Consider the following 72,089-nt stretch of genomic DNA (forward strand, 5'->3'; position numbering starts at 1 on the left):
ACTTTCTGATGAAATTAGATAAAACGAGAAAAAATTGTGGGTGTTGTGGGTTGTGGGTGTTGTGGGATGTGGGTGTTGATCTTAGTTTATGGTGATTTTGGTGGTGTTTTGAGTGTATTCAGTGGTGTTTTTTAGTATTCAGTGGTGTATTTGGGAGTACTCAAATGGTGTTTTTGGAAGTGTTTCAGTGTTGTTTGGAAATGTTCAAAGGTGTTCAAAGGTGTTTTGAGTGTGTTCAAATGTTGTTTTTTTTTTGAAGGTGTTCAAAGGTGTTCAAAGGTGTTTTGAAGGTGTTGAAGGGTGTTTTGATTGAATTCAGCGGTGTTTTAGTAGTATTCAGTGGTGTAATTGGGAGTACTCAAAATTGTGTTTTTTTTGGAAGTGTTTCAGTGTTGATTGGAAATGTTCAAAGGTGTTTTTGAAGGTGTCAAAGGTGTTTTGAAGGTGTTCAAAGGTGTTTTGAAGGTGTTGAAGGGTGTTTTGATTGAATTCAGTGGTGTTTTAGTAGTATTCAGTGGTGTAAATGGGAGTACTCAAATTGTGTTTTTTGGAAGTGTTCAAAGGTGTTTTGAGTGTGTTCAAATGTTGTTTTTTTGAAGGTGATCAAGGGTGTTCAAGGGTGTTTTGAAGGTGTTCAAAGGTGTTTTGAATGTGTTGAAGGGTGTTTTGATTGAATTCAGCGGTGTTTTAGTAGTATTCAGTGGTGTAATTGGGAGTACTCAAATTGTGTTTTTTTTGGAAGTGTTTCAGTGTTGATTGGAAATGTTCAAAGGTGTTTTTGAAGGTATTCAAGAGTGTTTTGAAGGTGTTCAAGGGTGTTTGAAGGTGTTGAAGGGTGTTTTGATTGAATTCAGCGGTGTTTTAGCAGTAATCAGTGGTGTAATTGGGAGTACTCAAATAGTGTTTTGGAAATGTTCGAAGGTGTTTTTGAAGGTGTTCAAGAGTGTTTTGAAGGTGTTCAAGGGTGTTTGAAGGTGTTGAAGGGTGTTTTGATTGAATTCAGCGGTGTTTTAGTAGTAATCAGTGGTGTAATTGGGAGTACTCAAATTGTGTTGATTGAAAATGTTCAAAGGTGTTTTGAATGTGTTGAAGGGTGTTTTGATTGAATTCAGCGGTGTTTTAGTAGTATTCAGTGGTGTAATTGGGAGTACTCAAATTGTGTTTTTTTGGAAGTGTTTCAGTGTTGATTGGAAATGTTCAAAGGTGTTTTTGAAGGTATTCAAGAGTGTTTTGAAGGTGTTCAAGGGTGTTTATGTGAGTATTCAAAGGTGTTTTTTGAAGGTGTACAAATGATTATGAGAGTACTTATGAAGGTGTTCAAATGATGTGCAAGAGTACTTATGAAGGTGTTCTGGGAGTATTCAGAGGTGATTTTGGGGGTGTTCGAATGATGTTTTGGAGTATTTCAGTGTTGTTTGGAAATGTATAAAGGTATTTTTGTGAGTATTCAAATGATTTAAGAGAGTGTTTTGAAGGTGTTCAAAGTAAAAGTGCGTATTTAACTTCGTAATATGTAAAATTGTGACTAGTGAATTTATCGAAAAGTGGTTATAAGTGTTGTGGTGACTTTCTGATGTACTGTATCCCCTTATTAACTTTAATGAACTAAAAGGGTTAAAACGAGAAAAATTGGGGGTTATGAGTGAAAATTGTGAGGTGTTGGTTGGAGTGTGAGGGTTCGGGAGGGTGGGGAGGAGGTTACTTCGTGGGGGGAGTGACCTGAGATGAAATAGTTAAAAAAATGTCTAGACTTGTGTTGTAAAGAAATTGTTGGATTGTTGTGGGTATTAACGAAACAAAAATGTGACTTTCTGATGATGAAAATGTTTTCCCTATGATGTAGGTACTATATCCCCTTATTAACTTTAATGAACTAAAGGGTCGTCATGATTCAGCCTGTGTGCGTGACGTCACTGACATAGGGGTAAGTCGACAAGATTTAGCTTGTATGTGTGACGTCACTGACCGCCGAGTAAACACGCTTTTTTTTTTTAGTTCATTTAACTTAATGAGAGGAAGGTTTTAGTTCATTTTAAAATAATAAGGGGAAGATGTTTAGACCTGTAGTAAGCATGCTTACCCCCAGAGTGGGGAATCCAAAAAACTTGATCCAAGGAGATGGAGTCTTGGTATTATCGAGAAATTTTGGGGTGGGAGTGAAAGTGAGAGGGGTAATCCAAAAATTTGATCCAAGGAGATGGAGACTTTGATTTCGAGAAAAACTTGATCCGAGGAGCTGGAGTCATGGTATTGTCGAGAAAATTTGGGGTGAAAGGAGGGGTACCCAAAAATTTGATCCAAGGAGATGGAGAATTTCGAAAACCCCATAGGGGGGAATCCAAAAAAAAAAACTTGATCCGAGGAGATCATAAGAATTTCGAAACCCCCATAGGGGGGAATCCAAAACTTGTATTATCGAGAAATTTTGGGGTTGGGGGGTGAAAGTGGGATGGGGGGGGGAACCTTAAAAATTTGATCCAAGGAGATGGAGAATTTCGAAAACCCCCATAGGGGGGAATGCAAAAACTTGTATTATCGAGAAATTTTTGGGATTGGGGGGTGAAAGTGGGAGGGGGAACCTTAAAAATTTGATCTGAGGAGATGGAGAATTTCGAAAACCCCATAGGGGGGAATCCAAAAACCTTGATCCAAGGAGATGGAGTCTTGGTATTATCGAGAAAAATTTGAGGTGGGGGGGGTGGGTGAAAGTGGGAGGGGGATCCGAGGAAGTGGAGACTTTGATATCGAGAAATTTTTGGGGTTGGGGGGTGAAAGTGGGAGGGGGATCCGAGGAAGTGGAGACTTTGATATTGAGAAATTGTTTGGGGATGGGGGGGGGGGTGAAAGGAGGGGTACCCAAAAAACTTGATCCGAGGAATTGGAGAATTTCGAAAACCCCATAGGGGGGAATCCAAAAAACTTGATCCGAGGAGATGGAGAGCACAAGAAAATGAAATTCAAAAAAAATTCGAAAAAAAATCGGAAAAAAATTCGAGGAGCGGGGGCGATCCGGATGACGCTGCAGAAGGCGCAGCAGAAGGCGCGGGCGGGGCTCGCGAAGGGCGCGGGCGGGCGCGCGGGCGGGGCGGGGCGCGCGGGCGCGAAGGGCGCGGGCGGGCGGGCGCGCGGCGCGACGGCGCGGGCGCGAAGGGGGGAGTCGCGAAGGGGGGGGAGGGTCGTGGGCGGGGGTATTGGTTGGGGGGTCAAGGGTGAGGTAGTCTCGAGGGCGAGGTCATGGTCAAAACCGGAAGTAACACCTAGGTGTGAAAAGGTGACCCTCCAGCTCCTGGTCCTAGACCGGATACACCGCTCAGTGGAAGGCCCTAAACCGGATACACCGCTCAGTGGAAGGCCCTAAACCGGATACACCGCTCAGTGGAAGGCCCCTAAACCGGATACACCGCTCAGTGGAAAAATCGACTACTTATATATATATATATATATATATATATATAATTATATATATATATATATATATATATATATATATATATATATATATATATATATATATATATATATATATATATATATACATGGAGATGTTTATCTCGGTATATATAGGCTAAGTTTACTTTCGTCATTAATTTCTCTTTAATGATAGTGGCCTCAGTTATTCTGAAAGCTGATAGGCCTTAACCTAAAGAAGCTCTCACAAAGACTTGGCACCAAACTCACTGTTTGGTCGCTGCATTCAGTGTTTTTTTCATCCTGTACTCTTTATCTTGGTCCACTTTCTTCAAGGCTTACAACTCACCTCTGTTCTTCAGCATGGGCGCGCCCACCACCACTCACTACTAACCTTACCCTCACACTAATAAGGTCGAGAGCAAACAATCTATCTGTTGACATCGTATGACTAATCATCGTGGCAAGCTGACATTATATCACTACTATATACTGTACAGAAAGGTACTATGGTAGTACTATAATGAACACTTCAATATTTGTAAATATTAGTTCATTTACGACTGTTGCTGAGCTAACAAAAATGTTTGGGCCCAGTCCATGGACCCATTTGCCTCTTAATCTTTCGACTATTGCCTACAAGTTGCGTTTGGGGTACAAAATAAATCTGAACCCTCTTCATCTGAAGAGTGGAGAACCTGAAGGCTGAAATGTGGAGTTAATTATTAAAAAAATAAATGATTTACATAATGTATATCTGGAAGAAGGCACTACAGCTTAGGGCTCGAAGTTCTGAACACTTTACGTAAATCATTCGAAACAGGACAACTGCTAGGTAAGTCATTATTTTTCTCTCATTCCCGAGCATGAACAAGACCATTCAATAAGCCAGATAGCAATCGAGATCCTGGCCAACTATCCTTCAGATATGAAGCTGAGGTTAGCTAGCAGCTCTCTTGTCGTCTTAGGTATAATGTTTGTCAGGAAACAGGACAAGTGTTTCCTGACGCGAGTGTTATACGATGACCTGCAGCTGGAGCTTTTGGTCGTCTGACCGAGGCCTTCCACTGGCTTACCGGTCCACCCCTTTAAAAATTAAGGTTACAATTATAACCTTTGAATGATGTATATTTGACATCTTAAGCGAAATATAGACATATAAGAGAACTGCGAACTCTTCTGCTTTTAATATTACAATAATTTTGTTTAGTGATTTGCTATTGAATATTCAATGTTTTTTTCTTAAAAACTAGCATTGATATTAATCATAAATTTATTTTATTATAAATTTAACGATAATATTTTTTTCTCGAAACCCTGTCATAATAATCATGTTTATCTTCCACTGATTCCACTGTTCATTATAAATTGTGGCAGTTTTTTTCAGTTAGCACCATGTATTTTGTTCCAAGGGGGCCATAATAAATTGCAGCAGGAACATGAGCAGCTGTCAGTGGAAATATCAGTTAACAAACATCATCTACTCTTCTCGCCTGCTCTTGGATGACCCAAGAATAATAACAAAACTTTCAAAACAGACCCACACCCAAAAAAAAAAAAATAGATGTTTACCTTTGAAAACTGGTTCTCTGGATAATAAACTCGTTGAAACATTACGCCAACTAGTTCCCTATGTAGGGCAGATTAGGTGTAGGAAGTTCTGGCATTCTGCACCAAGCTGCACGCCATTCACTGGGTACTAAACTTGTTGAAACATTACGCCAACTGGTTCCGTATGTAGGGCAGACTAGGTGTAAAAGGTAAAGGTAAGGGAGTCTGGGTAAGACCCTTTTGGGGTGAGCGGGGAAGCTGGGATAGGGGAAGAATAGATTGGTGAGAGGAAGGTTATGAGAAGTAGAAATAGCAAGAGGACATAACCCAGTAGTTAGAAAACTAAGTGTAGGAAGTTCTGGGTCTTCTGGCATTCTGCACGACATTCACTGGCTCCTTTTCTGTTTGATTAGCGAAATATAATGGTAATGTTCTTACTATAATTATCCTTTTTAAATATTCTAGAAATTATGTAACAAAGATATAGAGGTAACCTGATACATAACGTTAGAACAAGATAAGTATCCCAGAAGGGATTATTTTGAAAATTTCAGAGGTCGGCGAACTTTTTTGGTTATTACCCCAGGTGACTTAAATGAGAATTATTTTATTGAAAGTTTGGAGCCGATACGAAGCTTAACTCTACAGTTCTCCTCTTTATATAATTGTCGTAGAGTGCAAATTAAAAATTCTGTATTGTGGCTGCAGTCAGGTGCACGATGGAACACAACATTACTTTCATTACCTGTTCTAACATCTCTTGTGCCCATACACAGCGTTATTAATTTTTTTTACCTGATTTTCACACTTTTTTCCAGACACTGCTTGCAGGGAGGAAAGTGCACAAGTTTTCTCAACATTATTCTGGGGTTTAGTTTTGACTAATAATCTGTTTTGTCGTCTAGTGTGTGTGTGCGTGTGCTTACCTATTTATGGTTGCAGGGGTCGATTCACAGCACCTGGCCCCGCCTCTTCGCTAGTGTGTGTCCTGAGAATTTGATTTAAACTTTGTTTTCGGAATTAAAACACACTGCCTGCCTAGTATATTTTCGGATTACTCTCCCTAAAATGCCTAGTTCAGTCAAGTTTCCTGAACTCAAATACACTTATTCAATAATTAGCTTAAGCCTTAAAGTAGTGGATGCCTAATCACTGAGGGAGACTTCTTCTGATAAACAGCCCGTATCTGGATGATACTAGGATCTGCATGAGGCTGTCATCTGCTGAGGACGCGGTTAACCTCCAAGAAGATATAAACAAAGTTTTCCAGTGGGCAACGGTAAACAATATGATGCCAAGCCCATGATGATCCTTTTCAAATCACTTGTTCTCTCTAGGCTGGAATACTGCTGTACATTAACATCTCCATACAAAGCAGGTGAAATCGCAGATCTAGAGAGTGTACAGAGATCCTTTACTGCACGTATAAGTTCTGTCAAGCACCTTAACTACTGGGAACGCTTGGAAGCACTTGACTTGTACTCGTTGGAAGGCAGGAGGGAGAGATATATCATAATATACACTTGGAAAATCTTGGAAGGAATGGTCCCAAATCTGCACACAGAAATCACTCCCTACGAAAGTAAAAGACTGGGCAGGCGATGCAAAATGCCGCCAATAAAAAGTAGGGGCGCCATTGGTACACTAAGAGAAAACACCATAAGTGTCCGGGGCCCAAAACTGTTCAACAGCCTCCCATCAAGCATTAGGGGAATTACCAATAAACCCCTGGCTGCCTTCAAGAGAGAGCTGGACAGATACCTAAAGTCAGTGCCGGATCAGCCGGGCTGTGGCGGCACCTGTTTCCTGACCAAGAAAACACCACCAGCTACTTGTGGTGGTACATTCGTGCATTTGATCTTTCATCTCACAGTTATTGAGCAGGTGTTCTGATGTCTGTCGTCAGCCCAAGCAGTGAGACAGGCGTATGTGACTTTCACAACGCTGACCACTCTAAGGACTGGAAATGTCAGGAGTTTGCTTGTGGCAGGTGAAGGTGATACATAGGTCTGTTCTTCCTGGTCAAGACACCGGTAACACAGGTTCATAAAAAAAAAAAAACATAAGAAAGAAGGAACATTGCAATAGGCCTATTGGCCCGTGCTAGGCAGGTCTAACTCACACCCAGCCACATGCCCGTCCAGTGACACCACTCTGGAGTTTGTTGCACTTGTGTACAACTCTATTACCAAACCAATACTTTCCCACATCTTTACGATGACTCTTAATAAAGATCAGAATGGGACACCTGCCTGTTTCCTGACAAACAAACCACCATCTTCACCATTTATGCACCAAAATAACCCACAACAGTCGTCTCAACAATTTTAAAATGGCAGTTTTTTAATCACGTACTTTTTTTTTAAATTACGTATTAGATATTAATATTGTCTGTCCATGAAGTCTTTATAAGAAAATTTAACCATCGCAGCAGCTTGAACCTAAACACTGAGTAAATATACTACAGTATTATTATTATTATTTTATGGGGCTGCCCTAAAGCGCCTGCGGTAACCATTGACCCACTGAAAGAAATCATACCTCCAGTTCCTTGGATTAAGAGCCCACTACCAGCTATTGCTAAAACCAGAGTAGGCTATTAGGCACTGAGTACATTGTGTCAACTGATGAATAAGCAATACTGATTTAGGGGTTATTTTGTGAATATGTATAGAATTAAACGTCATTAGTCATTACGAATTACTGGAACCTCCCTTTGTATGTCATGTATATATGAAATGCTTATAATTATAACCATATTTTTAAAGGGAGGGAGGGTAAACCAGCGGAAGGCGTCGGTCAGATGACCAAAAGCTCCAGCTGCGGGTCAACGTATGATTAAGACCCGCGTCAGGAAACACTTGTCCTGTTTCCTGACAAATCTTACCTAACCTAAACTACGTCAGGCACAGGATATACACAGTGTAGGATGTATACACCGTCAGATGTATGTTTCAGTGTATATATGCTGAATCTAGCCTCTGTTTTAGGCATTAAAGTTTTCTTGGCTGATGAAGCCTTAATGACCTTCGTGTAATGGATAGGCTTTAAACCCATTAACCAATTTTGTCAGGAAGGTGGGCCTATCACCCACCAGCACTACCCAGCTCCACCACCAACACTTGTATCACCACTTTTTCACCAATACCATACCTGTTCCATCACCAACGCCCCCTGCTCCACCACCAACGCCCCCTGCTCCACCACCAACGCCCCCTGATTCACCGCCATCATTCATGTATCACCACCACCCCTGCACCATCAGTACCCTTACATCACTACTACTGCCCTTACATCACCACCACCAACCCTCCATCACCCACCTATACTACCCCAGCTACACTAACAACGCCCCCTCCACCACCAATACTCCTGCATCACCACTGTCTCACCACCAACATTCCTACAGAACTGCTCCACCACCAACACTCCTATATCACCAGTATCCCACCACCAACATTCCTACATCGCCATTGCTCCACCACTAACACTCCTACAGCACCATTGCTCGACCACTAACACTCCTACATCACCATTGCTCCACCACCGACACTCCTACATCACCACTGCTCCACCACCAACACTCCTACATCACCACTGCTCCACCATTAACAATCCTACATCACCATTGCTCCACCACCAACACTCCTACATCACCATTGCTCCACCACTAACACTTCTACATCACCATTGCTCCAGCACTAACACTTCTACATCACCATTGCTCCAGCACTAACACTCCTACATCACCATTGCTCCACCACCAACACTCCTACATCACCATTGCTCCACCACCAACACTCCTACATCACCACTGCTCCACCACCAACACTCCTACATCACCATTGCTCCACCACCGACACTCCTACATCACCATTGCTCCACCAACACTCCTACATCACCATTGCTCCACCACCGACACTCCTACATCACCATTGCTCCAGCACTAACACTTCTACATCACCATTGCTCCAGCACTAACACTCCTACATCACCATTGCTCCACCACTAACACTCCTACAGCACCATTGCTCGACCACTAACACTCCTACATCACCATTGCTCCACCACCAACACTCCTACATCACCATTGCTTCACCACCAACACTCCTACATCACCATTGCTCCACTACCGACACTCCTACATCGCCATTGCTCCACCAACACTCCTACATCACAATTGCTCCACCACCGACACTCCTACATCACCATTGCTCCACCACCAACACTCCTACATCACCATTGCTCCACCACCAACACCTACATCACCATTGCTCTACCACCAACACTCCTACATCACCACTGCTCCACCACCAACACTCCTACATCATCATTGCTCCACCACCAACACTCCTACATCACCATTGCTCCACCACCGACACTCCTACATCACCATTGCTCCACCACCGACACTCCTACATCACCATTGCTCCAACAACACTCCTACATCACCATTTCTCCACCACCGACACTCCTACATCATCATTGCTCCACCACCGACACTCCTACATCACCATTGCTCAACCACTAACACCCCTGCAACACTATTGCTCCACCACCAACACCCCTGCATCACCATTGCTCCACTACCTTACATCATCACTAGACCATCACCCCTACATCATCACCCCTGCATCATCACTACTCCACCTCCACCCGCTGTACCCCGCCTCCAGAACCATTCACCACGTATATAAAGGGCGCTGGTAACACAGCAACTGCAGTTCTCACATTCACCTCTCCCTGGGTTGTGTATACACATTATTTTATCGCAATGAAGGTAGGTTGTGACTGTGTTCTTAGTTTGTGAACCCTTATATTACCCACAGTTTACAACGGAAGTGGTACACTACCACAGTACCTACTATGTAAACATGTCATATACATGTGTATATATGAAATGACACCAGTGAAACGAGTTGGATATTCTCAGTTATATAATCTCGTCACTCTTTGAGCCTCAAACTTGCTATCCTAGCATCTTGCCTAGGAACAATGACTCCACCACAGTCTTCTAGGTTTATCATTACTTGGGAGCCCCTTAAATAGGGGATCTGGCTAAGATAGGCCTTCGTGCTAAATAGGTACCTTGAAGGGAAAATTGGAGTACCACTTTGTTGGAGAGTATAACAAAACAAGGAGTGATGGGAATGCATATTATAATCACATATCTGTGAAACTTCCTATCGTCTCTATCTTTTTTTTTTTATTCGCCGGTTTTCTCCCGGCCCGGGTCTTTTCCAAGTAGTGGTGACCCGGCCTTGGCTCCCTATCTGGGGAGTGTCTCGAGACCTAAGTCTCCCATGGGAGGATGTACAAGTACCCCCTCATCTTTGGGACCAACCGTCCCCAGGCCTAGCCACAGTCCCCGCCCTCACGGGGCTCGTAGGGAGAAGCTAGGCCTCTGGTCTGCCATCTGCCCCGCCCCAAAGGGGCTCGTGGGGATGGCAGTCTTATGAGCTGCATGTCTCTATCATTTAAGTATTCTTCTTATATATGTATCCCTCGTCCTGGTACTTTCCAAACTGAAAAGTATGTTACTTTTTTTTTTGTTATCATTTCTTGCTACACACTTTTTCAGAGATATGAGGTTTTTTCGTAGTTTTTATATCTCATTTAAAGAAAAAGTGCAGTGGCATATATCTTTCTATAGTTTTTATTTATTTAGCAAAGTGAGGGTTCCATGCTGGTGCTATGCTACTCAAGAAAGGATTTTATATATGTAAATATTTAAGGTATCATTCTTAGGTTTGTTAGTTTGGTAGATAATACTCAGTTTGTTAGTCGGGAGACTGGCTAATCATGATGTTCACTCCATGTCTTGTGCATTCCGTGATTTTATTAATGGGGAGGCGCTAATCCCATAGTGGTCATACAGCGTAGTCACTTCTATTTCCTGTCGTTCAGGTTTACCTATATTTATGTGTTCAGGTTTTCCTTTGTCCATGATAATATATTGCCTATCACTTCAACCTCCTATTCTAGGATTTATCGAAGACGTTCTTGACTTCTATTAATACACCATCATCTCGAACTTCTTGTGTGATTTCCAGTAGCCTATCGCAAGTCTACAAGGTCAGGTCCTGAACTTGTGTTGGTATATTGTAATCAAGTGTGCTCAAGGTGATTCACTAATTTCTTATTATTGTTTTCCATAACCTTGCATGTGATACTTGTCAGGGATACTGACAAGTATCATGGCTCATGTCTGTTGCCCTTATGAATGCTGGATATGTATTGGCTGTCGTCCAGGAGCACATGACTTACTGTCTAGACCAGAAAGAAAGTTTGCTAGGCACCTGCAAGATGACTGACACAATCATTACAAGTGTTTTGCTTACTGTTGTTACTCCCTCTTTCAAGAACCATGCTGGTACTTGATCAAGTCCTATATTTGAAGTATTCGGTGCTATCAGGATTCTTTATTTCTTTGCTAGTTGAGAGCAGCTTCGCCTTTCTCTTTCTGTTTTTTGTGTTATTCACAGTTTTGCTATGAAAATTTTCGTCTTCTTTATCTATCTTGGCAATGATTCATAATGGTCATCTTTTTAATGTGACTGCGAGTAACTTTTAATTTATTCTTGGCCTTGAGTGCTATACTGTGTTCAAATGGCTTTTCTGTTTTCCTTCTAGTTCACAGGTATTTGTGTCTTGCTTATCTGCATGTCTTCATTTTCAGGTAAACTTTATGCTATGTATCTTTCCTGAGTATGTAGGTTTGCCCGCCTGTTTCTGTTTACAAGGGATGAGTTCCAGCTCTTGAGTCCCGATATTTAATCTTTATTTGGTGTAGGTGTTCTCTTTGTTCTGCCATACCAATTTTTTAAACAATTTATGGAATCTTGATCAATGACCTCGCTCCTACAAGTGTCCCACGTCTTCACACTGCCTACTCAGTAAATGAGGGCTTTCTAATGTCCTGCTAACCTGTTTGCATATTTTACTTTTAACTGTTGCCTCTTTCGGATCCCTCCCCCCCTCAAGGAAGGTTCCTTGATGTTGGTGAGGGGCTCTTGATTTAGGAAATTGGATCTGTGCTCCAGTTCCCCGAATTCAGCCTGAATGCCTTCCACATCCCCCCCCCCCAGGCGCTGTATAATCCTCCGGGTTTAGCGCTTCCCCTTGATTATAATAATAATAATCGGATCCCTCCCTTGTCAAATAATGACAATGGGTATCTTCTCTTTCTTGCTTACATCCAGAGTATCTGCCTCTATCTCTGGGTATCTTATACATCAGAAGCTATAAAAGGAATATATCCTTGAGACTAGTCTCGGGTGACAGGGCCACGAACTGAACGTCATGATCACACAGGATGACCAACGGTAGACTGAGACTCAAATAATACGTGTGAATCTAAAACAAAACATTTTATTGTGTGTTTGGTATATATTACTCTGAAGGTCTCTGCATAGCGTAAAGGTAGGAGATAATCAAGTCTATGAAATTAAAAACAAACGTAGTAGCCTCGTAAGGAGAGTAGACGCGTCTGGTGGCATGTAGCCCAGACGGCGAAACTTTAGATGCTTGATATTTTTGTGAAGCGCTAAACCCGTGTAAGTCATCCAGCACAAGGACTGGTGGAGAATCGCTCCGACGTCCACTGATCACGACACGGTCACGCTACCTAACTGTACTCAAGAACCTGCAAGAACTGGAACACTGGAAGCTAGGAAAACATGCAGATGACGTCAAACATGTTGGATAAACATGGTAGTTAAGTGTTGAGAGATCATTAACAGAACGCGCCCAGCAGGCAGGCATGTATGCACGCACGCACACACTCACACAGTACCAGTATATAACCAGGACCTACAAAAACATATTAAGAAACTGGAGATAGTCTAGATGCAACAGAGCTTGTTCCTGAGCTCAGGGGCATGAGCTACGAGGAGATGCTAACGAAAATGAACCTAACGACATTGGAGGACACTAGAACCAGGGAGGACATGATAACAACATATAAAGTACTCAGGGGAATTGATAAAGTAGACAGCAATAGGTTGTTTGAAAGGCGAGAAACGGGAACTCGGGGACACCGCTGAAAATTAATCTGAAGAGTGGTTGGGAAGTGGAATGATCTTTAAGTGAGGAAGTGGTGGAGACAGGCTTCATACATAGTTTTAAGAGCAGGTACGATAGGGCCCATGAGGCTAAGAGGGAGGGAATCTGAAGAGTTGTAAGTTAAGAGGCAGGGCCAGGATCTGAGAAAAGACGCCTATAACCACAAATTGGTGAGTACAAATAGGTGAGTGCACATTCACTACATTAGCTGATGTATATATATAATAGACAGTGGTCACGTCCATTTAGTGTCAGGACACGTATACAAAACTGATTCTACAGAAAGTCTTTAAGATACAATAGCCCAGACATTTGATGTAAGCTCAGGTGTTACACTTGCACCTGTTATAAAACTTAGTTCGGATATAACATGTGTTAGTCATCCCATACAACACCTCGGTTCATCACTTTTACTCATCAATATGAATGGCTGCTACACAAAAACTTGTTCTCTTTCATATTAACAAGGAGGAGTGTGTAAACGACAACTTTCACTCTTGCTACTTAATTTATTGACAGCCTCCGGATATCATTCGCCTTCGCTCAGTGATTTTTAACAAAATTAGATACATCAGCAGTGTGCGGTCCTTCAGGGGAGCCCCTTAATACAGATGAAATCTTTTTCATCAAAGAAATTGGTGCTACTCTCCCCTTCCTTAGATCAAACCTTATTACCTTCCATTTCCTTGGTGCTGTATGTACTCTACGGGTTTAGCGCTTCCCCCTAAATATAATAATAATAATGATAAATAAGTTAAGGAGCTAAGAGTAAATTTGTTGTATTGAATCAGTGCTGAGAACAGACTACGATTTAGTCTTCAAGCCATGAGTTATTATCTTTTTTTGTAGTCTTTGCTAAGAACTTCTTTTGGAAATGTCTTGGCTGAGGCCTTCACCACGAACTCAAGTACACCCGCGAGATAATATTAGCCAACTTCCACTCTTACTCCGAAATAATTACATGCAAATCTTCCTCCTCGGCAGCTTTTTTCTCATGCCTTCTCTGTATCACTTTCCCCTTGGTGACCAGCGTTCCTTCCTCACACACTTCTTCCTCCATCACCACTGTCTGCTAGTTACTACTGTCTCCCACATAGTAAATCCCTTCAGACTGAAATCCTTTTTGACATCCTTGTTACTCATTTCCATCTTTCATGTTCACTTGTCCCCGATCCCTTCCCACCTTCAGTCTATCTAGTCCCTATACAACCCTCCGAGTATCTTGTACGTCGTAATTGCGTCTCCCCATTGTTCTGCTCTTTTCAGGCTTGTAGGGTTTAGCTCGTTTAGTATGTCTTCGTAGGTTATTGCTTTTAACAACTGGACTAGGTTTTCCAGCGGATGAAAACAACCCGGTGTAAACTTTGCCAGGTGGGAGCACCATCCTAGTGACGAGCACCCTTGAGCTGGTCTCACATATAAGTTTGTGTGAACTTCATATATTCACCAACAGCTACCATACGCTATATAAACATATACATACTCATTCGCTTACATTTATATGTAAATAATAATAATAATATTAATAATAATAATAATTTTATTTACTACATGTACAAGGTTTACCTGGAGTTTACCTGGAGAGAGTTCCGGGGGTCAGGCCTAGCTGACATCAATGAGATACTGCTATATAGAAAGCCCCTTGTTATGCTGAGCATTTCGGGCAAATTAGGTCAGTTTTGTCCCAGGATGCGACCCACACCAGTCTACTAACACCCAGGTACCCCTTATTATTGATGAGTGAACAGGTACAGCAGGTGTCTTACGGAAACGCGTCCCTAAAGTTTTCCAGCCGTACCGTAGGAGATTCGAACTCCGGACTTCAGTGTGTGAGCTGAGTGCACTAGCGATCGATCTTAGTTTAATGTTTATTATGCACCCCATACCCATCCTGTGGACGGTAGTCAAAAGATTACAGAGGTACATGATGGGTCTACGGGACACAGCGCAGTGCTTGGCCTGGCACTGGGCGTGGTGGTGATACCCATCTCAAATATGGCCCCTCCATCCATCCCACACGTCTCTCTCGCTTCCTTTCACTCTCAGCAAAGGTCGTGATCAGACTATAATTAGCTTTCCATCTGTCCCTTTCCACACTGCTCTTGCGCCACAGAGTAATTGTGTGATTGCCTCGTCCCATGTTGCCCCCCATCCTGAGCTAACACCTAATATAGCTTCACCCCCGTCCCCACAACGAGCACAAAAACAACTTTAACCGAGCCATTAAGATACAATTCAGTCGCTGCCTTCAAGAAACTGACTGGAGACTGGAAGATCGTATATTCACGATGGCGTAACCAACAGGTAAGTAAGTTTATGTAGGTACAGGTACACATAAATACAGTTACGCAAATTATCATACATAGTAACCTATGTGTAAATTACCTAGGATAACCCAAAAAAGAAAGTCACATGGAGACAGAAACTTGAAATAAGAAGAATGTCTATATTTCGACCCCCAATTGCGATCTTCTTCAGTAGATATAGGTGTATATGCATGAAATCACGTCCACTTACCCAAGTAGGTACACGTGGGTACAATATATTGCATAATGTCAAAGATTGTTATTACCTTGGCTTCCCTCCCCTCTCCCCTCAAGGAAGGTTCCTTGATGTTGGTGAGGGGCTCTTGATTTAGGGAATTAGATCTGTGCTCCAGTTCCCCGAATTAAGCCTGAATGCCTTCCACATCCCCCCCCAGGCGCTGTATAATCCTCCGGGTTTAGCGCTTCCCCCTTGATTATAATAATAATCCCCTCCCCTCTAAACCTAACTCTCCCCTTCACTTTAGAAGGAAGGTCACTTGTTTGGGTGCTTGTGAAGAGTCACTCGTGGGTGGTGGGGTGGTCACTTTTGAGAGGAGGAGGGGAAGGTCACTCGTGAGGGGTGGAGAGGGAGGTCTCTCGTGAGTGGAGGGGTGTAGGTTATTTATGAGGGGGAGGTCATTTGTGAGGGGTGGAGCTGGAGATCCCTCGCGAGTGGAGGTCACTCTTGAAGGTTGAGGAGGGGGTCACTGGCGGTCATCTCTTCAACAAGACTTTCCCTTTCACGTCTCGCCGGTTCTTGCCCTTCACTTTTTACCAACGTTATATTGAGGTGAGCGTTGCACACCTTTCCTTTCCTCGCCCACTTCCAGACCCAACACCCATCCCTTGAATATCAAAACGATATACAATACTGACGTCATGATTGTGACCAGATCTACCTGGAGTTCATTACCTTTGTAACTTGGTCACGATTATGACCAGATCTACCTGAAGTTCATTATCTTTGCACCTTGTTCAGCTATCAAAACTTTGGGGCCCAGTACCTAGACCCATTATGTACCTCAGTAATCCTTTGACTACCGCCCACAGGATGGGTATGGGGTAAGGCACATAGATGCCTAACTGTTGTCTATATGTCTTACCACCCATCCCTTGGTTCGTGGGAGAGGCAGCCAACACACAGGTACACAGCAAAGACACATGAAGCAGTGTAACACCCATATTAAAAGGAAATAGATATGTAGATGAGCGGAAAAAAACTCCAGAGTAGCATCATTGAGGCGAGAACCTTAAGTACTGTAGCTATAAAAATAGGTTGGGGAAATACATGAGTGGGTGTGAGAGGTATACACTAAGAAGTATACATTATACACAGAGTTTAGTTTAATATATTATGCACCCCATACCCATCCTGTGGGCGGTAGTCAAAAGATTACAGAGGTATATAATGGGTCCAGGAACTGGGCCTCAAAGTTATGATAGCTGAACTAGTTCCAAAGATAATGAATTCCAGGTAGATCTGGTCACAGTCATTAGAAGTTACAAAGGTAATGAACCATCTACACTCCTCTACATGGTTACAATCATGAACAAATTACAAAGAAATGAGCCACTGACACGTCCACACCTGGTCACAGATATACACAAATATACACCTATTTACACAGATATATATCTATATAAAAATATACGCCTATACACCCAGATATACATCTATATACCCAGATATGCATCTATATACACAGATATACATCTATATACCCAGATATGCATCTATATACACATATACATCTATATACAGATATACACCTATCTACCCAGATATACATCTATATATCCAGATATACATCTATATACACAGATATACATCTATATATCCAGATATGCATCTATATACACAGATATACATCTATATACCCAGATATACATCTATATACACAGATATATATCTATATACCCAGATATGGATCTATATACACAGATATATACCACCTATATACACCATGGGAGTTATATATACCCTTCAGTGGAAAGGTGATTAGATTTTTTAGATTTTGCCACCGAAGTGGCTAGTTTATTGTGCACCCCATATCCATCCTGTGGACGGTAGCGCGAGAGCATATGGATACACAAAAGGCCTAGGAACTAGGCTCCAAGGGGTTAACAGGAATACATATGGATTTATATCTACATATCTATAGTTCACTTATCTGTTACAAGCAAATTTAGGAAATTTGCTTAGTATATCTGGTATCTTATTTTCATTAATAAGATATCTTGACATGTCACATGGGTTATTATACTGTCTCTGTATTCCTGGAGCTTGACCTGGTACTCTCCTGCACCTCTACGGTGAGCGGCAGTGAAAGTAACAGCCATTTCTAAAAGATAATTACCATTATTACCTTCATTGGAGGGAGCGCTAAATCGGTAAGGGTCACACAACGTCTGGAAGGCGAGAAATCAAGCAGTTTCACCCCACTTACCCGGATTAAGAGCCCTTCAATCACCGGCGTCCAGGAACCTCCCTTGACGGGGGGGGGGGTCGAATAAAGTTAGTTTTACTTAATATCTTCATTAGATCGAATAAAGAAGACGTAAATAAAGCAGGTATAAATAAAGGAGATATGAATAAGACAGTGACCCACCTGGCTGGGGTCTACGAAGGCTCCTCGGCCCCGAGACAGGTTTCTTTTTTGTCGTCTTTCGAGAGAATGAAAGTGAAGAGTCAGGATGTTGCTGTGTCACTCCTGGTGCTGTGTCATCGTGGGGAAGCGCTAAACCCCTAGGGGTATGGGAGGTAACGAGCTTTCAAAGGAATTATTATTATTATTATTCAGTGTGATTATATATATATATATATATATATATATATATATATATATATATATATATATATATATATATATATATATATATATATATATAATGTATATATATATGTATATATATATATCGTGCCGAATAGGCTTAAATAGCAACGCTCTTCTTGCCGAATAAGGCAAGCGAAAATTTGTGTATGCAATAATTTCGTCATTTATTCTTAACCTAACGAAAAAAATATATTTCGTTGTGTTTGTTTAGTATTAAATTATTATATACAAATCTAAAATATATTTAGTTGGATTAGGCTAGAATAAATTGCGCTTGTTATAATAAGGTTAGGTAAGTTTTCTAAGATTCTTTTGGTGCAAAATTAAATTTTTTGCATTAATATTAATGAAAAAAATATATCTTTAAACGTATAAGAGAAAATTTTAGAAAGGATTTAATTTTAAATGAGTTCTTGCTAATTGACCAGTTTTACATATTCGGCACGACATATATATATATATATATATATATATATATATATATATATATATATATATATATATATATATATATATATATATATATATGTGTGTGTGTGTGTCGTGCCGAATAGGCAGAACTTGCGATCTGGGCTTAAATAGCAACGCTCTTCTTGCCGAATAAGGCAAGCGAAAATTTATGTTTGCAATAATTTCGCAAAAATGATTCTGAACCTAACGAAAAAAAATGTATTTCATTGTGTTTGTTTATTATTAAATTATTGTAAACTTATCTAAAATTTATTTAGTTGGATTAGGCAAAATTAAATTGCGCTTGTTCTGAAGGTTGGGTAAGTTTTCTAAGGTTTTTTTGGTACAAAATTACTAATTCTTACATTAACATAAATGAAAAAAAAATATGTATCTTTAAACATATAAAGAGAAATTTTTAGAAAGAACTTAATTTTAAATGAGTTCTTGCTAATTGACCAGTTTTACCTATTCGGTACGACATATATTATTTATTAAATTTATTTATTATAGGTAATAGTGATGCTGGGTCTGGTGTCAGTGGCACTGGCTGCTAAGTTGGGAGTTTTCTTAGATGATGATCCCACCACTACTACTGAGGTTGGTATTTTTTTATCATTATTAATATTATACAGTATTGACAAGTACAGTGAACATTAGCTGTACTCGTGTATCTTCTTCCACATACAAAAAAGTATATTCTTCTTTGACCTCTTGCTATACAGCCACCCAGTTATTATATTTATAGGGAAGCACTAAACCCATAGGGGTCATATAGTGCCTGGGAGGCATTCAGGTTTGATCCAAGGAATGGAAGGGCAAGTCCAGTTTCATGGATTAAGTGCTCTTTAATGGCATCAAAGAACCTCCCTTGAGGGGAGTAAGTTTACTGAGGTACAGGTAGATATAAATAAATTTACATAAATTATAAAACATAGCAGCATATGCAGCATATATATAGATTACCTAGGATAACCCAAAAAAGTCAAACATGATGGGAAGTACGGTGCACTATACGTACTTCCGGTGAGGGACGAGCAGTTGTACATGTGTGTGTCTTCCAGATAAAATCATAAAATGTATATTCTCCTCTATCCTCCTTGATAAACAGGTACCCAAGCCATACAACTTCGGCTTCGAAGTGAGGGATGACAACACAACCAACTACCAGAACAGAGCCGAGGTGTCCGACGCTGAGGGCCGCGTCAAGGGCTCCTACAGCTACGTCCTCCCAGATGGCTTCGTCTACACCGTCACTTATGAAGACAACAAGGATGGACAGGGACTCAAGGTAACACCAATTATTGCAATCATGGCATGGAGTTAGAACCCATAATGGGTCATAATGTTAGTTGGGGGTTCTTTAGCAAGACTTGGCTGGGAATATTACCAAGAAATGATTGGTTAATGGGGTTTTAAACCTATAAACTACACATCATTAAGGGTGCAAGTAACATCACCACCAGTCAAGAACATTTTAATACTTTAATCCTTTATACAGGAATTAAAATAAGTAACTATTTCAGTGCATATACATCGGGAGAGAAAGTGAGACACACACACACAAACTAACACATCCATCCATCCCATAGTGACCATCTAGCACTACTTAAATGGGAGGTATTCAGGTTCAATCCAAGGAAGAGGAGGATGAGTTCAATGGCTTCAATTAAGAGCTAGTCTCTAGCATCATGGCACCTACCTCCTCTAAGGAAAATTCAGAAAATTCATTAGGAAGTGCTGTGTGCAACCTGCATGGTTCTAGCTTTACAAAATGTCATATAGATAAAATGGTGTTTTTTAAGTTGCTGCCTCAGGAATATTATTATTATTATTATTATTATTCCCACAGTCTGTTGTTCGCAAGGAGCCTTCAGGCATCGATGTCATCATTCCAGTACCGAAGCAAAAGAAACCAGTCGAATTCCGGAGTGCTGCACAACTAAATTAACATAACTTAATACAAGATCCTCATGTACAATCCCTTACCAGGGAGCTTTTTAGGTTCATAATTCATCCTAGTTTATATTTCATTGTCATATTTTTTTCACCTTAAGTACCTTTACATGGTTGCACATTTCCTGTTCATGTTTTCTTTCAGTGCATTGTTTCCATAATTATTGCGCTATTCACAAAAAAGCTCTAAATCTGTGTGGGTCACATTGCACCGTGTAATTATTATATGCTACTAATGTCAAATATGGCACTAAAAATGTAACTATTTGATAGACCAATAGAGTTCATTGCACATTTTGTATCCAGTTTGCTACAGTATTTTGTGGGATATTTGGCAGTGGTCTGTCTGCAATTATTTTCATTTAAATCTTTGGTCTTCAGAATTAACTGTGTAGGACCACCACTGATAAGTCTCTCATCTCGAATACTTCGACTACATTTCATCTGGATTAGTAGTAGTTTTATTATATTCACAAACATCCAACTATGGAAGTCATTCAGTACTGGCTTCATTTGGAATGCTCAGCTTTAAAACTCGTCATCTTATAAAGTATTCGGCAAAACACTTAAGACTAACTTAGGTATCGAGTTTTTACACGGGTAACCTAGAAAATTCCATTTAATTTCTTCTACATACAATATTTCTCTTTAGTCACTTTATAGATATTTTAAAGATCTTACCTTTATATGAATTTATCTAGAAGTATTTTTTGTCCAGTCCTTTACAATGTACGTATCTCTTCTTAATCTTAAAACAAGATACTTTTACCATGAAATATATAAATTATGTTCAAAGTGTGGGCTAAACCCTTTTGGGTTATGAAATACTATATAAAATGTAAGGTCAAATTGTACATGTATTTCAATATAGTACCATACATCAGATTTACAATTATTTTATGTTACCTTAGAATAGAGGGATTCATGAAATACTTTTATCAGTACCTACATTATTCTATAACTTTCCATGAAAAAATGGTTTTTCACATTAGAACAAGATAATTGGTGTCCTATTGGGTTACTTTCATTGGGAATTTCACCAACTTTATGGCTCAATATTCCCTTTGCCTGATTATTTTTGTCCTGAATCAGTCCAGCTATTTTCTGTAAATTACAATAAAAAAATGAGGCACTAAACCTACAATGATCATACAGTGCAGCATTTTCTGTAAATATAATGTAGTTTTCATGTCATTACTGTCTGGTTATTATATAATCATGGGGGAGCGCTAAACCCATAGGATTATACAGCACATGGGGGGGGGGGGTGGAAGGTATTCAGGATTAGTTCAGGGAACTGAAGCATAGATCCAATTCCCTAGATCAAGAGCCCCTCACCAGCGTCAAAGAAACTCCCTTGAGGGGCGTTGCTGTCTGATCTAGAGTATTATTACATTCCTGGGTGGGAAGGAGAATTATAATCCAGTAGAGATTATTTAGTTCCTGGGAGGTAATCATGATTGATCCAGGGTATTATTATTACCATCAAAACTAAGCACTAAACCCACATTATTATTATTATAATCAAAAAGAAGCGCTAAGCCACAAGGACTATACAGCACTAAACCCACAAAGGTAAAGGAAGGTCAGGTCTAATTCCTTTGATCAACAGCCCCTCACTGGCATCAAGGAGCTTTCATTGAGTAAACTGATCTACACTTGTTACTCTGCATTCATGGGGGAAGCTCTAAACCCTAAGGGCCAAATAGCACTTGGGAAATGCAAGGTAATCAAGTTTGATCTAAGAGGAGAAACTTCAATTCTTTAAGAACCCCTCATCAAAGAACCCCTATTGAAGAGCTGATCTAGAATAAGTATTGTAAATTAGAACTTTGAAAAACAAAACTAAGTGTTATTCATATACTGTACTTTAAATATACATGTATTTTTACTGATAACTTGTATATCCCAGTCATACTGTATCTTTGTTCAATGTCTTATGCTAATGAAGCATCATCATGATCACCTGGTTTCACTTCCCTAAAAACATCATGAGGGTTGAGTCTATGCTAAATTGATATGAAATTATATTTGCAGCAAATAATCTTGCATACAACCTGATAAACCAATTTGTGAATGAGTACATTAATTTGTTGCAAGTCTTATGGCAATATTCACACTTAAATAGGTTTATTAGTCACCACCTCGCCTACCAAGACCGAAGTAAAAGCCCATAGTAGAACTTTGACCTGTTCTCTGAACATTTGGTACTAAATGCTGAGAGGTTTATATGTACCTTGCAAATGTGTATACTATTACCATGTTCTAATTATTATTTTAGGCAATTACAACCTTAATGAATCACATCAGAAGGCAAGTTGAGAGTATGAGAAACAGTATGGAGCTGCCATTTATCCATTATATATGTTAAGAGGTTCTTGACATCATGGAAACTGGATCCCAGTCTCAATTATTATTATTATAATCAAAGGGGAAGCGCTAAACCCGGAGGATTATACAGCTCCCAGTCTCAAACCAGACCTCCTAAATTGGAAAGAAAACATACTAGAATAAGAATTATGAAGCACTGTTAAGTATACCAAAGTAAAAATTTGTCAGACATTTGAGAGGGTACCAGCACCTGTATGTCAAGAGCTATAGTGGAACTGATAGCTCTAATGAAGACTATAATCTGATCTAGCATGTCAATCTTCACAAAATGAGGAACCTTTCGAGTTAAACAGTTAAAAAATCAGTAGGAACAGCAACCTCAGACACAGTGAAACAAGGTTTGTTTCATTAAGTCCCTTAGATCAATAAAATAACATTTTAACCTTTGTAATGAACAAGGATAATAAAACATTTCATTTTGTTAGAAACTGCATTCTGTAATTCCTTTACACCACAGTACATCGTAATGCAACCACAATTTCAAACAAATGCAATTGTAAACACACATTCCAACCCTATTTAGTACATAAAGAAAAATAAACTAGGAACTGCCAGCAGAACTTTGAACTCGAGCAGCACTACACTATTCATCAGGTACTTACGGTACATCTTATCAACTTATATATTAATACTTTGGCAAAACAACTAGTACCAGATTTTACTTATAATTATTATTGGTAATCACATTAAGAACATTAAAGATCACACAAAATAGTACAAAATAGTTTCTTTATATAAAACTTTTGGTTACAATAGCATGAACAAACAATTATACAGCAATTATGAATGTTACAAATACAGGTCGGCCATCACTAATCCAGCATCATTGGGACCAGTAGTGTGCCGGATCAGTGAGTTTCCCGGATTACAGAGTGGTTAGGTTAAAATACAATTCACCTATCAGTAGAGACTTTGTTACATCTTCCTCATTTATGATGAAATTTGAAATTATGCTAGCCAAAATTAGTGCCGGATAACTGATTGCCGGATTAGTGATGGCCGACCTGTATAATAACAAGGGTGTATTATGCAGCAAAAGTATTTAAAGGACAAAACTAGAAATACTCTACTAAAGCAGATACAGTAATAAAATTTACATCATACCTGTACATGAATTTTTAACATCCCATTTCCCTTCAAAATGCTGTACCAAAGATGACGCAAAACGCAATCAAATAAAAGGCATATATTCCAATACACACTTGCAGTTCTTCAACTCGACATCCTTATCTAAGAACAATGTGATTCTCTGTCACTAAAGAAGAATATTAATCACTTAACACTTAGTTTATCTCATGGCTTTAATACGAATTAAATTACTAATATCACAATCAAGTTTACCGTTTCCAAAGCATTTCTCAGAACTTCAAGCATAAACGTGTTTTGAAATATAAATGAAAATAAAATATTAACATCCACAAAATTCAATGTAGCACAGATATTTCCCTCAGTTAGTGAAGTTTTCTAGTCCTTATGACAAATACATGTGTGTGTGTGCGCACGTGCGCGCGTGTGCATGTGCGTGTCTGTGTGTATCTTATGATTAGTAAAGTGAGAACTGAGCCTTGGTGTCACACTGTGCTATATGACCAGCATGGTTCATCACTAAATGCACACACAAACACACACACACACACACAAAAAAAACAAAAAAAAAAAATCTACCTTTTTTGTATTGCCAGTGTTTGACTGCTAAAACTTTCTGCTATAATTATGCCTGTGAGAAATGCAAATATGTACAGAATACTGATTACAGATTTACATACAAATTATGAAACTACATGTTTTTAATAGTTTCCAATAAGTGCTGGAAGAACTTTTTCATTTTTGAGTTACTTGTTAACCATAACTGCTGTACTTCTATCATAAACATCTTGCTATCACATGGCACTATGACCTATGATACCTCTAATCATAAAGGAACTCTTGAGTTTTGGTAGTAACTAATAATTACAGTAAAACAAATGTTATTTCCAGACTGGAAGGTTTTATGCAGTTTTTAATCACAGTCCAAATCTAATGATTACTTTTTAAAAAACTAAAACACTGAAATGGTTTGGCCTAATTACAGCAATGGTAAATATGAAAAAGTATATACTGAATTAAAATTCTGTTCATTATAAAAATTACAACAGAAGAATTACAGTCATTCTAGTACATTTACAATAAATATATCAAGAATAATAAATTAATAAAAAATCCTCTCTCCTAGTATACATAAATTTAACTACTTCTAAAGATTGGTAAAATAATTTAGTAAGAACTCTTGTATTTTTCAAACCCCTGTCAAGCTCAAATCATACCATTTACACACAAAATTGTTTATAATAAAATCACTTTTAGCAGGATGTACTTAGTTCAGAACCGAGTGTTAGGAATAAGAATTGTGTTAAGCTCCTCTAAGGACTCGTAGTGTTATAAGGAACAGAGTATACAACATGTGGAAGTAGAAAGCGGGCTACAATATAGTGGAACAGAATGTGAAAAGAATTATTAGGGAAGAGAATATCTGAATGAACAAGGAGTGCACTCTCTTACAAGCATCAGGGTAAGGATCAACCGACTGAAGGAGAAAAAAAAAAAGATACGGGAAGAGACCAACAGTACACAAAGCCATTTATTTTAAGCAAGTACTGTACAATACTGTACATATAAGGACAAACTGGAAAAGCAACAATTGAAGTTCTTCAATACTCTCCCTGTATCCTGAGACAGAATTTCCTGGCAAACTATACAAAAAAAAGAAGAAAAAAAAGAACATATCCCTAGACAAGATAATCAACACAAACGCAACAAAATCAAGAGATGGTTGCACAGCACAGGATGCAACGTAACAAAAAACTTAATGTGAAGAAAGGGGAGATACTAGTTTTAGTAACAGGCAAAAAGTACAAGACCAGGAGATGAAGATGAAAATGAGTCAAAGAGGAGGTAAGTGGACACAAGTGGCAAAACGTGCAACACACTCCAGGGTGTCCTGAGAATCAACAGCTGTGTGCTCTGAGGCAAGAGCACATTCTTCTAATTACCTCACCTTTTTGTGTGAAGGTCACTGGTCAGAATTTTCTATATAAGCAATTATATTGTCAGGTGTTTCTATATCAGAGACACGAGTGACCACATTTGTGAAGACCCCCATCCCCTCAGAGGTTAGCAGTCTTGATGGATATTAAATTGCAGCAGAGGAAGGCTGCATGCCACTAAGGAGGTTTTGGACGGATAGTGAGTACACACAAGCCTCCACCTCCACCACACTAATATGGGCAAAGAGCCCTCAGCAGGGAGACAGAATGAAGAAGGAAGGCAAAGAGGAAAATGTAAATTGACCAAGTGTGATCCAGGGAAGAGAAAGTCAGGTTCAATTCTTTGGGTCAAGAGTCCCTCACTAGTGTCAACGAACCTCCCTTGAGGAAAAAGATTCAGGAAGATAAATTAAAGGCACTGATGATCAAAGAAAAGGATCCAGACATCATACTTCCCATACAAAATGTTGAACTGGAATGGGTTACCTCATAGCAATACCTTGGTACTTGGATTAACAAAAGGCTAATGCCTCAGAAGTATGGCATAATTAAGGTAATTAAAGCCATGAACAATCCACATGCTGGCACTAGTCATGAAATTTTAATTTATTATCTCCACGCAATTCATACCATCACTGATTACAGTGTACCAGCAGATTGACACCTCTCATCAATGGAGTAAACAGAGGTAATACAAAACAGGCAATACGAACTATACATGGACCACCCCAGTGGACTAAACCAACCTGTTCTCAGAAGAGTTGAATAAATAAACAGATAAACAAATAAATAAATAAATAAGAAAACAAACAATTCAGCAATTCTCAGGTGATACAATATATCACGAGTTCATGAGCTACTAGCTTTCTTCTCTTTTACAATGCACTAAGTAATGCTGCCATAAAACATTGATTATGTGCTGGATATGGTAGCTAACACTTACCAATCTATCCAATAGTTTCAGTTAATTTCCAAAAACGAATCAGTAGTACTGACTGTTCCAACTTCTATGCATGAACAAGGCCACAGCTCCTCAAACTGAGGAGAAAGGGAAGAATACTGAAACTGATTATCACAGGATTGAAACTGTAGGAGACAGTGAAGAGAAGCACACTGTAAGACAACTAGCTTTCTCTCAACAGAGATAGTAGCAAATCAAATACTATGATTTTAATACTGAAAAATGCTATTAGCCATCCCTAGGTGTCCAATATTGTAAATAACAAAGAGTAAACTAAGGTGCAATGTAAGTTACCAGTCCCTGCTGCAGGGCTTATAGACTATGCATTTAGCTGATGCACTGTGCCTTATATTCTACCTGCTACTTCCCTGCTGGGCTGAAGACCATACAATATACTGAGGTACTAATCAAGGCACATACAAATCCATTTTCATCTCTACTTTAGAAGTAACATTTCTTGCAATGTGTCGAAGTGAGCGATGTGTGTATTGTGTATGTTTATGTGCACCAGGCTCCAAGTACATTCTGGGGTATATACCGTCTTTTCATTTATGTTTATGTAAATGCATACACCTACTCATAGGACATATTTATATGCAAATGTTCTCTGTTCCTAGAATATACAAAATCAAGTGATTTTCATTCCATTATCTAATTGTAAACAAGTATAATATCATTCAAGTGTCATGATTTCCTTTTGTCAACAGCAGTAAGAAAAAGAATATATAACAGTGCATAGGTCATAATACAATACAAGGATACATACTATGATTTTGAAGGCACTTGCAAACTTTCATACTTTTAACTTACTCCAAAGAACAATTACTCTCATCAATATACACCTTTATATGTAATGAAAGCAAACCTTTGGGTTACTTGGCATTAAGTATTTATTAACTTCAGCTAAGTTCTTAACCTTTTCTTGATATAATGCATTTCATTCTTTTCTTGAACATGTGTTATTCTCAAAGCGTAATTGCTATCGTTTATAAAACAATGAAGCCTTTGATATTATTATTATTACTTATTAAGACAGCTAAACTAAAATTTTATCTACTAATATAGTAGATTACAAACACAACTGCACAATTTCTGTTGGCAATTTTACCTTAAAACAGTAACAGGAATATAATTTCCTCTTAAGTTATGACCAATTGTTTTTCAAAGCCGCATTTCATCCAAAACACAGTATTGAAGGCCAAATGATTGAAATGTACTTCAGATTTATTCACTTTCAGTAGTATTTAATATTCAGCTTCCCACTTCACTGTCACTGGTTTGAATACTCTGCAAAAAGCCAAATAAAAATTAACACACGAATGAAAATATTTATTTTTATGTGAAACACACTAATAGACAGGTATGTACATTTTTTATTTTTAACACACTGGCACCAGCATCTCCCACCAATGTAGGGTGACAAATTCACTCTATCACTGTCTTAAGAACATAAAGAAGGAACACTGCAGCAGGCCTACTGGCCCATGTGAGACAGGTCCAAGTCTCCTAACGGCTTAAGGCAATGCCCCAACCTAGTCACGTCAGGTCACATTCACTTAAGGAAGGAGCACGGCATATGCCATGAAATCATAGTAAAACAAGTTCAAAAGCAACGGTACATACTTGTCCAAAAAACATGCTGTAGCTTGCATTTTATATTTTTCTTTGCATATGGTATATAATCAAAATGGCTGAGATGATTTATTAACATATGTACATGAGTTAAGGGAGCATTTGGGCAATTTTCCGCGCGCGCTCAACCAAAAATCGAAAAATTATGGAAATTGAGTTATATATACCAAAAAATAGCTTAACTCTTTGGCAACACAATGGTACAAGAATCAATGTTCTAAGACGTTTCTACAAGAAATTATAGTCATTTATATCAGGTATGGTAACGACGATGTAGGTAGCGCGTCTGTTCTCAACCCAAGTATTTTTTGGAATTTTTTCCTTGTTTTTTATTTCTTTTTCTTTGCATTATTCTTTCTAATATAATAATTGATTATTTGGCATCATATAAGAGTAGGTGGAGCTTATCAGTAGAGTGCCAGCCAATAGGGAGCCATCTGAGAACACTCGGCAGTACTCCCCCTCCAGATGGTGCCAGGTGAAATCACTTCATTATTACGTTTATATCAGCTTATATATCAACTATACGGCTTATTTATCTATCAGAATTGATCTAATATGATATAATAAACACTATAAATAACAAACAAACATGTTATATACTCTAGACTGAATAAAATAGGCCATAATATAGCGAGAGTCCACCAGCAATATTTCGATATAAATGTGTTACTCCTGGTCTCCTTGTTCTATTGTTTGGTCTGTGAGTGATAGAAAACGGTGTTTTGAAGAGGATAACTGCACTAGAACATCAGTTTACTAAGAAATACACCAAAAAAAACCCGATTTCCGCGCAAAAAAAAATTTTTTTGAGACGGTAGGCCTGCCGACGTTTTCTAGGCCTATATCTCGGAAGTAACTTTTTCACTTATTTCGCTAAAGTACACCATTATTAATGATTGTATTGAAATGATTTTCACTGACAATATAAAACAAGGTGTGTTTGAAAATCTGATGCTTCTTTTTTTGGAATATATCAAATATTTTTGATTTTGTGGGAGGTAAAAGGCAGATATTTTGGTGAATGCAAAAAAGTCTATCAAATGTATTTTTTTTTTCCCATGATAATAAGATATATTAGATGAAACATGTGCATCCCGAATTAGTGTCAGATGTATTCTAACGGTTGGGATTGTCGGAAGTGCCACTCGAAGTGCCATTTTGTCATACCTTGCTGCCATATATGAAGTCACTGAAATATTTTTTTTCTCTGTTGTTTGTTGGCCAATCATACTGAAACTTTGTCACATTCTTCTACATATGAACCTCTAAATGTACACCAAAAATAAAAAAAATTGGTTGAAAAATAAAAGAGTTGGCCAAATTCAGGGACGTGCCCCTTAAGCTTCCAGGCAATCTGATTTATTTGTCACTCCCAATTTAAAGGTTAATAATGACAGCAAATTAACCTTACTAAAAAAAATACTTATTTAAAATTGTTTTTTTAAACACACTGGCTGTCTCACCGAGCCAGAATGACCCAAAAAAGAAGCAAAAGCTTTTCTTTTTTAAATTTAGTAATTTATACAAGAGAAAGGGTTAATAGCCCTTGATCCCAGCATTTTAGTTGACTCTTATGACATGCATGGCTTAGGAGGATTCTTCTCCACTTCCCACAGAGAATTTACATGTCTTCATGATATTTAACTCTGAAGTATTTATTAGGAAGTTCCAAATGAATGTACAAATTGCAGCAAAATGTATAAGAGAATATGGAACATTTTATGAAGGGATTCAGGGAAATCGATTAGCCAGACAAGACTGGTGGAAGTGAATGATGGTGAAAGCGTTTCTTTTTCAGGTCATCCTACCATGGTGGGAAACGAAAAGTGTTAAAAAAAAAAAAAAAAAAAATCAACGTATCTCTTCTCACCTCTGGAACTTCATGTACAACCAAATTAACTGATGGGTCAACAGTTTCACTGCCAACTTCATCTGATGCTATCACACCTTCCATGTCTCCATCTATAACCATCTGCACTTGCTGCAAGAGATAATGTCACGATTAAAATTAAACAAAATTGTCAGTACCATGTTTCCCTGACTATGTCAGTCAATGTTTTTTCCTTTATTTTTTCACTATTTCTCATCAACTATAAATGGATGCTCTCATATTGAAACTCTCTTTTTTTTAGAGCAACAATAAAAACAAGTATGAAATAAGTGCATGAGCATGATGATAGTACATACATGGTACAATTAGCTTACCTGCTGATCTACTACCATGGCATTGCCATCATGGTTAATAATGATGTGTTGATTTCCAGTACCTAAGTGGTACCCAGCATTCTGCAAGGCATCCATCAAGGCAGTTATGTTGGCCTGTTCCATTGTCACTGCATTGCTATCATCCATCTGTAGATTAATACACAATGGAAAAAAGAATTCTGCTGAAAATGTAGAGCTCAAAAAAGTCTTAGCCTATGCCAATATATAAGATGCCATCAAGACAGAACAAAAAATACAATTAAAATCTGTATTGCCTCTGTATTTATTTTCTACTGAAATTGAGAGAGAGAGAGAAAAAAAAAAAAGGCTGGTCTTGAAAATTTTGAATTTGAGGGCACCAGAGGTAGCACTTGTATAATTTAAACAAGACTTAAAATGAAATTCATTAGCAACTGCAAAACAAAGTGTACCTTTATTTGTTCTATGTGACCATGTTGGTTCATTATGTGTGTTGCCTGGGCATGATCTGGTGGAACTACTTCATACTCCCCTAAACTTATTTGTCGCAGGTACTGCATGCCCTCCATGCCAGCCAACCCATCTGAAACCAGAATAAAAGTTAAAATGACAAAATATAAAAAAATACATCAAAGTATCATAATTCCCATGATTTTATCTCATTACTTTGTTTCAACAGGTAAAATGTTCCTTCACATAGGTCTGAGCTACCAGGATGTGAAATTCTATGTAAATTTTTCCATCTTTAATAATGAAGGCATCAAATGTCTGCGTATATTCTCAATAAGCCCAACCTCTTCAACAAAGGAATATTTTAGGAAAAAAAAAAAAAACATGAAAATGAATATTGTACTACCATAGATCAACCTTTCCAGTCAAGTATGAAACACACAGGAACAATATAAATAGCATATTTGGCAGATGTCCCTCATAGGAATGAGGGACCTCTAAACTGTTGTATCTGTGCACCTATGGCAAGACAGTGAAAGTGTGAATGATGGTGAACGTGCTTCTTTTTCAGGTCACTCTACCTTGGTGGGATACAGCCAGTGTTAATCCTTTCAGGGCCCGTCCCGTAGATCTACGGCTTTACGTTCAGGGTCCAAACCGTAGATCTAAGCCATGAGCTCAGCTCACTCTGATAAACTGTGAGTGGTACATTTGGGCCTAGATATGAGAGAATACATCTATGTGGTATGTGTGCACCACATAAAACAAATCCTGCAGCACACTGTGTATAATGAGAAAAAATCTGAGACCATGATTTTCGATTAAAACAGCTACTTTGCAGTGTTTTTTCATATGTTTTTTGTAGTTGTATTTGCGATTTCTTGGTCTCATTTGATAGAATGGAAGATATATTACAGAAATAGAGATGATTTTGATTGGTTTTAGCACTGGAAATGGCTTGAAACTGAGCTCGAAGTAGCGGAAATGTTAAATTTTTGCCGATGTTCAAGAGTAAACAAACGACCTCACACGTCTAATACATGCCAGCTGGTGGGTCTAATATACATTCACAAATGTGGTGATGATATTTACACAATTATTACAATACTGCATAACAGTAAATCTTATATTTTTTGGTGTGAATAAAAATTCATTATGTGAATAAAAAATCAAAATAGAATTTATTTGTAAAGCCTCAAAACGTAACTAATGAACAGAGGAAATGTTAGTTTAGTGCCAGGAATACCTACATTATTTATTCTGGACCCTATTTTGAAATTGGAATATTTTGAACTTTGTGTTAAATTGGCCAAATTAACAATTTCCGATCACTTTATTTTGTAGTTGAAACAGTTGACTTGGTGATTTCTTGTGCTCAGTCGATAGAACAGAAGTAATACTAGTGAAATAGCTAAGAATTTGGTCGACTGGAATAATGTAATTGGCCTAAAATGGGAGTCAAAGTCGGCAAAATCGCCGATTCGTAAATATCGCTGACACATCAAAATTCGCGAGAGCATAATTTCGTCAATTTTCCATCAAATTTCATACTTTTTGTTTTATTACCTTCACAAAAAGATTCTCTACCATTTCATAAGAAAAAATAAAAAAATTTTCTTTTTGAAAATTCTTGGACACTGGGGCACCACTTCAGATTTTGGCCTTGGACCCTGAAGGGGTTAAAAAAAAAAAAAAAAAAAAGTTATTTCTTTCACCATATCAGCTGTGTCCCACTAATTTAGGGTGACTCAAGGAAGGAAACACATACGTCTCCATGTAAAAAATATTTTTTGCTACAAAACTTGAATTATGCTTATTTTTGTTGTACCTTTTGACATTTGAGCTTGGGACACTAGGTTGACAGCAGTAGCTAATAGATCAACAGAGTTGATTCCTTCATTAGCTTCAGAGTCTCCAGCTGTGATGGAGGCATCCTGATCAATTGCATAACTCATAGTCTCACTCTCGCCCATGGCACCAATGATTATACCCCCTGTGTGAGGCATAGATGAATCCATCGAGTGCTCATCATCTTCCTCACCTTCCATGACTGGCTCGGGAATTGATCTGGAAAGTCATACACACTACAATCTTCCCATCCCCTTGGTAAACAACTGATAAAAACATCCTTTATTTAGCTCATAAGAAACTGTCAGATAAATACTTCTCCATAAAGAGCAATGTGGCACACTTACGGTCGGACAACAGCAGGATTGATGACCAGTGGGTCATTGACATGGACTTCATTCTCTGCAACAGTGATTGCAGAGGTGCCAGGCGAGGCTGGAGATTTGGAGTCCTGCTCCTGAAAGGTATGTAGCAGTCATTATTGTAGTTTGTAGATTTGGGACTAGGCCGTAAAGTATCTTCCATGTACTGTATGTACATGCTCAGTAATAACCCACATGGAGACAGCAACTCAGAAGATTAACTGATCAGTATAGTACTTCGATCCCTTTCTGGGAGCCTCTTCAGCAGTGGATCAAAATATACAGATCAATTAATCTTTCGAGTTGCTGTCAAAGAACACGTATTTATATATTATCAGATAACACACACTTCTCCACTCTAGAGTGCAATCCAAGTACTTTGAAGTGTTTTCAGTAGTTTAAATACTTTATTGGCAGTAAACAATCTCTGTACAATTTCCAGCTCTGATTTATCTCCTACTTTGAATGAAGATGTGAGCACAAAACAAATGAGAGTACAAGTGATTTGCAGGGTATCATTATTGATATTATTTCTCTCATTTTGAAAGTCCTCATTATCCATCTTGTCATTTTTCTAACCTTTGCTACTTTTGCATAATTGTGTTCTCTAAATGATAGGTTATTGGATATTATGATGCCCAAGTCTTTTACATGTTTCTTTCATTCTATGAGATGGTCTTTCTGTGTTTTGTATCATGTGCTCATTTTGAGTTCTATATACATAAAAACGTAAAATACTTGATACCTTTCTATATCTATGGTTAGAATCACTTTTAAACACTTGTTAATGAACAGTATGATATTCATGTACTGTACATTAAAAAAAAAAAAAATACTGTGCTGAACATGTGAATACAACTGCTATTACAACAAACCTCATGTTTAGCCAAAACTGCATCCATGTTATCATGGCTATCTTCATCCTCTGCAGGTGCTTCAATATCCATGTGCACTCTACCATCACCATCAATGCGCTGGATCACAGTAGCCACAACAGGAACCTATAAAAATCAGTTATTATACACAATATTTTATGAACATTTCCAATGGAAATGTTTTTTTAATCAAGCATTGGGGGGGGGGCAGGATTTTTTTTTTTTTTAACTGTGCAATCATTACACTGACCAATTCTCTTAAGTATAGGCCCAAATTTACTGCTCACAGCATATCTGAGGGAGCTGTGCTTAAAACATAGATCTTCACGAGTGACTCAGGTGTCACTGATGAAGATCTACGAAGGAGACAGTGAATAGGTTAAGAGTATTGAATTTTTGTTTTTCATTAAAAGTCCGAATTTCAGATATGCTTCAAATCTTTTTTTTTTTTAATTCTAAATAATTAATTCTCGATAATTGGAGTTTTTCTTTCTTTTTGGGTCACGCTGCCTCAGTGGGAAACGGCCGATGTGTAAAAAAAAAAAAAAAAAAGTGTAACAGGCAAAACTTATATTTAATGAAAATTTTAAATACGATACTTATTATTTTATTATTATAACTGTAAAGCATTAAGCCCATAGGGGTCATCCATTGCCTAGGAAAATGGGAGAAAATAAGGTTTGATCCAAGGGAGAAACAAGTCCAATTCTTTGGGTCAAGTGTTCCTCGCTAGCATCAAGACACCTCCCTTGAGATAACTGTACTCTGTAGTATTAAAACAACTCTTTCCCTAAACTTTAGTACAACACAAACATAAGTACAATAATAAGCTTTTCACTTTACTCATTTATTGATGTTTATAAATCATTTCAACATCCATTAAGCTTAAGAAAAATGGCTTCTTAATTTGTATACTATATCTTGCAGAACAGTGCTATCCTCTACCACATTTCACCATTCTGTGATTTTACTACCTCCCTCCCCTCCATTTACTTCAGCTCTCCCATTACTTTCCTTCAGAAAGGAGAGCATGTACTATGACAAGTTTTTATTTTCACTGGAAAACACTGAACCCATAGCAGGTCATCAGAAATGGAGGAATGAGAGGCTATCAGGTTTGATTGCCCTTGAAGAGTAAAAGAAATAAAAGATGTTCTTAAAATCCCAAATACCTTAATCTGTACAGCCTTTGTGCCACATTGCTGGCTGGACACGGTAAATTTGCCTGCCCTTCTCAGCTCATTAGCACTGGCTGGAACAAGCATCTGAAAGAAAAAATTTAAACAAACAATAAATTTATATTTACAGCTACACATTAATCATCAAAGCTGTTGGAAACAATGCAGCTCAGATTCTGAAATCATCTACAGTATTGAGTTTGAAGGGACTGAGCTCAAGTTAATGGGCCGCCCTTTTAATTTTCATATATAGCGTTAGCCTTCACTTTAATGATAGCCATTTGTTTCACTTCCTTACTTTTATTATATTATACAATACATTCATGTCTGTGGTTCATTATGGATGCAGAACTTCCATCCGTGTTCCCTCATCCTGGTGGACCTTCTTATAATGTCTGTCCTTGTTAAACCTCTCTACTTCCTGGAATATTCTTTATCATGGTCCTTTCTTTTCTTAATATATGGACCTTGACTCACAAACCATACCCCACCCGTGGTATGGTTTGTTTGCAATCGTGTCATTACGATTTCGTGAGTCATGTTGATGGCTTTGAAGGGAGATTAATCTGTAAAAACTTGCATTTGTAGTTACAGTGGTGCCTATGCTAAACTTCCTATGGTGTAGAAATATACCTAGTTGGATGAATCTTATTGTAGCTAGCTGGTCCAGTGGCTAAGGCGATGGTCTCGAGTTTTGTGATTCTCTGATCGCGGGTTCCAACCCCACCTGTGGTATGATATGCACTATGATGTAAATAAGAAAGAATAGAGGACCTAGGACACTTCCCTGTGGCACTCCAACAACTACAGGTTGAGTCATGATAGATCTAAATCTTTTTTTTTCTTTTTTCAAAGCTCACTCTGCAATTATGTAACTAATCTGAAGCATAAGAATAGCAATATCTATGAAGAATGTCAGGGAAAACCATTTAGTGCAACTTTTAGAGGTAAGAAATACTATGCTTATTGTAGCCAGCTGACCAAGTGGCTTATGCACTGGCCTGAAATTTTAAGACTCGCTCACCATGGGTTCAAACCACATCCATACCCTGGTTTGTACTATAAAGGATGAGTAGGGATGTTACAGTTTGGAGGAGTTTCTAATTATATTTGTGCACTTCTGTGAAATATTCAAAGGTAAACTAACTTATATAGGTAGTAGGTTGGTAGACAACAACCGCCCAGGGAGGTACTACCGTCCTGCCAAGTGAGTGTAAAACGAAAGCCTGTAATTGTTGTACATGATGATAGGATTGCTGGTGTCCCTTTTTCTGTCTCATAAACATGCAAGATTTCAGGTACATCTTGCTACTTCTGCTTACACTTAGGTCACACTACACATACATGTACAAACATATACTTTCTAGCTCTTGTTCTTTATTTCCTCTTATCTCCATGAGGAAGTGGAACAGAATTCTTCCTCCGTAAGCCATGCGTGTTGTAAGAGGCAACTGAAATGCCGGGAGCAAGGGGCTAGTAACCCCTTCTCCTGTAAATATTACTAAATGTAAAAGGAGAAACTTTCGTTTTTCCTTTTGGGCCACCCCGCCTCGGTGGGATACGGCCAGTGTGTTGAAAGAAAGAAACTAACTTATATAAAAAAATTTGCTGTATTTCACTAATAAATGTCAACATATGTTAAAACTAAATGCTAATGAAGATTTATTTTCTTTTTTTACAGAAGTTTGAAACTTACATGCTTGTTTCCTAAGGCAAACTGCACTTTGACAACAACAGGGACTCCTTTAGAGGGCTTGAGAAGAGCAAATGGAGTTCTTCCTGCAGCCAAGGCACGATGCATTGCATTTGTGTCGATTGGTTCAATCAAAATGCCACTTTTTATCTAGAAATATATGTAAACAAAGAATAAAATTCAAAATAAATATAAATTTTAGTTTTTGAAAAATATATTACCAATGTATGAGAGTATAGTTTTACCAACGCTCTTATATGGGTGTGAAGCGTGGGTGATGAATGTTGCAGCGAGGAGAAGGCTGGAGGCAGTGGAGATGTCATGTCTGAGGGCAATGTGTGGTGTGAATATAATGCAGAGAATTCGTAGTTTGGAAGTTAGGAGGAGGTGCGGGATTACCAAAACTGTTGTCCAGAGGGCTGAGGAAGGGTTGTTGAGGTGGTTCGGACATGTAGAGAGAATGGAGCGAAACAGAATGACTTCAAGAGTGTATCAGTCTGTAGTGGAAGGAAGGCGGGGTAGGGGTCGGCCTAGGAAGGGTTGGAGGGAGGGGGTAAAGGAGGTTTTGTGTGCGAGGGGCTTGGACTTCCAGCAGGCATGCGTGAGCGTGTGTGATAGGAGTGAATGGAGACAAATGGTTTTTAATACTTGACGTGCTGTTGGAGTGTGAGCAAAGTAACATTTATGAAGGGATTCAGGGAAACCGGCAGGCCGGACTTGAGTCCTGGAGATGGGAAGTACAGTGCCTGCACTCTGAAGGAGGGGTGTTAATGTTGCAGTTTAAAAACTGTAGTGTAAAGCACCCTTCTGGCAAGACAGTGATGGAGTGAATGATGGTGAAAGTTTTTCTTTTTCGGGCCACCCTGCCTTGGTGGGAATCGGCCGGTGTGATAATAAAAAAAAAAAAAAAAAAAATATTACCAATTTTTGCTTTATACCATATCTGCTACTTTTGCTTATTAAATTGTCCAATGTAAGTTGACTATTTATACACACTTTCCCATGGAAATCCTTGAACTTAAAAACAAATAAAATGCCCCAATTCCTGTTAATGAAGCTACCAACATCAAAGTAGAATGAAACTAACTAGTCTAAGAACAGGATACAATATTCCTAACCTTCGGAACTGGAGAGTTTGTCTTAATGAAAGTAGCACTTAGCTGCCACAAATAGCACATCTGTTACCAAAGAACTATGTACAGTATATCAAAATAAGAGAATACTTGCCAAGAGCAATATTTTTTCAGGAAGCATAATCACACGACTTTCATAAAATATAAAAGCAGCAGACATTTCCGTAGTTATAACAAAACACTTACTTGAGATTTAGGCTTCATCTTCCGCTGCCTTGCTAGTGGCTCATTTCCAATCTACAAACAAAAGAGAAGTTAGGATTAACAATTATTTAAATGTCATGAGAATCCTGAGACTTACAGTACTTAAAAGTTAGAATTTCTTAAATATCAATAATTCACTACGTGCATTTCCCAGCAAATCATGCTTTCCCAAAGACTTCTACAAGTCCAAGATAAGTTGCAGGGTAATATTTTTAAAAGAAACAGACACAATGCATACAGGATACATATATTAAAAAGTTTCAATCCTGGAAACTTGGTTACTTCAAATACATGAGGAGTATGAGAAAAGACAGACTATATATAAGAGCAGTAGAGATGAGTAGTAGTCATGGTGGTGGCAGTATTAATACGAGCTGGTAGTATTAGTAACCGAACACTCAGAGCTGAGAACAGCTTATCTTGCAATTGTATCACATGGCAGTTTCGTGGAAGCAAGCTCTCAGTTCATAAATGCCAGGGTGTGGAAATGTTATAACTACTAACTTTTTTAATGATGGTGTTGGAGGTGGCAATGAGCAATGCTTCAAGGCAACTGCATCCCTTCAAATCTGGCTATCTCTATATTAGTTTATCACCTTGACAATGCATGAAATGTCCCTCAGTGTTTCCATGGAAGAGAAGTGTTGAAGCAATGGCAATTGGTTTTGTTGTTTTGCTATTGTTCTGCTACTGTTTTGTTGTTGTTGCTTTGTTGTAGTTGTGTGTGCACATTTGAAGGGGGGGAGATATCACTCGAAGGCAACACCAGAGGCTGGTGGATTGTGCAGAATGGTTTGAGCTCTGCATCTGCAATACTGGATGAAATGAGAGGGAATAAAAAGATGGAAAAAGGTCTGCTGAATGTAGCCTCATTCTTCTTCAAAGAACTCAGTTCCAGAGATACATCACGAACGCTGGAAGAATCATTTGACTACCTCGCATTTGGTGTGAGGATCATGGTGTGAAAAGAAGTGGGTGAGGTTATCCTTGTTGACAAGACTTCCTACAGACCTTAAAGGACAGGATATCCTTGTCAGGGGGTTCAGCAGAAATGTGATGAGGAAGGGAAGTTTTCCTTCAGCTTAATATTCAAGTGAACCTACTACTACAGTGGACCCCCGCATACCGTTGGCATCACATAACGTTAAATCCGCATACCGATACAGTTTATCGCTAAGATTTTGCCTCGCATACCGCTAAAAAACCCGCTCAATGCTATTCGTCCGAGACGCGTCAAATGTGCGGCCTGAGCCAGCCTCACATGTTCCGCTGGTGGCATTGTTTACCAGCCAGCCTCCGCGGTAACATCCAAGCATACAATCGGAACATTTCGTATTATTACAGTGTTTTTGGTGATTTTATCTGCAAAATAAGTGACCATGGGCCCCAAGAAAGCTTCTAGTGCCAACCCTACAGGAATAAGGGTGAGAATTACTATAGAGATGAAGAAAGAGATCATTGCTAAGTATGAAAGTGGAGGGCGTGTGTCTCCGAGCTGGCCAGGTTGCATAGTAAACCCCAATCAACCATCGCTACTATTGTGTCCAAGAAAACGGCAATCAAGGAAGCTGTTCTTGCCAAAGGTTCAACTGTGTTTTCGAAACAGAGATCACAAGTGATAGATGATGTTGAGAGACTCTTATTGGTGTGGATAAATGAAAAACAGATAGCAGGAGATAGCATCTCTCAAGTGATCATAAGTGAAAAGGCTAGGAAGTTGCATGAGGATTTAATTAAAAAAATGCCTGCAACTAGTGATGATGTGAGTGAATTTAAGGCCAGCAAAGGTTGGTTTGAGAGATTTAAGAAGCATAGTGGCATACATAGTGTGATAAGGCATGGTGAGGCTGCCAGTTCGGACCACAAAGCAGCTGAAAAATATGTGAAGGAATTCAAGGATTACATAGACAGTGAAGGACTGGAACCTGAACAAGTGTTTAATTGCGATGAAACAGGCCTGTTTTGGAAGAAAATGCCAAGCAGGACCTACATTACTCAGGAGGAAAAGGCACTCCCAGGACATAAGCCTATGAAAGACAGGCTTACTCTTCTCATGTGTTCCAATGCTAGTGGTGATTGCAAAGTGAAGCCTTTATTAGTGTATCACTCTGAAACTCCCAGAGCGTTCAGGCAAAAGAATATCCTCAAGGCTAATTTGTGTGTGCTGTGGAGGGCAAACATTAAGCCATGGGTCACTAGGGACTTTTTCTATGACTGGTTACACCAAGCATTTGCCCCCAATGTGAAAAATTACCTAACTGAAAAGAAATTAGACCTTAAGTGCCTCCTGGTGTTAGACAATGCCCCTGGTCATCCTACAGACGTGGCAGAGCGACTTTGTGGGGACATGAGCTTCATTAAGGTGAAGTTTTTGCCTCCTAATACCACTCCTCTCCTGCAGCCCATGGACCAGCAGGTTATTGCAAACTTCAAAAAACTGTACACAAAAGCTCTGTTTGAAAGGTGCTTTGTAGTGACCTCAGAAACTCAATTGACTCTAAGAGAGTTTTGGAGAGAGCACTTTAATATCCTCAATTGTGTAAACCTTATAGGTAAGGCTTGGGAGGGAGTGACTAAGAGGACCTTGAACTCTGCTTGGAAGAAACTGTGGCCAGAATGTGTAGACAAAAGGGATTTTGAAGGGTTTGAGGCTAACCCTGGGAATCCAATGCCAGTTGAGGAATCCATTGTGGCATTGGGAAAGTCCTTGGGGTTGGAGGTTAGTGGGGATGATGTGGAAGAGTTGGTGGAGGAGGACAATGAAGAACTAACCACTGATGAGCTGCTAGATCTTCATCAGCATCAGGCCAGACCTGAAGAAACTGCTTCGGAGGAGGGGAGAGAGAACTTGAAGAAGTTGCCTACTTCAAAGATTAAGGAAATGTGTGCAATGTGGCTTAAAGTGCAAACCTTTTTTAATGACAATCACACTAACACAGCTATTGCAAGCCGTGCTGGTGACTATTACACTGACAATGCTGTGAACCACTTTAGGAAAGTCATAAAGGAACGGGAGGTACAGGCCTCTATGGACAGATATGTTGTGCGACAGAAGTCCAGTGACTCTGAAGCTGGTCCTAGTGGCATTAAAAGAAGAAGGGAAGTAACCCCGGAAAAGGACTTGACACCAAGTCTTAATGGAAGGGGATTCCCCTTCTAAACACTAAGACTCTCTCCTCCTCCCATCCTATCAATCATCACCAGATCTTCAATAAAGGTAAGTGTCATGTAACTGTGCATGTCTTTTTCAGTTTGTGTGTATTAAAATTAATATTTCATGTGGTAAAATTTTTTTTTTCATACTCTGGGGTGTCTTGCACGGATTAATTTGATTTCCATTATTTCTTATGGGGAAAATTCATTCGCATAACGATAATTTTGCATAACAATGAGCTCTCAGGAACGGATTAATATCGTTATGCAGGGGTCCATTGTATTAGTAAATATTAACACTATCACTAATATTACTACTCTCTCTCCTGCCCCTATACATGTATTACCTATTTTTCTCTTGTTATTATTTTATTATTATCACACTGGCCGATTCCCACCAAGGCAGGGTGGCCCGAAAAAGAAAAACTTTCACCATCATTCACTCCATCAGTCTTGCCAGAAGGGTGCTTTACACTACAGTTTTTAAACTGCAACATTAACACCCCTCCTTCACTTATGTATTCGAATGATCACTGTCCCTGAACTGAAACATTTTTGATAAAGATGTACTAGTGAATGCATTCGTGTCCATTTCCTTCAAGTTGTCAGAAATCATTTACCTTCTTCATCTTACCTTCAATTCAGCATTAAACCCCAAGAAAAAAATAATCAATACACAAGCACTGTGTATAATTTTAGCTGAATATGATGAAATATATTGTACTGTACAATGAACATAGTATCCAAAAAAACCACTGGACCTGGTACTACAATGAATCCCTATGTGCCACCACAATCCTTATCACTTATTGCCCATTCTGAACTCTGGCTCTAATGAAACTTAATATAATATGGCCCAAAGGCAACAATGTTCTTATAGCAGCTTAGGTGTGAACTTTGTGCCATGTCACAAAGCATAGGTTTGTGAGGCACAAAGTTCGAACAACAGTATATACATGCCAGTGAGATACTGTATGTAGTCCATTATACAAGTCAGTTTGGTAAGATCTCAACAGTATCAAAACAAATTCTTCATTAAGAAAGATTAAGTGGCACACCACTGTGCCTAGATTCAGAAATACTATGTGCATAACGAAGATACTAATAGTCACAGACTTCTAACAAATACAGCAATTAAGTAGGTCCCCTCATCTCAAATTATTACTTAGAATTATACAGTGATGACGTACCTCCTGAAAAGTTCTGTCTCCATTTGGCAACTGAATTATGCGGACATTTCCAATCTTTCTCTTCCGAAAGAGAGCATTATTATTAGTTACAGTCCGAGATCCAGATCCTGATAATACCCTTGACCCGTGTAGGTTACGCACACCGTGCTTGTATTCTTCGTGTTGTCGTAACTGGGCTCTTCTTGCAAAAGCATGTTCACAAAAATTACACTTATATTTATCCGGTACATACTGATAGTTGAGTGTTCCATCGGCATGAGACTGAGGAAAAGGGAAAAATTACATTCAAGTACATTTTTATACATTGATCACCTACTTTACACGATAATATAAATTATTACTTCACATTTAGTAATCAGCTTACTTTTGCTTTGTGACACTGTAGATTTGAAGATTGATTGAAGCCTCTTCCACAAATGTCACATTTATACGGCCGTTCGTTTGTATGAGTAAATAGGTGATTCTTTAAATTTCCTGCAAAAAATATAAATTTTTAAAAATACCATGTATAAAACCATACATTTCTATTTAATTCACAGACTGGGTCAAAATACCATTGTGTCCATTTCATTTCTCTTGCAAAGTAAAATATGTGACCACTATTAAATAAACTTACTGCTAAAACTAATCTTATAGTGTACTGTAGATATACAGGGTGCTCAATATAATCATAACCTTAGATGAACACTGGTGAAAAGAAGTTTTGATAATTTAAGAGTGCTTTGACCTAGCAGATCAAAACACAAAACTGTTCAAGGGGACGACTGATGGACACAGCAAAATGACAGGAGAGAAAACTAATCGTATACAGGGGAAAAATTTTTTTGGTAAAAAGTGAGGAGATCAACAAAGAAGTGTTTTTATGGCTGTTACATTATCAGTTATCATAACTTTGACAAAGATTCTGGAGAGCGAAATGTTGCCACAATAAAATATCACATTAGTTGCACGTGTCCCCTTTTACCTAACAGTCAGTAATTCTACCAATGTTATTACAGGTCAATGTAAATTTAAGGAAAGGAAACAGCTTGCCTGGTAATAAGAGGGAGATTTTACACAAGGAATAAACTTCACACTCATGGGGCTGAGGTGAGCATGTTATCATAGTGCCACAAACAAAATAATTCCAACCCCCCTCCCCCCCAAAAAATCACAAAATTCTCAGGACTACGATAGTGCCCAATGATGCCATGAAGCACCATATATAGAACTTCCAGCATCAACTCATTTGTACTGACAGGAATGTAGTGAGGGAAGTTTTAAAAATTACAGAGCATAACTATATTCTTCTGTTTCTTTCAACACACTGGCCGTATCCCACCAAGGCGGGGTGGCCCAAGAGGAGAAATTAAAGTTTCTCCTTTTACATTTAGTAAAGGGTTACTAGCATAACTATATGTTATACATATATACCCCTAGACAGCAACCGCCCAGGGAGGTACTACCATCCTGCCAAGTGAGTGTAAAACGGAAGCCTGTAATTGTTTTACATGATGGTAGGATTGCTGGTGTCTTTTGTCTGTCTCACAAATATGCAAGATTACAGGTACGTCTTGCTACTTCTACTTACGCTTAGGTCACACTACACATACGTGTACAATCATATATATACACACCCCTCTGGGTTTTCTTCTATTTTCTTTCTAATTCTTGTTCTTGTTTATTTCCTCTTATCTCCATGGGGAAGTGGAATAGAATTCTTCCTCTGTAAGCCATGCGTGTCGTAAGAGGCGACTAAAATGCCGGGAGCAAGGGGCTAGTAACCCCTTCTCCTGTATATATTACTAAATTTAAAAGAAAAAACTTTAGTTTTTTCTTTTGGGCCACCCCACTTCGGTGGGATACGGCTGGTACGATGAAAGAAGAATATACCCCTGCACAAGGCATTTTATTTCCCCTTATGTCCATGTAAATTTGTAACACTATAATCTATGAGAAACTACTGTAGTGTTAATAATACTCACCCTTTTGGTGAAAAGCTTTACCGCAAACATAGCACCTATGCTGTTTCTCTTCAGTGTGGGTCTTCTTGTGGGAAATTAAAGTAGAGACACGACTGAAGGTTTTTTGGCAGATATCACACACATATGGTCTTGACTGAAATGATATTTTATGTTACACTGCAAGTTTAAATAGATGTAGTTTCCCATAAAAAAAATTTACTTATAAATATCCCAATATCCTCTAGCCCTACCTACTCACAACTCTTCTTTTCTTTCCACCTTTACTGGCCTCCATGTGTCCCCTCTTTAGCCTCTTGTAAATTACAACCCAAAACCATTCATAAATGCCTATTATCAGTCACTCTACTCTTACTACAGCAAATAATATTACTGAGTACTGAAGTCTTAATGAGAAAATTTAGTTACCAATGAGAAATTTTGTGAATCAGACATAGGAATTGACAAACACATACTCATAAGATAAAATAAGGATTAATCCATAGTACTGACCTTTACCAAACTACTAGATATATACCATTTGTACATAAGACAGTTTTTGCTTTTTTTTCTTCAGTGTTTCCTCTTTGTTTAACCAGTTAAGAATGAAAACAAATATCACTAGAAATGTCCTATTTTGTAGACAGGAGAAAGAGAGGGATGATAAACACACTGTACTGTGTGTCATTAAAGGATAAGAGAAAACCAAGACATTTTGGCAGCAACAAGGTGAATAAAAGACCACAGAGCTAAATTATAGCTAAAAGGCAATACAAAAGGAATATTAAAAGTATCTTTTCACTTAGTGATAGGTAGCTGGAATGGAATTCTGGAAGAGGCAGTAAAAGTTAAAACTACCGAAAACTTTTAAAAAACTTCAAATTACATACTGAAGAGATATCACAAACATTACTCCACCCTATAACTACACATAGGTAATTAAACCCACATGAATAAAAATAAAAAAGAATTACCTCAGAGTGAGTGGCTTTATGTTGTGAAAGTGTGGACATTTGCCTGAAAGCTTTCCCACACTGGTTGCATCGGAAATTACGCTCATCCGTGTGTGTGGGTAAATGTCGCATTAAGGTATACTGGTGCATGAACTCTTTTCCACCTAGACAGAAAGACAAAAAATATGACACATAATTTTAGTTATTGTCCCTGTCATGATCCAATACAGTTTCCTTGACTGGAAAAATACAATTAGGAGATGAAGAAAGTCAGCAATTCATTAGAGGAAATATGTGAAGTGCATTACATAGTTCATTATAATAATTAGACTTTTATTAGGATTACAACTGTGGATATGTTTGTAAGAAGAAATGTTTAATACATTGACATGTTCATAATTCAGCAAAGTCTTAGTTAATCAACAAATAATGAGATATAACCAATCTTGACATTTCTATCTACATTCTGAAGGTTTCCATTATAAATTCATCAATACTGAAAACAACATAATGAAATGTACATACATATAAAAAAAGTATATGTATTTTTTTTTTCAACAAACCAGCCGTATCCCACCGGGGCAGGGTGGCCCAAAAAGAAAAACAAAAGTTTCTCTTTTCAAATTTAGTAATTTATACAGAAGGGGTTACTAGCCCCTTGCATGGCTTACAGAGGAAGAATTCTGTTTCACTTCCCCATGGAGATAAGAGGAAATAAACAAGACAAGAACTAGAAAGAAAATAGCAGAAAACCCAGAGAGGTGTGTATATATATGCTTGTACATGTATGTGTAGTGTGACCTAAGTGTAAGTAGAAGTAGCAAGACGTTACCTGAAATCTTGCATGTTTATGAGACAGAAAAAAGGACACCAGCAATCCTACCATCATGTAAAACAATTACAGGCTTTCGTTTTACACTCACTTGGCAGGACGGTAGTACCTCCCTGGGAGGTTGCTGTCTACCAACCTACTACCTAGAACGTATATGTATATACTCACATATTCCACATTCCCAAATTTTTATAGTTTTTCCCTCCCGCTTCATGTACTTGACAAAATGCAGTCTACTTCTTGGGTCATCTCTGTCCACTCTGGTGTACTTAGTCGTGCGGTCAATCATCAGCTCTGGCATCACTTTAGCAGAATCATCTCCCTGTAACATTGACCATAATGCTTATTAGGTTCAATTATATATACTGTACACCACTAATAAAAAATGAGAGTATTGATTTACACAACTATTATAAAAGATGAGAAAATTGCTAAAGCTATAACTTCTGAATTTCTACTTTCACATGCTGTCTATCTTGTCTTTTGCAGTTTCATATACATACTGTATTTAACAGGGATGACATCTGCTCCAGAGTATTTCTGTCTATATTACCAATTATAAGATAAAAATATTCAAATCTTACATTATGGTGAAGGATATCATAAAAAACTTAACAAGTGACAAATCACTGTATCTAACCTCATCTGGCAATGGTACAGTTTCTTTTTTTCGTGGTGATCTGAAAACATTCACTTCTTCCATACTACTCCTCCCCAATTTGATATCCAATTTTTCTTTATCTAAATCATTTGGTGGCATTAACACGAATTTCTGGATAAAAATATTCAAATCTATAATTTTTACATTATGGTTGTACTGATTGGTAGCTACAACTAAATAATGATCCGATATATCAGTTGCCCCTCTATAAACATGTACATTATGGTGAAGGATATCATAAAAAACTTAACAAGTGACAAATCACTGTATCTAACCTCATCTGGCAATGGTACAGTTTCTTTTTTTCGTGGTGAGGTGGCATTAACACGAATCTGGATGGTTGTAGATTCCCCATCATCCCTGGGCTCCTTTTTGATTTGCCGAAGCAGGTGATCACGGGTTTCAGATTCCACAACCACTGGAGCATCTTCACTTACCTAGGGGGTCACATATACTGTACTACATTGTACTTACATTATTAATAAATTAACCAATCCCAGATTACTGCATGACTACATGATTACTGCATGATTACTACATGACTACCAGAATGAAAGTACCAATATAGTAAATGAGTTCATAGCTTTGTAGTCACTGTACAGTACTGTACACTCCGAATTTCAATATGACATTAAAAAGGGTACTCGACTATAATTTTGTAAGCAGCCAAGTTTGAATTCACAGCCTTGTTAGGATATATCAGTCTATGGAAAAGAGCAAGTGATTTACAGTTTTCTCAAACTTATTTAAAATATAAATTGTAGATAAAAACTAAGTGCAGATTAAAAGTAAAAGTGTTAAATGGAAATACTGTACACAATAGCATTCTGTATATGTAGAAACTTTGAACAAGCATATTAAACTGCAGAAATGAATGTAACACTTAGCATGGTAATGGCACTTACCTCAACATGTTCCTGAAGTCTGTGGGTGCCCTCAAGTAGACTGCTGTCCAAAGCTATCATCTCTCCATCAGCAGACAAAATATGTGCCTTACCATTTTCAGTAATCATTTGGCCTCCTGCATGTAAAATATTTCCGCTGCTGTCTGTCGCTATACTTCCATCGTGATTCATAATTATATGACTTGGCTCGGTTATAATTTCCCCATCAGTATCACCAAATATACTATGATGTTCATGGTCCATCAACTGCCCAGTATCTGAATTTATAATTTGGCCAGGTTCTCTAGGGAAGATCTGTGCACCATTGCTACCACTGTCAGTAATTAGGCTAGTCCCTTCAGAGGTGGCAATGATCTGTGCCATGCTATCAGCGACTATGTGATCTGAAGACCCGTTATTTTTATCAGATGCAAGCATCTGCGTGGACGAATCTGTACCCTGACTTGATTCATCATTTCTGATTTCACTGTCTACAGCAGTAATTATCGAGACATGGTCTGAGGATGCTATGATGTGGTCTTCTGTGTCTGTCACATGACTTGTCGTAGCATTTATCAAATGGCCTTCATCCTCTGGTTCTTCTGTGATTATTGGCATGCTGCCCACCACAGAGAAGCTTTCCACAACACTTTCCATATTTCTGTATATTAAAGAAAACAAAAATCAAACAAAATGTACGAGCATACAACCATAAACAATATATTAGCATTAATATCTATCACATATAGTGATGAAATTTCAAAGCAAACAAATGTTATATAGAACTCCAATATATATCAGAAAATGAACACCTCAAACTTAATTAATTTAAGCCCTATCAATTACACAAGCATTAAGGCCAAATGTCTGAGTACTGAACACACACTTTGGACCTATATTACCTATAAGATTACTTATAAATTGTGAATTTCATAGGCCATACAGAGTTAAACTAATTTTAAAATTATTCATTGTCTGTGATATTTATATATTTAATAAAGGTGCATTAAACTTGATGGGGGTCATACAACACCTAAGGGACGGGGAGGCAATCAGCTTTGATCCATGAAAAGAAAAGTAACTCCAGTTCCTTTTGATCCAGAGCCATTCACTGGTATCAAGGTACCTCTGTAACAAGTGTGGCAATTTTAAGTTTTTTTTTTATGGTATCATCCATTCCACTATACAGTATATATGTAATTACCTATTTGTATGTGATATGACATCCAAAATAGTAATCCACATATAAAAGTTACCAGGAAAACTAGTGTGTGATGGAGTAAGACAGGTCAATCCTTCTGTGTGATAAATGCCATTCTGAGTGGAGAACAAGGAAACCATCCTATGAGATGATGTAGGATAGAAAAATTCATATTGTTTGATTAAGTATAAGAAAGCCATCCTGTGTGGTGGAGTACCATTCCATGTGAAAGTAATATTTTGGGACTTTGTCATTCCTGAGCACGTGTTCCTTCCAGAAGTTCACAAGCACTTGCACACCTAGTAGTAAACACAACAAAGAGAATTTTAACCCGAGGACTATCAACACACTAACAGTCAGTCTCAGTGTAGCTGTGAAATGAAAGTTTATTCAGGTACAGGTACACAAATACAGTTACATAAATGATCATACATAGCACCATGTATGTAGAATACCTGTGGTACGGTTTGTTTGCAATCGTGTCAGTACGATTTTGTGAGTCATAGGGAGTTTATATGCTTGGGGATTATTATTACTATAATCAAGGGGGAAGCGCTAAACCCGGAGGATTATACAGCGCCTGGGGGGGGGATGTGGAAGGCATTCAGGCTTAATTCGGGGAACTGGAGCACAGATCCAGTTCCCTAAATCAAGAGCCCCTCACCAACATCAAGGAACCTTCCTTGAGGGGATATGCTTGGGGAACGGGAGGTAATCAGGCATCATATAACAAAGAGAATACCTTCAATTCCTTGAATCAAGAACCAATCACCAGCATCAAGGGAAGGATTTGTAGATAAACTATCATTATATGTCACTTTTGTATACCTGTCATGACGTGTAATATGAGAAAAAAATCAGCTGTAAATATTTCTATATTAAATTCCAAGAATATAATGACTGGTAAATAACAGGTAATTACACAAAGACCCAAAGAATTTTTTGAGTTTTCCCAATAAAACAAATTTGAGGGAAGCACTAAATGCGTATGGGTCATGATACGCCAGGGGGGTAGGAAGGGGGTCCATTATAATTATAATGGGAGCGCTAAACCCGTAGGATTATACAGCGCATGTGAGGGGGATGTTAAGTATTCAGGCTCAATTCAGGGAACTGAAGCACAGATCCAATTCCATAGATCAAGAGCCCCTCACCAGCATCAAGGAACCTCCCACGAGGGGGAGGGGGTCAAATTCCTTGGATCAAGCCCCATTCAGCAGCATCAATGAACCTCCCTTAAGAAGCCAACAAAATTAAGTGCTGAACTAAATTCCAAACAATTTCAAGGGTCCAAAAATCTCGAGAAAATATAAGTGAGGCAACAGCTGTCAAGAACCACCTGAGACCAACCAGAATCAGGGGACGGTGGGAAATAGATGCCTGGCCTACTAATAATGATAACTGAGGTTGTCTAGAAGCATCATTAAGAGTGGAGATGGGAAAGATGATGACGAGAAAGATTAAGACATGAGTGGCAGAGCCCGGGGCTCTCCTGGCAGTAACATCACTCAGGGTCGTCTCTCCACCTTTACCTCCGCCATTTTTGTTGGTCGAGGCATCACTGTCCTGCCTGGCGGCCCTGCTGGGCACATCTCGCCCTGTGATAACATGTGTCCCATACTAGGCGCAAAATCCCAACACACTCAGCTGGGCAGGACAACAAAACTGGACAGATAATAAAAGAGAATCGATTATTTGACCTTCATTTGTTCACCACTGACGAAACACAAGACTAACGCCGCCTTCCCTCCTCAACCCATATTTTCCCTCCCTCCGCCATATTTATCACGGATTTTCTTGTTTTCACCTTCGTGATACTTACCCACGGAGGCAGGGGAGGCGCCAGGGTGGCCAGGAGAGCGACTTATGGGAAGAAATAAGAGCCAGGAGAGGGAGATATGGCCGACGCACAAGACCAGTGACGGAGATAGGGAGAAGGCGCGCATGACGTCACAACCTCACACATGGCGCCAATTTTAAACATAAATTCCTCTCAAAATACTGAAATTCTCATTAGTGGGAGATATTAGCGAGAGTAATCCATTAATTTTGGCACGAGCGGCATATGAAAGCCAATCAACAGTTAGGACTGAGTCGTGTAACGTTCCTGGTCAAAGTAGAGGCAGAATCCATACATACTTTTAAGAATAGGTATCATAGGGCTCAGAGAGGCGGGCCCAGGAGCAGAGACTCAACCCCTGCAACCACAAATAGGTGAATACAACAGCTTAAGCAAAGATTCATCGATTATATACAAAAGCGCCACTCCCACATCAACCGCTGGTAGAGCAGGGTTATGTTATTTTAGGTTGGGTTATATTGAGCTTCCTTAAGTTGGGTGACGTTTCTCACTATTTCCACAAAATATACCCACGTAACTCACATAATTCTCTTAATACTGGATATTTTAAGGAATAAATTATCAGTCATTTGAGGCCAGGACCTGAAGTCATTAATGACCATCGTATGTTTTATCACTGGAAAATGGTGATACTAAATGGCTTCCTATATTGGGATTTGTGGATCCTCAACAGTCGGTGGATGACTTGGGTCCCTGAAGTGTTATGCATAGTAAGTGGCTTTCTTTTAGGCTTAATTTGTATCAAGATGTCTTTCCACTCTAACTGTATCATAAACGTTAATTTATGTTATACTGTAGTATGTTCTGTAGTCCTTTGTTCATCTTATCAAGTTCTTCCGTATGGCCCTACGGATCTAGCGCTTCCCAATCGATATGACGATCATTTAAAAAGCTGGAATGTGTAGTTTTCTATCATTAGATTTAATATTATTTGTTTCCTGTGTGTGTGTGTGTAGCTCCTGGCCCCGCCTCTAAATTTGTAGCTTGCCAGATTCACTCTTAGTTTTATGGGCTCTGTCGTACCTGCTCTTAAAAATACATATGGAGTCTGCCTCCACTACTTCGTTGAGATCATTCCACTTCCCGACCACTCTGAGACTGAAGAAATACTTCCTGACATCCCTGTGGCTCACCTGTGTTTTCAACTTCCAGTTATGTGCTCACGTGTTTGTGAGTATGTTTATTTATTTGTATCCTCTGCAAGTTGTGTTCGAGGTGCTCAAATTTCTTAACTTAAAAACTAGTCCTTATCATGATTAGTTGTAAAGAAGACTGGAGTTTGCTTCCATCCAGTTCATCCCAGTTTTTACCATCTTAATACCTAAAACGTATTTCTTAATATATCTGCGACTCGTCTGCGTTCTTGGCGTCCATCCATGACCTCTGACCCGCGTGCCTCGCAGTTGCAACAATCGGTTCCTCTCTGTTCTAATCCTGTGCATATCTTGTATGTCGTTATCATGTCTCTTCCAATGTTGATAGATTAAGCCCTTTCAGTTCTGGAAGCAGCCTTCTGGAAACCTTGGGACTTTCTTCAGCTTCTGAATGTGGTTTCTCAGGGGTGGACTTCGTGCAAATGTTACATATTTTAAACTGCGCCTGACACACATCGTGTCAGTGTCTGGATTTTCTAACCTAGCATCATCTAACGATGTTATGTAGTGTTTATGTATATCTGGTGAAGAGTTCGGTGTAATAATTGTTCCCATGACCTTATTCTTCTCTGGATTAAACCTCAGTAGCTTCTTCGATCACTTCTATGTAATACCCAAGTCTTTGTTTCATGTAGTTTGTCTCAGTGAAATTAATGAGAAGAATAAGACCAGAATAAGAATCCTGGTCTTGTTCTTCTCATTAGCTTCAGGTCATCAACAAACACCAACACATATATGATTCACACCGCCATGTCAATTTTGCCCGAAATGCTCAAGCATAACAAACGGCTTTCTATATGGTAGGTAAGACACACAAAGTTGCCTAAATGTTGCCCGTGTGTCTTACATACCATCCTGTCGGTATTGTATGCCATTGTGATATTCACTGTCAGACACTGCAACACAATGGCATCTTGGTACAGAAGAAAAAACACCTTGGACAACTGTCCTCGTATACTGTCCTTCCGACAGTATACGAGTCTCCACAATGTCGTCTGTCTCTTCAGATTGTTTCAGACTATGGAACAAGTTTTCTCCAGGCTGAGGGACTGAGAACCTCAAATCTACGACTTTAAGGGTGATGGACTGATTACATCGTCTTCACATCTACTGCTCCTGCCTACTTTCTGTACTAGGCTGAAAAAGCCTACTGTGTAGGCGAAACGTTTCGGAATAGTTGCCTAACTTGCTCGTGTATCTTACCTACCATCCTGTCGGTATTGTATACCATTATGATATTCACTCTGGCTTTCTATATAGTGGTATGTCATTGATGTCAGCTAGGTATGTATACCACGTACATGTACCGGTAGTAAATAAAGATATTATATTATATTATTAGGAAAAGCAAGGGCCTTAGTACCGATGCTTGAGGGACCCCGCCTGTTACTTTCGCGATGTTGTCTTTCTCGCCCTCACTGTTCGCTATCACTGAGGTTCTCACTGAGCCATTTGAGTAATTTTCCCTGCGTCCTTTCTTGCTCTTCCAGTTTGTGGGTTGATCTCCGGTCTGGCATTGTGCCATTTTCCTTCCTGCAGTCAAAAACAAAGCAGTCAACCCTCTGTTGTTCTTCCCACTAGAATTCCATTATTCTGTTATCGAATAACAGACTTGTAACGCACGATTCCAAATTTCTTTAAATTTCCGTTTTCAATCGGCACTGAAATGTTTCTTTACCAGCAGCGGAGACGCCAAAGGGAGCTGAAGTCCCTCCAAAATTTACTCAGCCCCCTAAATAAAAAATAATAAACCTGCTTCAAAATAAATCTCCTGGGTCTTCTTCAATGCAGACAGCCTGTAGACTTCTATGTCCTTCCTCACCTACTAGTGCATCAATTTTTGGGGGGTTATCCTAGACAGTTTTCACCTGTTATTATCGAAGCCAACTGTAATCACCTAAAGCTTGTGTAAATTATACTTGTGTAATTATACCTGAATAAACTTACTGATTATCTTTTCCAGCACCAGAGATCCTGCATGTGAACATTCTGGCCTGTAGCTCAGTGTGTCTTGCCTGTTTCCCTGCTTATATCGAGATCAAAAATGTAGCTTTGCCAGTATTTGGTACAAGAGGAAGAAAACTTTATTAATATTACTAATTCCAGAGAGATTACAACACAGTAAAGTTAGTCAATGTGGCATATTTTCATTGGAATCTCTCTTTAGATCCCATCAAACAATGCGACCTGCAACAGTCTATTAACTCCCAGGTACTTCTTAACTGCTAGATAAGAGGGACAGTAGGTGTTGGAGGTGGTGGCCCCAGGTGCCTCGTGTAGGGGTCGACCCCTGGCACCCTGGGTAGTGACCCACACATAAGTTTCTTCAGGTATACACAAATACAGTTACATAGATTATTATACATAGCAACATACATAGATTATTACACATAGCAGCATGTGTAGAGAACCCAGGATAACCCAAAAAAGTCAGTGACTTACTCCCATTGGGTCCTTTATCCTTACATAGTCATAATACCTACCTCAGAGCTTATCAGTCTCAGTACCACTGAGTTATATTGTCAGGTCTGACTTTTTGGGTTGTCCTAAGTAATTTACACTATGTATGATAATTGTACTTATGTGTACCTGTAACTTACCTACTTCTTACTTTTGTAATATCCAATACAACCACCAGAATATAAGAACAAAGAAACTGCACTTACTAGGCCTACTGGCCCATGCTAGGTAAGTTTTACTCACAATCATTTCTACCTAAATATTGGTATTGTCACTATCATGCAATTTCGAGTCTAATAAAAGAAATATATTAATTAAAAAAAGTCACAACTGTTGGCAAGCTTAAAACACTGCATCTCTGATATAATTCACGTATATTAGTGATATATATGAAGTTCACATCCCACGCACATTTTATATGTACACTCCATAAATATTTTTTTTATATCAACAGCAACAAAATGTTTTGATCTTAGTGTTCGAAGAAGCTGCCTGACTGTAACTTTAACTAATTAAGGGGCATATAGAGATCTTCATCTATGCAAATAAATATGCTAGTCTACTGAAACCTACTTATATATATGAATTATATAGTTTACATTAAATTTGGCTTATAATTCTGCCGTTAAAGGGGAAAAATTGGCTATGGAGAGTGGCTGCGTCCAGGGATCTGAACGATGATGACGTGTGTTGTGGAGCCTAGAGGAAGCTACACAAACAACAGAGTTCCAGAAAATATTTTTTTTTGTGCGTGTAGAGGGCGGCAGCCATGGCCAGTTTCAATGAGGATGGACTCAAGAAGAAGCTGGACGACCTCAACATGTCGCAGCAGTCCATCCAGACAGTGTCACTGTGGTTAATACACCACAAGAAGCATGCACACAATGTTGTCAATGTGTGGTACAGGGAACTAGTCACTGGTGAGCGCCTCTCCAACACTTCCTCCTCCTCCCTCACTCCAACACTCCACAGTCTTTTCCATTACTATAATGCTTCCTCCATCGCCTCGTCCAACATTCCAAAATATTCTCCATCACTAATGTCATCCAACACTCCAAAACTTATTCCAATCAACATTATCTCCGTCGCCAGTACCTCCATTACTCCATATCCAACATTACAGTACCTCCTCCATTTATTTATTTATTTAATGTCTTTGCAAACAGTACATTGAGATTGTGTATATACAATAGTGGGATGCAATGCAAAGAGCCTCTATTATGCCTAGGCATTATGGGCCAACTTAACATTATAGGCTTACATTCTACTTAATACTAAGGAGTAGTATATCATAGTTGTACAGTAGGAAAGTAATTATTTCATAGTTTTACAGTAGAATATTAATTATAAATGAATCAAAATTTGTATAGTACAAACATATACGTATTTATATTCTAAAATGCTTTTGTGAAAAACAATGATTCATTTATATTCATCACTCCAACACTTCTTCCATAACTCCAGCAACCCCTCCAGCACTGCATTCACTGCAGCACCACCTTCAGCACTGCCTTCACTCCAACACCTCCATTTATATTCTACCTCTTGTGTCACTCCCCGCTCAAGGGAGGCTCTTTGACGCTGGTGAGGGGCTCTTGATCTAGGGAATTGGATCTGTGCTCCAGTTCCCTGAATTAAGCCTGAGTACCTTCAGCCCCTCCCCCCACAGGTGCTGTATAATCCTTACGGGTTTAGTGCTCCCCCATGATTATAAGAATAATGATAATCTTGGGTCACTCCAAGATCACCACCAGCATTGCTTCCAGCACTCCAACACCACCCCCAGCACTACTTCCATCACTCCAACACCACCCCCAGCACTACTTCCATCACTCCAACACCACCTCCAGCACTTCCTTTTCTTTTTAATTTATTCACCAGGAGTAGCATCTTGACAGGTGTTTTTTTCATAATGCTAACTCGCTCACTGGCTCCTGAAGAGTGAACAGACCCAGTGGTTTCATCACTCTTGTACTGAGGGACAGTGAGATAACATCCTTCTCTGGCCTCTTCCCCCTCAAGAGAGGTTCCTTAATGCTGGTGAGGGGCTCTTGATCTAGGGAATAGGATCTGTGCTCCAGTTCCCTGAATTAAGTCTGAATACCTTCCATCCCTCCCCCCCACAGGTGCTGTATAATCCTACAGGTTTAGCGCTTCCCCATTATAATAATAATCTGGCCTCTCCCCCAACCTCTGCCATCTCTATGTACAATATACATTACCTATGACAAACACCAAAGTTGATGTATGTACATTACCTGTGGTAGTGTCATTTATGTACATTACCTGTGATAGGAGTGAATGATGACGAATGGTTTTTAATACATGACGTGCTGTTGGAGTGTGAGCAAAGTAACATTTATGAAGGGATTCAGGGAAACTGGCAGGCCAGACTTGAATCCTGGAGATGGGAAGTACAGTGTCTACACTCTGAAGGAGGGGTGTTAATGTTGCAGTTTTATAACTGAAGTGTAAAGCACCCTTCTGGCAAGACAGTGATGGAGTGAATGATGATGAAAGTTTTTCTTTTTCAGGCCACCCTGCCTTGGTGGGAATTGGCCGATGTGTTAATAAAAAAAATAAAACCTGTGATAAATAAAGAAGTTTATATCCTGTATATTCTCCATGAAAGACACATTTTATATACATTATCTGTGTCAGATGACAATCCCCCTTCCAGGGGAGGTGCCCATGTGCTGGTGAAAAGCTCTTGATGCAAGGAATTGAAGCCTCCCTCCCCTTCTTCGCATCAAACCTAATAACTGTTCTACAGAGGCTGTATGACTCCTATGGGTTTAATAATTCCCCATGAATATAAGGACAGCTTGTATACATAACCTGTGACAGACATTTTAACAGATTGGTTACTTGTGCTTTGTTTATTATCTAGTTGTCCTGTCTTGGGACTATTTTCATAGATAAGCATTAAAAGGGTGAGAGAGAGAGATGGAAAGGGAAGAAGAGGGAGGGGAGGAGGAGATTGATAGGGAGAAAGAGGAGGGAGAGAAGATAGAGAAATAAGAGTAGATTGTTGGGGAGAAAGAGAGAGAGAGAGAAGAGAGAATGAGGAGGAGAGAGACAGAGAAAGGTGAGGAGGGAGAGAGAGAGGGGAGGAAGGGTAGAGGAATGAGGAGGAGCGAGAAAGGAACGCGGGGAGAGAGAGAGAGAATGAGTGAGAAGGAAAAGAAGAGAGAGGGTGAGAGTGAGTGTAAATAAATATACATAGCTATAAACAGATATAAATAAATCAGTATAGATGGATGGATAGATATAGATAGATAAATATATACATATGAGCATGCATGAGGATGGAGTGGTGAGGGTAAAAGGGACAGAATTAATGAGTGTGAGTGAATGATTTACCTGGAGAGTGTTCAGGGGGGTTAATGCTCCCATGACCCGACATATGACCAGGTCTCGCATTGGATTAGGGCCTGATCAACCAGGTTGTTACTGCCAGCCATACACAAACCAACATACAAACCACTGCCTGGTTGGTTGGGAACTGACTTTAGGTGCCTGTCCCGCTCCTCCTCAAAACAGCCAAGGGTCTATTGGGAATTCCCCCTTATGTATGCTGGGTGGCAGTTGAACAGTTTTAGGCCTCTGACACTTACTGTGTTGTCTCTTAACATACTCATGGCTCCCCTGCTTTTCATTGGGGGGATGTTGTACTGCTTGCCGAGTCTTTTGCTTTTGTGAAGAGTGATTTCCATGTACAGATTTGGGACTAGTCCCTCTATATATTAACATTTTGTACAAATTGCCTTATATTCATTGCTATAGAATCAAAGGCATTGGCAGTTTTTTTTATTTCATAGATACCAAGCTTTTATGGTTCTCAGTCTTTATCTGACATTTATCCATTTTTAAATTAAGATGCAGTATTGATTTCACATTGTTATATGTGTGGAAAATTTAAAATAGCATTTTTCTGTTGTGTGTGTACATAAGTTTCTTCAAATCCATTTATTTATTCTTTTAATCCACATACGTATTAGGAGCAGTGCAACTTGGTTATATAAGAACTTTGAATGTTAACATTTTTTCCACTAAATTTCAGCAACTGATTCTCGCAAGCTGACATTCATGTACCTGGCAAATGATGTGATACAAAACAGTAAGAAGAAAGGCCCAGAGTACAACAAGGAGTTTGGGAACAAGCTTGGTAAAGTGTTCGAGCATTTAGGAGGCCTACGCTTGGATGATAAATCCATAAGGGGCCTCAACAGATTGCTGAATGTATGGGAAGATAGGAGTGTATTTGATGCAGAACAGATCAGCTCATTCAAAAAAAATCTAGGTAAATATAGATAAATACACTCTACTGACATACAGAAATATGTTGATAAATATACTAATGTACTGAAAGATGTTAAAGATGTTGATAAATACTATACTGATATACACAGATGTGGATAAATAAACAGACATGAAGGTTTTAAAAACTCAGAACATTTGAGCACTTCAAATGTAGTTTGGTTCAGAGTTCAATTTGCTGTTTACATTTTATGCTTGTAAAACACTCAGTGAGTTAAGAATGTAGAAGAAAAGTTTTGTCAGATGTTTATTTACATATTGTTTTCCAAATTAGTCAGTCTCCCATAGTACTTTGAGGTTCTTAAGATGTAGATAGTGAAATATCTGTTGATGATTCCAGTGATCATTTTTATTCCCCAGTGATTAATGAAGACAATGCAGTACTGTATATATAGTGTACAGTACTCTTGTTTTATCTGGGTTTCAGACAACTATTTGTCACTATCCATTAATGTTACTAAAGTACTAGTGTTTTTTATAGCACTCAAATTAAAAATATCAGAGATTAAATTGATAATGGTTTTAATTTTTATTCTAGAGAAAGGGAAATTGAAGGAGACCACTCCCAAGAAACGAGAACCTAGTGGTAAGTACAGTATTATTTGCTACTTTTGCTCCTGCTTCTTGATTTGGAACAGCTTACTGTGTACTTCCTCCCAAGAATTAATAGCACACATTACCTTCTCTTAGAGTACATTGAAACAATCCTATACCACTGTTTGCAAAAAATGACGTCCTCTCTGTGTTTGATACTGCACAAGGAACTTTTCCCATCTGTTTTCTTGCATTCCCTATGAACTTTTAGATGGCTATCATTTCTGTTTTCCGTCTTCATATTTCTAGGATACATTTTGTTGCAAGTCTGTAAATATTTTCTGTTTTATTTACATTGTAATTTTCTTTTTAAAAAATATTACAGGAGCATGCCCCTATTAGGGTTCCATATATGCTGTGAATAATTCTTCTGTGTACGTATTGTATTTCTTAATTTGCCTAGCCCTTATAGTAAGCAGTTATTGCACCTCATTCTCTTGCCACTGTATTTATGTAGCTATCTGAGGATAAATTTCATATATAATATACTGTATAATCACAATACTTTATTAGAAACTTTCAAGATTCTGTCACATAATCTGAAATTTTTGTGGGGATTATTTTTCTATACTCCATCTCTATTCCTGTATATGGCATTTGTCACAATAAACCTATACCTGTATATAATCTATATGCTGCTCATTATGTCTAAATATTCTTGATATGCTTTGCAGTTCTTTCCATTTTTTATTTTGCTTAAAAATGTTATGCAAACAAAATTGTATAATTATTTATTAATTTTGGAAAGTCATTGAGTAGAAATATTATTATGGAAAGCACTGATTATTTTGGTTCCCCATTTATAGTCTTTTTCGTGAAGACTTGCTCTCTTGTCATGTTTGCATTTTATTGAATACAAAGACATCTCTCATTCATTCTGACAACTCACCCCTTAGCTCTGTACACTTTTGTAATTCTAATACTGTATTAATTTTCCATCTGGTATTCTACTAAAACCATTTTGGAAATCTGTATAGGCATTGTAAGTGCAGTCTGCCCGTCTGTTTTTGTTTTTATATTAGAGTACGCATTTCCCTACCTATCATAATACAGTAGAACTCCCATAGTCACTGATTCAGTATCCGAGGTTTCAGTTGTTCACTGTTTACTGTGGCCCAAAAATATCTTTTAATTTTGCATAATAATGGCCCTAAAGTGTAAAAGTAGAGAAGCTGGCAGTTCTTCAGAAGTCTGAGAAAAACCATGAAGTACTTCCCATCAGTGAAAAAGTGATAATTCTCCACTTATTGTGCATAATTTATCAATTAAACTTTATAATAGGTATGTATAGGACTTATATATAGGGTTTGCTGCTATCCATGGTTTCAGTATCCACGGCAGGTCCTTAGAATGTATCCCCTGCGGATACAGGGGTCCTACTGTATGTGTTTATTTTTTGTGTAAGGCTTTGCAGTTCTAAATACAAATTATTCATCAATTTGGTGTTACTCTTGGATCTCTTATCTATTTAAATAACATTCTCTAAAGCTTTCTTGACAACATCTGTTAATGAAACCAGCCTCAAATTGAAGGGTCTTGATGACTTTTTTTTCTTTATAAAGAGTATTAGTGCTTTGCCATTTTTCATTGTCAACCAATGTGATTAACTGCAAGTTCTTGAGTTCCACATCCAGAACCTTGATTCTCAGTCAGTGCCATCTGATGTGATACATCCCCAACCCCTTGAGTTCTGTTATACTTAAATTTTAATTACTGTATGGAGTTTTGCCTCCACTGCCTGCTCCTCTAGTGAATTTCACTTGTTCCTTACCCTTATTTGGGCTTCTGACCTTACTCCTTTCATGACTCACGAAATTGTAATGACACGATTGCAAACAAACCATACCACGGGCGGGGATAGAACCTGCGATCAGAGTCTCAAAACTCCAGACTGTTGCGTTAGCCACTGGACAGAGAGTCTCAAAACTCCAGACTGTCGCGTTAGCCACTGTTCAGTGGCTACGCGATGGTCTGGAGTTTTGAGACTCTGATCGCGGGTTCTATCCCCACCCGTGGTATGGTTTACTCCTTTCATAGGTGTCAGTTGAAGAAAATCATATTCTTGTAGCTGCTTATTGGACACATTTAATTCATACATGATGCACTCAGCTTCAGTGTGAAAACTGTCATTTTGTGCTGACCATTTACCAATTTTTTGATAGATTGCTCCCATTCACCAGAAAGTGCATGGACTTTATTTCTGACCACTCCTTCAACCCCCTAGACATGCTTACACAGTTTTCTCTCTAAAATTTCCACCATTAATATAGATACACTGTATAATTCATTAACTCAACCTGATTTATCTCACTAATTATGACTCCTCTCTGTCACCCTTGTATCTATACTTAACATTCCTCTAACAACAGCATGCTGGCATGTTTCTCTGCATGAAGCATAAGTGTTTAGTGCCTTGTGCTCACCCACCATACTTCTGCTCTCTAACTTCAGCAACTTTTTGCCATATAGCAGTGGATGACCCACACAGGGTTTGTGCTTTCTTTGAATATAAGAATAATAAATAATAATAATAATAACAGTAGTAATAATGTTGGTGACAATTTGTGTAAATATGTGTTCACCATATGCATCTCTAGTGCTTACAATATTTGTACTGTACATGTACATAGCATCTCATTTTTGTAGTAAATTAGTTACCCTACCTTTTTCTTTGGTCTACAGTTGTGAATGGCTGTGTACCCAGGTATGTTGAATACAAGTGTTGTCTTGTTATACCCAACTCTCTACACTGTATTAGGATTATGAATGAGAAATTTGTACAGTATTTAGCAATTTTAGTTAGGGCATTACTTAAAGAAAAGACTGCAGATCAAGCTTTTATTGGGATACTATTGTGCTCCCACTAAGTACCAGTGTTCTTTTTCTTCAGTTTTTTTTTCCTGTTGAAATTTGTCCATGTCTCTATCAGGGAAAGTTGATACTCCGGTAAACAAAAAACGAAGAGATAGTTGCAGTGACTCCATCGAACCATCGACTACACCTGAACCTAGGGTGCATAAAGATAGTGAAGGAGACACAAGCCAGTTTGCCGTCTCACCCCAGTCATGTACACCACCAAGTGATCCTCCTGAACCTGAGCAGTTGATAGAGGCTCTTCAGGTACTTCACTTGCAATGTTTCACCTATAATGTTTGAATTAATGGTTTAGAAAATCAGCAAGTTGATAAATGAGACACTTGTGCAACATTGAGGTAATCAGTTTCTCAGCCTTGGTGGACTGAACACATCCACTCCAGACTTAGCGACTGATTACCTCAGCTCATCTTCCATCTTTCTCTGCATTGGACTGAAGAAGCCACTAGCAGGCAAAACGTTTCCGGAATAAAGATACCTAAATGATGCATGAGTGTCTCATCTCTTGTAATGTAAACATTTGACTAATGTAGTCATACTATATTTGAGAGTATAGTGACTAGAATTATCAGGAATTATTTTGGTTGCACAAACTTCACATTTAAAGTTGTTGTAATTTTACCAGCAGAAGTTTATTATGTCATTAAGTATCTCTTGGCTTATATAAAAGCTTCTCTGATAGCATTTGAATAATATACTATATTCATCTTTCAGGAGTTGGAAAATGCAGCCACATCTGATGCTCTTATTCGTGAGAAGATTGCTAATCTTCCTGACGAAGTATCTGATGTAACTCTTCTTAATAAACTACAAGGTGTGTTGTATTCCCGTTATAACGTATCATTAATACAGTGGCAGCATTAGGAATTTTGTATCATGGCCTGAAGTAGTAGAATGTTTATTATGCAGCAATGTGCAGCCTCTCCTCACTTAACAATGGAGTTCCGTTCCTAAGACCACGTCGCTAAGCAAGGAGCATACTATAATGGTAGTGTGTCAACCATCTCTGATATTGTTTTAATGTCACCTTTGCACCATTTATAACATTTTCAGTATTTTTTAAATGTTTAACAGTAAATTCTTCCTCCATAAGCTATGCATGTCATAAGAGGCGACTAACATGCCGGGACCAAGGGCCTAGTAACCCCTTTTCCTGTATACATTACTAAAGTTAAAAAGAGAAACTTTCGTTTCTCTTTTTGGCCCACCCTGCTTCAATGGGATACAGCCAGTTTGATGAAAGAGAAAGTAATCAGCTCTAATATACATTATTTAGGTATGCATACTGGTCAGAGAGCCCGTCGTAAGTCCGAGTCGTCGGTAAACGAGTATGTCGCTAAGTAAGGAGAGACTGTATTTGTGATTTTTTCCTGGTGCATTCCTGTAAATTCAGCAGATATTGATTGGATTCACAAGTGTTGGCACATCTCTGGTAATATCTATTGCAGACCCATGGTGAATATGAAATTGTTTAAAGAGAGCAATGCTCAGTTTTTGAAACATGTGAATATGTGCCAAGAAAAACCCCACCAAAAGTAAATGTATTTAATTAGAAACCTAAGAAATTATATAAGAGAAACTTAACCATATCAGAACTCCAACAGTGTAATGTATACTACAAGCTCCACACAGTGTGCACCTCTTGTGCAAAATGTGCTAATTGCATAAAAATGGATTTTCACCACAGTGCAATTGTTTCAATACACCAGCTGTCTCCCACCAAGGCATGGTTACCTAAAAAGAAAAACCAAAGTGTTTGTTTTTACATATGGTAATTTGTACAGGAGAAGAGGGTTACTAGCCCCTTTCTCTCGGCATTTTAGTCGCCACTTGCAACATGCATGGCTTACAGAGGATTCTTTTCCATTTCCTCATGGAGCACAGTGCAAATGGTTGCTAGAAATAGACTTGTCATATACAAGGGAATGTGCATACAAAAGAACCCACAAAAAGCAAGTGGTAATTATTTAGTTCTTTTGTATTAATTTTTTTTTTATCTGCTAATAGATGGTTCCGAGCATTTGTTTTTATTACAACACCTCAGTATTTGTTGATACCCTTTTTAAAATATATGCATGAAAATGCTCCTTGCTTATAGTTTCATAGCAGTGCTTGAGAATGAAGCAAAAACTGTGTTGTGCAGGGGAACAGTAGCAAACACCCACTAAATAAATTGCATCTTTGAATATCCCAGACTTGGCTTCAGGTATCCAAGGAGGTGCTAGCATAATTATTATTATATTTGTGGAAAGTGATATATAGGTGTTGGCATTTCTAGAAAATTTCACACGTATATTGAAGTATTTAGCAAAAAAGTTTTACATCCGGAAGTTTATTTGCGCTTAGCTTAGCTCTTGCTTCTGTGTGGCGTGTCATATGACTCACGAAATCGTAATGACACGATTGCAAACAAACCATACCACGGGCGGGATTGAACCTGCGGTCAGAGAGTCTCTGACCGCGGGTTCAATCCCGCCCGTGGTATGGCGTGTCATATGATTGTAGCCATTTAAATATTACATTAATTATATTTGAATGGCAAAAGTAGCATTTTTTAAATTAGTCTTTTTTTGTTTTTTTTTTTAATTGGGTTCATGGTCTGTTGACTCCACTAAGGTTATTTTGTTTCTTTTTTTGTGGTAGACTTAGCTGCTGGACGAGCCCTTTGTGAGCAGGTGGAAGAAGCACTGTCTATGCTGGAGGCATATAACAAACGCCTGGCAGAAGAGATGGAGGCGCGAAAAGCAGTGGCTCGTATGCTACATGATTACATAGCTTACCAAAAGGATTTACTTGCTCAGGCAGAGGAAACATTAGAGGTAAGAAGGGTAGTCCAGTTAGCCGGACTTGAGTCCTGGAAGTGGGAAGTACAATGCCTGCTCTTTAAAGGAGGGGTTTGGGATATTGGCAGTTTGGAGGGACATCTAAATTGTTGTATCTGAGCACCTTTTGCAAAGACAGTGATTGTGTATGAATGATGGTGAAAGTGTTGAATGATGATGAATTTTTTTTTTTTTTTGGAGTCACCCTGCCTTGGTGGGAAATGGCCAGTGTGTTAAAAAAAATTATATACAGTGGTCCCTCAATAATCGTCCATAATCTGTTCCTGGAAGTGGGACTATTATCGAAATGGACGATTTTCAAATCAATTTTCCCCATAAGAAATAATGTAAATCCAATTAATTCGTTCCCAACACCTAGAAGTATCAACAAAAAAATTTCTTTTTACCTAAAAGTTAGATTTACATGCACAAAAGAATGAACATTCAACATGACAGTTACCTTTATTGAAGGCTGTTGTTGATGAATGGAAGACAGGGAGGAGGAGGAGAGGGAAGAGAGGTTATTTGGAAAGGGAATCCCCCTCCATAAGGACTCCAGGGCACTAATAAAATGTATAAATGAACATTGGTAATAGGGGTAGTTGATGAGTGGAATGGTCTGCCTAGTAGGGTGATCGAAGCTAAAACATTGGGTAGTTTCAAATTTAGGTTGGATGAATACGCGAGTGAGAGGGGTTGGATTTGAGTTGGACTTGCACCTGAGCTTATTGCTTGGGTAGCATTTGTTCTGTTAGTGGGTTGGATTTGTGAAGGACCGGCCTAGTATGGGCCAACAGGCTTATTGCAGTGTTCCTCCTTTCCAATGTTCTAAAAGCTATGGCTTGGGTAGTTTAAAATTTAGGCTGGATAAATACACGAGTGAGAGGGGTTGGATTTGAGTCGGACTTGCACCTGAGTTTATTGCTTGGGTAGCATTCTGTTAGTGGGTTGGATTTGTGAAGGAACGGCCTAGTATGGGCCAGCAGGCCTGTTCCAGTGTTCCTACTTTCTTAAGTTCTTATTTAACATCACACTTACCAGTAGGGTGATCGAGGCTAGGACCTTGGGTAGCTTTAAGAAGAGATTGGAAAAATATACGAGTTGGAGGAGCTGAGTTTTATTTGTGTCATTGGGTACGGGAGTAAATTCTTGGGTAGCTTTGGGTGGAAGTCATTTTGATAAGGACCTGCCTTGTATGGGCCAGTAGACCTGCAGTGTTCTTCCATTATGTTCTTATTGGCTATTTGTTTGTGTGAGGGAGGGATGGCAAGTTTATTGTTGGAGAATATGACACTAATATCAACTCTGGCTTATTTATCTATCACAATTCAACTAATATGACATAATAAACAATATTAATAACATAGGAACATGGAATATACTCTTGAATGAATAAAATAAGTCATTACGTATGTCACGAGAGGTGTTGTGTTGTGTTGTTGTTGGGTGTATAAGGGCCACTGAGTGTAAGCCGTCCATAATGGTGGTGAAGCAGCAGCTGAGTTGGCGGTGGTTTTTGTAGCCCATTATAACTCCAACAACATTGGAGGAGTAAAAGGACACAAGTGCAACTAATGTGACATTTTATTGTGGCAACGTTTCACTCTCCAGGAGCTTTATCAAGCCATTACAAACAATACATGGACACAGAGGGTATATAAAGGCTCAGAGTGAGGTGCAATACTAGTGAGGTACCATTTCGATGTTCACTAGTGGTAGTAGTAGTAGTAGTAATGACAAAAGTAATACAATATGGTAGAGCAATTAATTCATACATGAGTAAAAGGATATAAAAGTTATTACTTGGGTAACATAAAAATAGGTTGGACAAATATAGAGTGGAAAGAGGTAGCTTGTTTCAGTGTTCACTCTCTGTAATGTGCTTTGTGTAGTATAACAGGAGAGACTATGTGATGGCAGGGTTTACTGTTTTCAGGAGGATTCTTGCTAAGACTTCAGAGATGGTGAAGCTGCCGTTGTTTTGTTTAATTGTATTCGAAACAGCGATCAGTGCTGATTCGAGGCACTTGCGTCTGCGGAAATTAGTTTCTTTGATCACTAATTGGGCGTCTCTGAATTTCATGAGATGATTGGTGGAATTTCGGTGTTGTACACAGGCGTTGTTCAAGTTATCGTTCCTACATGCGTAAATGTGTTCATTGAGGCGGGTGTCGAGGTTTCTTGCTGTTTCACCTACGTAAATCTTGTCACAGCCTCCACAGGGTATAGTGTAAACTCCTGCATTGACTGGTTCGTGGTGCTTGGACTTTGTCCTGGTTAGATCCTTTATTGAAGTGCTAGAAGCGATGGCGACTCTGGTGTTAGCTTGTGAAAGTACTTTTGAGACGTTCAGTGCAACCTGGCTGTTGGGAAGAATTATAAATTCGTTGGGAGTGGTGTTAATGCGTGGAGAATTAATGATCTGAAGAGCTCTTTTCTTGCAGTCTTTGATGAAAAAAGAAGGAAAATGTAACTCAGTGAATGTTTGGTGAATGTATGTACATTCCTCGTCAAGAAACTCGGGACTACAAATTCGGTATGCTCTTAGGAAAAACCCGATGATGATGCCTCTTTTGGTCTTGGTATCTTGACTGGAATAGAAGTGTGTGAGATCACTTTTATTGGTGGGTTTCCGATAAACTTGAAATCTTAAGTTGTTGTCTACTTTGTGAATGAGGACGTCGAGGAAAGGTAGCTTGTCATTGGACTCTTCTTCTAGTGTAAACTGGATCGCCGGTTCAACTGCGTTGAGCCTTGCCTGAAGATTCCGTACATCAAAACGTTTGGGAGTTATTACGAGGACGTCGTTCACGTAACGTAACCAAGTGACGCTTGAAGGGATGATGTTGGCGAAGTGTTTGGACTCTAGGTGTTCCATGTAACACCTAGAGCATACCAAATTTGTAGTCCTGAGTTTCTTGACGAGAAATGTACATACATTCACCGAACATTCACTGAGTTACATTTTCCTTCTTTTTTCATCAAAGACTGCAAGAAAAGAGCTCTTCAGATCATTAATTCTCCACGCATCAACATCACTCCCAACAAAGTTATAATTCTTCCCAACTGCCAGGTTGCATTGAACGTCTCAAAAGTACTTTCACAAGCTAACACCAGAGTCGCCATCGCTTCTAGCACTTCAATAAAGGATCTAACCAGGACGAAGTCCAAGCACCACGAACCAGTCAATGCAGGAGTTTACATTATACCCTGTGGAGGCTGTGACAAGATTTACGTAGGTGAAACAGCAAGAAACCTCGACACCCGCCTCAATGAACACATTTACGCATGTAGGAACGATAACTTGAACAACGCCTGTGTACAACACCGAAATTCCACCAATCATCTCATGAAATTCAGAGACGCCCAATTAGTGATCAAAGAAACTAATTTCCGCAGATGCAAGTGCCTCGAATCAGCACTGATCGCTGTTTCGAATACAATTAAACAAAACAACAGCAGCTTCACCATCTCCGAAGTCTTAGCAAGAATCCTCCTGAAAACAGTAAACCCTGCCATCACATAGTCTCTCCTGTTATACTACACAAAGCACATTACAGAGAGTGAACACTGAAACAAGCTGCCTCTTTCCACTCTATATTTGTCCAACCTATTTTTATGTTACCCAAGTAATAGCTTTTATATCCTTTTACTCATGTACGAATTAATTGCTCTACCATATTGTATTACTTTTGTCACTACTACTACTACTACCACTAGTGAACATCGAAATGGTACCTCACTAGTATTGCACCTCACTCTGAGCCTTTATATACCCTCTGTGTCCATGTATTGTTTGTAATGGCTTGATAAAGCTCCTGGGGAGCGAAACGTTGCCACAATAAAATGTCACATTAGTTGCACTTGTGTCCTTTTACTTTACATATTGTCGGTAATTCTACCAACTTTATTACAACATTGGAGGAGTTGGTAGTTTCACTGAATCACTAAAGAAGGAACCCACTACCACCATCACTACGACCTTCTACCACTATTACAACTGTTACCACCATCACTACTACCTTTTACCACCATCACTACTACCTTCTACCACCATCACTACTACCTTCTACCACCATCACTACTACCTTTTACCACCATCACTACTACCTTTTACCACCATCACTACTACCTTCTACCACCATCACTACTACCTTCTACCACCAAAGAAAGCTTCTAGTGCCAGCCCTTTGGTAAAGAATGTGAGAAACACATTATTTATGAAAAACTTTGTAGAAAAATACAAAGATGGTGGTGGTAGAGTGGAAGCAGTTGTGATAGTGGTTGATGAACATAAGAACATAAGGAAGGAGGATCACTGCAGCAGGCCTGTTGGCCCATGCTCGGCAGGTCCTTTACAATTCATCCCACTAACGAAACATTTTCCCAACCCAGTCCTCAGTGCTACCCAAGAAATAAGCTCTGATAACTCTATCCACTCATTTGGGACTTGCAAATGAGTGGATAGAGTTATCAGAGCTTATAGAAAGGGGTTTAGTTATAGGTAATACATATTTTAAGAAAAAGAGGATAAATAAGTATACAAGATATGATGTAGGGCGAAATGACAGTAGTTTGTTGGATTATGTATTGGTAGATAAAAGACTGTTGAGTAGACTTCAGGATGTACATGTTTATAGAGGGGCCACAGATATATCAGATCACTTTCTAGTTGTAGCTACACTGAGAGTAAAAGGTAGATGGGATACAAGGAGAATAGAAGCATCAGGGAAGAGAGAGGTGAAGGTTTATAAACTAAAAGAGGAGGCAGTTAGGGTAAGATATAAACAGCTATTGGAGGATAGATGGGCTAATGAGAGCATAGGCAATGGGGTCGAAGAGGTATGGGGTAGGTTTAAAAATGTAGTGTTAGAGTGTTCAGCAGAAGTTTGTGGTTACAGGAAAGTGGGTGCGGGAGGGAAGAGGAGCGATTGGTGGAATGATGATGTAAAGAGAGTAGTAAGGGAGAAAAAGTTAGCATATGAGAAGTTTTTACAAAGTAGAAGTGAGGCAAGGAGGGAAGAGTATATGGAGAAAAAGAGAGAGGTTAAGAGAGTGGTGAAGCAATGTAAAAAGAGAGCAAATGAGAGAGTGGATGAGATGTTATCAACAAATTTTGTTGAAAATAAGAAAAAGTTTTGGAGGGTAGTAGGTTGGTAGACAGCAACCACCCAGGGAAGTACTACCGTCCTGCCAGATGACTGTGAAACAAAAACCTGTAACTGTTTTGCATGATGGTAGGATTGCTGGTTTCTTTTTCTGTCTCATAAACACGCTAAGATAACAGGGATATCTTGCTACTCCTACTTACACTTTGGTCACACTTCATAGACACGCACATGCATATATATATATACATACATCTAGGTTTTTCTCCTTTTTCTAAATAGCTCTTGTTCTTTTTTATTTCTTCTATTGTCCATGGGGAAGTGGAAAAGAATCTTTCCTCCGTAAGCCATGCGTGTCGTATGAGGCGACTAAAATGCCGGGAGCAATGGGCTAGTAACCCCTTCTCCTGTATACAATTACTAAAAAAGAGAAGAAGAAAAACTTTATAAAACTGGGTTGCTTAAATGTGCGTGGATGTAGTGCGGATGACAAGAAACAGATGATTGCTGATGTTATGAATGAAAAGAAGTTGGATGTCCTGGCCCTAAGCGAAACAAAGCTGAAGGGGGTAGGAGAGTTTCAGTGGGGGGAAATAAATGGGATTAAATCTGGAGTATCTGAGAGAGTTAGAGCAAAGGAAGGGGTAGCAGTAATGTTAAATGATCAGTTATGGAAGGAGAAAAGAGAATATGAATGTGTAAATTCAAGAATTATGTGGATTAAAGTAATGGTTGGATGCGAGAAGTGGGTCATAATAAGCGTGTATGCACCTGGAGAAGAGAGGAATGCAGAGGAGAGAGAGAGATTTTGGGAGATGTTAAGTGAATGTATAGGAGCCTTTGAACCAAGTGAGAGAGTAATTGTGGTAGGGGACTTGAATGCTAAAGTAGGAGAAACTTTTAGAGAGGGTGTGGTAGGTAAGTTTGGGGTGCCAGGTGTAAATGATAATGGGAGCCCTTTGATTGAACTTTGTATAGAAATGGGTTTAGTTATAGGTAATACATATTTTAAGAAAAAGAGGATAAATAAGTATACACGATATGATGTAGGGCGAAATGACAGTAGTTTGTTGGATTATGTATTGGTAGATAAAAGACTGTTGAGTAGACTTCAGGATGTACATGTTTATAGAGGGGCCACAGATATATCAGATCACTTTCTAGTTGTAGCTACACTGAGAGTAAAAGGTAGATGGGATACAAGGAGAATAGAAGCATCAGGGAAGAGAGAGGTAAAGGTTTATAAACTAAAAGAGGAGGCAGTTAGGGTAAGATATAAACAGCTATTGGAGGATAGATGGGCTAATGAGAGCATAGGCAATGGGGTCGAAGAGGTATGGGGTAGGTTTAAAAATGTAGTGTTAGAGTGTTCAGCAGAAGTTTGTGGTTACAGGAAAGTGGGTGCAGGAGGGAAGAGGAGCGATTGGTGGAATGATGATGTAAAGAGAGTAGTAAGGGAGAAAAAGTTAGCATATGAGAAGTTTTTACAAAGTAGAAGTGATGCAAGGAGGGAAGAGTATATGGAGAAAAAGAGAGAAGTTAAGAGAGTGGTGAAGCAATGTAAAAAGAGAGCAAA

General features: G+C 38.8%; 3 protein-coding genes across 5 annotated transcripts in view; 2 read left to right on the forward strand and 1 right to left on the reverse strand.

Annotated features, from left to right (window-relative positions):
* The first annotated feature begins 9,666 nt into the window (after nt 1-9,666).
* Nucleotides 9,667-21,019, forward strand: LOC128702158 (cuticle protein 8). Its single transcript, XM_070102751.1, has 4 exons — nt 9,667-9,739; nt 19,127-19,213; nt 19,725-19,904; nt 20,466-21,019. Exons 1-4 carry the CDS (start codon nt 9,734-9,736, stop codon nt 20,562-20,564), a joined length of 372 nt encoding a protein of 123 aa, XP_069958852.1. The 5' UTR covers nt 9,667-9,733; the 3' UTR covers nt 20,565-21,019.
* Nucleotides 21,020-23,371: 2,352 nt separating this feature from the next.
* Nucleotides 23,372-51,279, reverse strand: LOC128702143 (uncharacterized). 2 transcript variants are annotated; one of them, XM_053796199.2, is made up of 18 exons: nt 51,143-51,279; nt 48,141-48,780; nt 47,511-47,672; nt 46,743-46,896; nt 45,764-45,906; nt 44,814-44,946; nt 43,214-43,323; nt 42,850-43,110; nt 38,489-38,539; nt 37,173-37,319; nt 35,471-35,563; nt 34,299-34,424; nt 33,409-33,518; nt 33,042-33,280; nt 31,216-31,346; nt 30,785-30,931; nt 30,450-30,560; nt 23,372-28,231 (listed from the first exon to the last, which is right to left on the reverse strand). In XM_053796199.2, the coding sequence occupies exons 2-18, from the start codon at nt 48,774-48,776 to the stop codon at nt 28,196-28,198; spliced, it is 2,790 nt and encodes a 929-aa protein (XP_053652174.2). In that variant the 5' UTR covers nt 48,777-48,780; nt 51,143-51,279; the 3' UTR covers nt 23,372-28,195. The 2 variants fall into 2 exon arrangements, with proteins under 2 accessions (XP_053652174.2, XP_053652173.2); XM_053796198.2 differs by lacking the exon at nt 51,143-51,279 and adding an exon at nt 50,853-51,022.
* Nucleotides 51,280-55,464: 4,185 nt separating this feature from the next.
* LOC128702151 (regulation of nuclear pre-mRNA domain-containing protein 1B) overlaps nt 55,465-72,089 on the forward strand; it is a 29,050-nt gene continuing 12,425 nt past the window's right edge. The window contains exons 1-6 of one of the 2 annotated variants that reach the window (XR_008409050.2): nt 55,465-55,715; nt 58,859-59,098; nt 59,654-59,701; nt 62,639-62,829; nt 63,298-63,397; nt 65,227-65,402. Coding sequence is in view for 1 of the 2 variants with exons in the window: in XM_053796219.2 (XP_053652194.1) it covers nt 55,565-55,715; nt 58,859-59,098; nt 59,654-59,701; nt 62,639-62,829; nt 63,298-63,397; nt 65,227-65,402 (906 nt within the window). In the remaining variant the exon portion in view is untranslated. The remainder of the gene's footprint in view (nt 55,716-58,858; nt 59,099-59,653; nt 59,702-62,638; nt 62,830-63,297; nt 63,398-65,226; nt 65,403-72,089) is intronic. The other variant, XM_053796219.2, reaches the window with a different exon arrangement.

Source organism: Cherax quadricarinatus, chromosome 83, assembly GCF_038502225.1.
Source record: "Cherax quadricarinatus isolate ZL_2023a chromosome 83, ASM3850222v1, whole genome shotgun sequence".
Classification (NCBI taxonomy): domain Eukaryota; kingdom Metazoa; phylum Arthropoda; class Malacostraca; order Decapoda; family Parastacidae; genus Cherax; species Cherax quadricarinatus.

Coding starts and splice junctions, on each gene's coding strand:
- LOC128702158 (XM_070102751.1), top strand. Junction 19,214..19,724: donor ATCCCACCACTACTACTGAG/GTTGGTATTTTT, acceptor CTTGATAAACAG/GTACCCAAGCCATACAACTT. Junction 19,905..20,465: donor AGGATGGACAGGGACTCAAG/GTAACACCAATT, acceptor TTATTCCCACAG/TCTGTTGTTCGCAAGGAGCC.
- LOC128702143 (XM_053796199.2), bottom strand. CDS start 48,776: ATGGAAAGTGTTGTGGAAAGCTTCTCTGTGGTGGGCAGCATGCCAATA. Junction 37,320..38,488: donor AGATGAAGCCTAAATCTCAA/GTAAGTGTTTTG, acceptor ATATATTTCTAG/ATAAAAAGTGGCATTTTGAT. Junction 28,232..30,449: donor TTGTACATGAAGTTCCAGAG/GTGAGAAGAGAT, acceptor GGCTTTTTGCAG/AGTATTCAAACCAGTGACAG.